Here is a 72,089-nt window from a genome sequence, read left to right as displayed (position 1 = left end):
CCAGATTTAAGCTTTGCATACACACAGGCAATTTCCATTCAGTCTTAATAACGGCAGGCTTTGGGCAAAAATCACAGTTCTGTTCGTTTAATACGCTATCATCCAAGAGGGTGATACATCAGAGCACAACGTCTCATCAGCCCATAGTCAGTATAAAGGGTTTGTGGTTTTCTTTACCACAGTACTTTTCTATAAAACTACATGCCTCCCAATGTTGATAAGGTGTTATCAGGGTAATGCTTAGCACCTGTAGCTTATAGGTTGATATGAATTGTGACCTTTGGTTGTCCAAGAACCTCCTATGTGTACTGACGTCTAGTCAGTTATGTTTCTGGTGTGATACAATCTTTGAAACCTTCACATAGAATTATGTTGCCATTAAATGACACCTTTTAGAATGAACCTACCACTTGCTACAGATGGATGTCATTTTTAAGTTCATATATGGCTCTTGAGAAGAGTTGCAAGAGTTCCTCCATAAAACTACAGTTTTTTTATGCTCTCTGTGTCTCATGCATGCACCTTCATTTAGCCCCAGACAAACTACAACCTCTCTGTAGTAAAATATGTCCCCAAAATTGAAATAGTGAAATAGTGGTTTAGGAAAACACTGAGTCCGGGTACGGTGTAAACGTGCAGGTTTATTTAACAATACATGAGCGCTTAAAACAAAAGGCATACCAAAACTCCAAAACAAAACCTAGCTCCTCTCAAGTCTAAACACACAACGAATAATAAACACAAACACACTAGTAACAACAAAAAGTCCATGATCCACACCTGTAGTTGAGTTCATACACAAAGTTCATTATCCAAAAGCAATTCTTCTTCTGTCTGTTATTTCACCACACACTCCCAGCCTCTCCTCCGTGCCTCTCCACAGCATTGGATTGCTTTCATGTTTTATCAGTGGGGGAGCCACGCACGGAGGGAACAGTGGGTCAGGTGTTTCCCCTGTAATCCCACCCCACCCCCCGGAGAGGTAGTCGAAGTCCGGTCTGTGTCCATTTCCAAAAGGTGGTTGTCAGCCAGAATGAGATCATATGCCATGTAGTCAGAGAGTGCCAGGCAAGTGTCACCATTCTGCGGGAGTCTAACAGTGCCATCACCGATGTATTGCCAAGGGTTGCTGGTCACTCCATGGGTCATTCAGCATCTTCTTTTCTAAACATTGTGAAGAGATGGCAGTCTTGGCGGCAGGTACTTTCACTGGATGCCTTGGTGGGCATGCGTTTATCCATTTGCAGACACTGCCAGAATATGTGTACCACTTCCCTACAACACTGGGACCTACGGGTGTCTCTGGGTGACCAGTGCGGTCGACGTGGGGTTTCTTCCACAGGTCATTGCTGACTTGGCTTTAGTTCTCGGTTTCTCCCACCGTCCTCCTCTTAGAAACTCTGCGGTGGCTTGGTGTCGCTCTATCAGGTCTCGCAGTCTGCTTCATGTCGTAGGGCAGGACTCGAAGAAACCTGTCTACCACCAGCCACTCCTATCCTAAGATATCTGGTTGCAAACATTGTTTAGCAATGCCAAGGAGGTCGAACATTTGTTGTCAAGGTAGAGCACTAGGGGAGAAAGTCAGATATGGAATCGCTGAGCCTAAACATGGTGACCCCATGTGGCTGAGGATTTCCTCTTTCAGGGCACAGTATTTTAAAGCCTGATTCTCATCTAAGTGGTGGAAGACTTGATGTGCCATGCTGGAGAGGTATAGGGTTCTCCTGTTGACCTATGCATTCAAAGTTGGTCAGGTAAGCTTCCATGTCATCTTGGGGAGTTGTGTACCAGTTGGGGCTCCTGGAACAGTTTTGAACAGTACTGGTTTGCGGCTGAAGCTTTGAAGTGCTGTGGTACGCCTCCATCTGAGAGGATTTAGTGCTGTTGTAGTTGATGTCCAGTCTGGGTCCATTTCCAGCCAGAAAGAAGTTGTATGACATGTGGTCAGTCTGAGGTTTCCTCTTTGTTCCTCTCATTTAGCTTTTGCTCATCTATACACCCTCCTCGCATTTCCCCTCAGGTACTTTGCCTCAATGTTGTCAGCTTTTATGTCAGTATAATGCTGCACAGGTGTGTGTGTTCGTCAGTGCCCGGGATGTGTGTGACGCTGAGGTCTCACTGTCATGTTGTGAGAAAAAGGGAAGGTGCGGGATCTAAATTCCTGAAGTATCCATCTTCATATACCTTTCCATTAGAGAAATTAAGTATACATGGTGTATTATCTTAAATGTTACCATAAAACTACATGACATCCAGTTTTGTAAACAATTTGTTTTAGCTGCATATGAAACATTGTCCAACCCTTTTCCTCTCCATTTATGTAATCAGTACTGCCAAGTTACATCTGGTGCTATAAACAGCCAACAAGATAGGAAGCCTTTGACCAATTTGTGAACGTCTGCCGCCAGAGCTGGGCTTTTCTGTCCAAAGAAGAAAAGAAGAGAGAACTGTTGTGTTCTCTCAGCAGGGTCATATCTTAGTCTGATTCATTCTGTAAAGTGTACACTCACTGGCAGTAGATCAAACACCAGAATGTACAGTTAGGTCCATAAATATTTGGACAGTGACACAATTGTTATAATTTTGGCTCTGCACGCCACCACAATGGATCTGAAAGGAAACAATCAAGATGTGCTTTAATTGTAGACTTTCATCTTTAATTTGAGGGTAGTTACATCCAAATTGGGTGAATAGTGTAGGAATTACACCCATTTTTATATGCGGTCCCCCCAATTTTACAGGCTCAAAAGTATTTGGACAAACAAACAATCATGAATTAAATTGTGAGTTTCAATACTTGGTTGCAAGTCGTTTGCAGTCAATGACTGCCTGAAATCTGGAACCCATAGACATCACCAGATGCTGGGTTTCTTCCCTGGTGATGCTCTGCCAGGCCTGCACTGCAGCCGTCTTTAGTTCCTGCTTGTTCTTGGGGTGTTTTGCCCCAAGAACAAGCAGGTATTGAAACTCACAATTTTATTAATGCAATCCATTGTGGCCAAAATGATGACAATTGTGTCACTGTCCAAATATTTATGGACCTAACAGTAATTTTCCCCTGGCACCTTCCACCAACCTATTCAATATCCATAATTTTAACTGCATTTTAAGGCAATGTCTACAACTATATCCTTTCTGTATCTGGAAGTCACTTTTGAAGAAAAGACAACTCATTGGTCAACTTCCCCCATCTCTTAAATAATACTGCACTATGCAACAACCAGCTCCCTGTCTGTTCCATTACAGTCTTATCAACATTACAGTAAAGGTCAGAGTAACTAAAGCCTGTTTCATTTGACTTGATTGAGAAATATCACCAATACATATATGGTTTGTTGTGTGTTCTGCAGAGATCTCCCCCATTGTAATCCACTTTGACAATACATAATGAAAAGGTTTTTTACAGCTCTAGCAGAAACATTCTGTTTTAACTTTCATAATATAACTCTTCAAGATAATACAGACGGAGTTTAGGTGTTATTGTCACAGGTGGTCAATACGCCACCCCAAGTCATGTCCCTGCAACAAATGCACAACAGTGTTCAAATAGACAGAAATTGTGAATCAAGAAAAAGTGCAGTAGTGCTAATCAGTCTCTCTTCTCCTCAGGTCAATCCAGAGCAAGATCAAAGTTCCTTTAAGGATGGCAGGAAACTACCTTCAGCTTAGGTGGGCTTCCAGGCTCCTCTGGGCAGCACTCCCACAGGATCTCCTCTCTTCTCCAGGACCCAGGACAGCTCCACCAGGTGGCAATACTGTGACACTCAGAGGGAGAGAACAGATGGTCACTAGAGACGGTATGGTAAGGCACCACAGTTCACCAAAGCACCACATTCACACTAGCAGTTACCACTGGACACCTCCCTTCCTTATCACACCACTCTGCTTTTCTCTCCCCACAGGTATCTTCACTGGAGCCGGACCTGTAGCACAGAGCACCACCGTCCCCAGAGGAGTCTGCCACTCTGAGGCTGCGGGTAAGTAAGTAACAATTAATGTTTAATCCTTTTTAATTTGCACTCAGACTTGTCTTTGTTATTCCCACACGTACCAGCATACAGGAACAACAAGCTCTTCAGGAGGCAGAGACAAGTTTTTCTTCTTAGGAGCCTAGAAATGCAATGAAGTATTTTACAAAAGAAACTTGTCTCCAAACTCTGCTACTCTCTTTCATAGATACACCGCAGAGCTAAACTCAGCTTTCTCTGCTGGGACGTCCTGTGTGTCCTTGCTCCTGTATCAAGTCCCAATCCAATCTTCCCCTCTGAATCCCTGTCAGTGCTGTGTGTGTCGCTCAGAGATTCTCAGCACAGTCTTATAATGGCAAGTCCTCATCAGGGAAGGAAAGGGACAGGGTAATGGAGACGCTGCAGAGTGGGAGCATGGCTGGCCTGGTTTAGCGCAGGTGGGTCTCATTGATGTGAGAGCGGAAAAAAAAGAAACTCATGCAGGTAATTGAAATGCACATGTGAAAATCAATCAAATTAAATAATTAAATAACCACAACTTATAAAGGACAATACTCAAATAAATCAAACAAACTAATAAATAGAAAACCAAAAAACAAGAAATAATGTTTTGGAACTTCAAGTGTCATTATCGTAACCGTGCATCAACCATCTCTTCCACAATATACCTTAAGCCGAAATTCAGTTATTCCAAAAAAAGCAGTATCTAAGTTACCATGAGACTGCTGCTTTGAAGCTACCTCGCTTGATAGCATATCTGTTAGATAAAAATCTAAAGGTCATGTTGTCTTGGGGTTTCTCAGAAGTAAAAGCAGTTGAACTGGTCATTTTCTGCTTTGGAGAGCATTTTATTTTATGTCAGCCACTATACCACTAAAAAAGGAGACCCTCTCAAAATTGACTTTAATTATACAGTAAGGTAGAAAAGTATACAATCAGATATTTTTTTAATGGAAATCAGGTACAGTTAACTGTATAACCTGTAACACCCACAGGTAATTATTGAAAACTCGATTTTAAAGTAAATGGTATCACTTTATTCCCATAAAGAGTGAAAAGAACAATTATGGATTGCTGTGGGTCTGCGTTTTTGATCGTGTTTCCCTCATCAAACAATTTAGCTCTAAACCTTTATCCAAGAACCCTTTTAATGATACTTTCAATGACTGTATTCATTATTTAACTCCCTGACTTGCACCTTATGGCATATGCTTTTAATTATCTTCTGTCTGCTTCATTAAGACTTGGCAAAAGGGCAGGCCAGAGGGCGAACGGCACTAATGAGTGAAGTACAGCAGTTTAGTCCATATCGAGGAATAGGGAGTCCAGGAATACTGACACCTGGTGGAAAAAACACAACAACAGATTTGATAGATACAGAAACCTTTTTTTAAGTTTTAATTTATATCACAAAAGACCTGCAATCATTTTCCTGACTAATGAAGCACGTCCTGGCCCAAGATGTGTGAACTAATCTAATTGTAAACCCCTCACACACGTAGTAATGTCTTTGAAAGCCAATTATAGATACCCTGTAGTTCCACACTGACTCTCCTTGGCCTCTCACCCATCAATAGTAGTGAATGCTTGTCCACACTTTGCCATTTATAGAGTGACTAGTTTGAACATGCACTGTGCCTTTTATCTCTTGTAAGCTTATTATGGGTTTCAAAAGTGGCAGGTACATGACTGTACTTGCTGAAATGAAAACCAAAAAGGCACAATATGTCTGTCATATTAAAAATGAACGACCCATCAAACTGTCTTTCCTTTCCTTTTTGGAGAATTTGATTCTGTATTTTTCTGCCTACATATTCTGATAAAAATATATCTGAAAGCATTGATGACTGGTCTCAAAAGTAGGAAGCAAAAGTATGCCACAGCAGTTCAGATTTCTGTATTTCTGACCCAAGGTTTGATTGAAGGTAAAAACTACCTTTTTGTGAACATGACATAATATTCACTTAGCTTGCAAAACCAGAAGGAGAGAAATTGGATAAGAACTGAAAACCGTACTCTCAATTTGAAAACTCCAGGAACAGTTCCTACCTCTAGATATCTGCAGATATAACTTAACTGGCTTTTTCAATACTCTAAACACTGAATCAACGACCATTTGTTACAAGCTAAAGGTCTGAGGTTAGAAGTGCGGGCTCTTGGTCTACAGTCATGAATCAGTGAAATCATAAATCATTGTTTCTTCACTACAGGAACAAATCCATCATAGAGAAAGCCGCATTTCATACTGCATGAATCAAAAGTATTCTGGCAGAACTATTAAATGGGTAGAAACTAGATAAGAGTTGTTATTGGTTTTAGTTTTTAACATCTGCCTAGAAGAGCAGAGACACATATTCACGAGTTACACACAACACATAAAAAGAGGCTACTGCCCTTCTTTATTTTGTCATGATTTATTTACCCTGAGCAAGGTTGTTTTATAAAGAATGCTGCCTCATTGCAATTGCAAAAAAATCCATATCAAAATATCAGTCCAAATCATCATTATGGAAATACACTTGAAAGGAAAATGGGCATGGCTGCTTTGAACTTGTATTGGGAAAGGATGGTGGGTCAACACCATGTTATTCTTTCCCATAGGTGATCTTGAGTCTGAGCTGGATTCTTAGGCACCGGCTTGCCTCTGAGCAAGATAAAACCTGCCACCTGAGACACCTACACCGATCAGGCATAACATTATGACCACCTGCCTAAAATTGTGTAGGTCCCCCTTTTGCCGCCAAAACAGCCCTGACCCATCAAGGCATAGACTCCACTAGACCTCTGAAGGTGTGCTGTGGTATCTGGCACCAAGACGTTAGCAGCAGATCCTTTAAGTCCTGTAAGTTGCAAAGTGGGACCTCCATGGATCGGACTTGTTTGTCCAGCACATCCCACAGATGCTCGATTGGATTGAGATCTGGGGAATTTGGAGGCCAAGTCAACGCCTTGAACTCGTGATTCATCAGACCAGGCCACCTTCTTCCATTGCTCCGTGGTCCAGTTCTGATGCTCACATGCCCATTGTGGGCTCTTTCGGCAGTGGACAGGGGTCAGCAAGGACACCCTGACTGGTCTGCGGCTACGCAGCCCCATACGCAACAAACTGCGATGCACTGTGTGTTCTGACACCTTTCTATCAGAACCAGCATGAACTTTTTCAGCAATTTGAGCTACAGTAGCTCGTCTGTTGGATCGGACCACACGGGCCAGCCTTCGCTCCCCACGTGCATCAATGAGCCTTGGCCGCCCATGACCCTGTCGCCGATTCACCGCTTTTCCTTCCTTGGAGCACTTTTGATAGATACTGACCACTGCAGACTGGGAACACCCCACAAGAGCTGCAGTTTTGGAGATGCTCTGACCCAGTCGTGTAGCCATCACAATTTGGCCCTTGTCAAAGTCGCTCAGATCCTTACGCTTGCCCATTTTTCCTGCTTCTAACACATCAACTTTGAGGACAAAATGTTCACTTGCTGCCTAATATATCCCACCCACTGACAGGTGCCATGATAACGAGATTATCAGTGTTATTCACTTCACCTGTCAGTGGTCATAATGTTATGGCTGATCGGTGTATGACTCCTTTGTCTGCTGACCCTTAAATCACAGAGGTTAAGTAGTTAATTTTGCAAAAAACATTTCTCTCTTTTCTCTTCTTTACTCCCCAGTTTTCCCATATTTATTCTGGGAAGACTTTTTTATTATTCCCAACCGCTCCTGGACAGGGCTAAAGAAAATTAGGACTCGCCACAACATTGGTTTCAGAACTTCCCTTATTTGGGCATATTGTTTTCAAGAAAAAATGTCTGAAAACGAGAGCTTTGGACAGATGAGAGCTAGTGTTGAGTCCAACCCTTGGTTGGTTATTTTTGTCCTGCAGACATCACCTCCTATCCCATAGTGTTCCTTTAATTAAAACATCTTTAGAACCACCCAATTCTCCTTTTAGGTTATTCCCATGGTCACACTTTTGGGAGGTGCATTCTACCAGCCTCTGAGATGTTTGTGAATAGCTATTGGATAAACTTGTGCATTACTGTGCTTTGTTATGAAACTGTAATATCAAAATATAAAACAGAATAAAGCTTATACTGGTTTTAATATAAAAATTGCATGTGGTTCTTAATGTGCCAGGGATTTAATTCTCCTCCATACATTTAAATTTATATATTTCTCTTAACATTCAGCAAGAGCTATTCTGGAAAGGGTCTCTATTACACTTTTTTTAATGTGCATATAGAATAGTTTGTAGTATGCAGCTGCATGCTCCCAGCTATAATTATATGTGATCAGAGCCTGCTTGTGGGACACACGTAATTCCCAGAGGATGTCCCTCAGTAATAAGGCCTTCTAAATGGTTCTGCCTGAAAAGCATTCATTTTATGTGATTCACAATGTTTCTTGTTTTACCTTGATTCATACCATTACATCCTTTTGTATAAGCTTATAATGCTTTGCTGTCCCCAACACTACTATTGGCTAAATTAATGAGCTTTCACTCCTTGTTGCCCACATTAAGTCAACCAACTACAAAGTAAAATATTCTATATGTTTTTGTATCTGTAGGATGTGGAGCTTGCCTTTTGTATAATAATGCATACAAAATACACTATCAGCAGCTTTACCTCAATAATCCAGTTATGGTGCAAATTATTATTACTATTATTAGTAGTTGTAGAAGTATAGAAAATAATAAAATGTGCCTGAGATTTGTGATTTTGTCTTCCATAGCTGGTAGTTGAGTTTGGTGGTGTGGCTTAAGATAAGATTTCGGTTCACAGTGGTTATTTGATGCTGGGATTTTACCTTGTCAGATCCGGAATTACCCTCAATACATCAGCAGCAATAGCATTCTGTACTGTAACACCAACCTTATTCTGAGCACAAAAGTGACTCAACTCTTCCAAATCTGTCTCTAGTTTATTCGATATAAACCCCAGTGATGGTCCCTGTCTGAAGCTGAAGTGGTGAGTCAGACTATAAATCAAAGACCTTAAAGATTTTAACAGCCTCAATCATGTCGGAATCACATCTCTCTAGGAGCTTATTACGAACTACAGTGGGTCAGGTCTCCAAAACCTAGTTTACACATATCTTTCAGAACAGGGAAATCAACAATTCTTTAAAAGACATTTTAAAACTTTTTTTTAATCATCCTGAGTATTTGATGTCTTTTTCTATATAGCCAATCTTTTGTTTATTTTTGCCTCAGTAGACAAACAACCAGCGCAGCAGAGATGTATAAAACGCACTGCATAAACTATAGAAAGATCACAATACACTTTAATTTAAACACATATACAGGAATAGACAGAAACTCAATTCATGACATTTGAAATGTGGAATGAAAGCATGTTTTCAATGTTAAATAATTATACATTAAAAAACATATAACTGGAAACTTTAAAGTCTGGAGAGAGAATTGTATGTTTAGTTTATTTTGTTTAACAAGACCTATCTATACGTTATTAGCGGCCCTGTTTACCATAAAGGGTAATATAGCACTAAGCTTCAATTGAGCCTAGAGAAAACCTCCCAGGGTAGATGACGTCACGCATCCATACACCCTCCTTTAACTATTTGGAAAACAGGCAGCGAGTTGTGTTGAAGATCAGACAGAGGGAAGAGGAGAAGTGGCGTGGTACACTGCACTGGTAAGGAGATATTTATTTTAACACACTCACTTGTGCATACTGTTTACCTCCTTTCTTTTGCTTTCCTTTTTCTCCTGTATTCGTGATGGGAAGACATGCTTGCCATTCAACAGTGTTTATCTGTATATAAACTTTGACTTGGGCAGTAAATACTAACATGGATTGGATGTAAACATGTTGCATGCTTGTGTTTGGTAAATATATGCATCTTGATTAGCATAAGGTGAACCCAAAAAGTATGCTTTGCACCTAACTTTCGATTCTGTTTATTTTTTAATTTGTTTGTTATCGTTTTCTTCAGATGTGCAAACCCCAAGTAAAACACTGTTGACCAACACAAACCAGCATGACGCTACTCAAAGACTGATGAAAAACAAAATGAAATTGACTCTTTTTCCCCTTTAGCCTTTATTTTTGATGGAAAACTGTGGTGTCCCAACTGCAACAACGTTTTAAAAAAATGAAAAATATATCAATTACAGACTGGAACAATACCTGTGCACATCCTATGGACTTAGACTATAGCACCAACCGGACAGATTTAAACTGCACTGTACCTGGACCGGTCTTTTACCCCGATTTCTATGTGGTCCTGCCGGTGATTTACTCTGTGATCTGCGCGGTGGGGCTCACAGGTAACACCGCAGTCATCTATGTCATCCTCAAAGCCCCCAAAATGAAGACGGTGACGAACATGTTCATTCTCAACCTGGCGATCGCCGACGATCTCTTCACCCTTGTCCTGCCCATCAACATCGCCGAGCACCTTCTGCATTACTGGCCTTTCGGGGAGGTCCTGTGCAAAATCATCCTGTCCATTGACCACTACAATATCTTTTCCAGCATCTACTTCCTCACGGTGATGAGCATCGACCGCTACCTGGTAGTCCTGGCCACGGTGAGGTCCAAGAGGATGCCCCACCGCACCTACAGGGCGGCCAAAATAGTCAGCCTGTGCGTCTGGGTGCTGGTCATCCTCATTGTCATGCCTTTCACCTTGTTTGCGGGAGTTTACACTGATGACATGGAGAGGAAAAGTTGTGCCTTGAGCTTCCCCAGCCCAGAGAGCCTTTGGTTCAAAGCCAGCCGGATTTACACCCTCCTCCTGGGCTTTGCCATCCCAGTATCGACCATTTGTATCCTCTACACCATGATGCTGTACAAACTGAGAAACATGCGCCTGAACTCCAACGCGAAAGCCCTGGACAAAGCCAAGAAGAAAGTGACTATCATGGTCTTCATCGTCTTGGCCGTGTGCTTGTTCTGCTGGACGCCTTTCCACCTGAGCACCATCGTCGCCCTCACCACCGACCTGAGGACCACTCCTCTGGTGATTGGCATCTCGTATTTCATCACCAGCCTGAGCTACGCCAACTCTTGTCTCAATCCGTTCCTGTACGCGTTTCTGGATGACAGTTTCCGAAAAGCTTTCAAGAAGATGCTGGAGTGCCGACCTGCGGGAATGTAAGATGTGTGGTTGCTAGAGAAATCGTTGAGAAATGCATTGTCTATTTTTTTTGGCTTGATAATGCTTTATCTTTTGTAAAAGAAATAAAATAAAATAAGTTAAACTGTGTGTGGCTGTAACTTCAACTGCTTTCGTAAATGCTGGATTGTGTCCCCCCCTTGTGACCTACTGCGGCATGAATGCTTTGGAAAAGCAATCTGTCAATGACAAGGAGGGATTTATATGTACAAAACTATTTTAATTCAACGCTGAATTAAGCTATTTTTGAAAAAATGTAGAAATGTACATGATGCAATTGTATTACTGTGTTTAAGCTACAGTATTAACACGAGCTTATTGTTGCAAACCTTAGATGTAAGTAACCGCTGGTACTTCTTCATAATAGTGGAAAAAAGTTCCCATTAAGTTATTTTATTCAATATGTATAATAATTTATACAGAGTATACGTATGTTTAAATAAACTCTACATGTACTGCTTCGAATATGTAATAGCTTTCCGTTTAACGAAGTTATTATTACTGATGATGAAGATGTCAACAAGGTCAATCAAGAATTAATTTCAAATGAATGGAGCAATTTATTGAAATTCTTGTATGGTAATTTTGTATTTATTTAAATGAATTTAAATAAATTCCAGAGCAGCGTGCTTATGCAAATGTCATGGTATAACTAAACTGATCTCACTGAAGGATGTGAATAATTTAACAAGAAAGAAATAAAATAGACTATCGTTACTTGCCAAATGGTGTATGTAATGTTTGAACTTTTTTATATTTGCTCAAAAAAGTTAAATAAACAAGTGTTCATCTTCTGTTTAATTGTGTATATATTCATTCAAAGGGTATCAATCAATGGAGAACCTCATTGTAATGCTGTGGCTGGCCTGTGACAATCTGTAAGTGTATGCACTTAATCCTTAAATGGGAAATGCCTAAAACATTCACAGAAAAGCAATGACTATCAACGATACAAAGAAAATGACAAATCACATATTTAAAGACACTACTTTACCATTGACTATTTTGTGAAGTCAGTTCAGTCTTTTGTAATGCCTAAGAGTCAGGTGGCTTTTAATACATTAGTCATATTCCTTTCTAAATATATATTTTTATGATTTTCTTAGATGAAAGTAACACACAGATTCCTTTACTGTGCAGTTTTGTTGTTGTTTTTCATGGTATTCTTATGAATTTACATATTATACATCTACCCCAAAAAATTAAAGTACCACACACACACACACACACACAGAAACCTGGGTTCTTAATAACCAGAGGCATCCCATAAGAAATATTGCTCATGAAAAACGATTTGTATTATGCGTCATTATCTTGCTCTCTTATATTTATTTATTTATTTATATCTGTGTACACACGTCAGTTCCATCTATGGTTTGTTAATTATGAGAAAGCATTTGATTCAATATATACGAACTCAATCATCAGGGCTCTAAGAAATAAAACCACTGAGGAAACATATATCATTATTAAACATATCTGCAATCATATTTTTTCAACAATCTGACTCAACCAAGACACTGACAAGATCAAGATTTTCAAACGAGTGCGTCAAGGTGACAAAATCTCTCCAAAACTCTTTACAACAACTCTTGAAGAAGTGCTCAAGACTTGGGACTGGGAAGACAAAAGAATCAAGCTAAACTGAGCTTATTTGAAGAACTTACGATTTGCAGATGACATTATCATATTTGAAAAACACATGAAGACCTGCAGCTTTAAATTCAGGAACTCTCAGATGCAAGCAAGACAATGTGACTTAATGAACTGCAGTAAAACAGCTTTGTTAAATGTACGCAGTACAATTAGAACAATAGATACTTGAACATGTCAAAGGTTATGGCTATCTTGGATAATAAATCAACACAGATATTATGGAAGAACTGGGAAAATGGGATGGAATACATTTGGAAGAAAATTGCCACTGTTGAAAGGAAATCTATGCGTTTGCCTGAAGAGAAAAGTATTTGATCTGCATACTACCAGTGCTCACTTATGGCTGTAAAACCTGGTCACTAAACACAACAATGTTACAGAAACTGTAACAAGAGAGAAAAAGAAATTAATGGATCTGAGAACAAACAATATGTGACTCTGAAAAAGTGAAAATGTTAAAATGACTATGGGCCAGACACATCACAAGAAGAACAGCTCACAGACGGACAAAGGAAGTTATCAAATGGAACCCAAGAGTTGAAACAAGATCTAGAACATGACCACATACAAATTGGGGAAATTAAATAATACATTTTGCAGGTGTGACATGGAAAAGGGAGTCTGTAGATTTAATGATGCATTAACAAGAGCTGATGCTTCAAAATACCCTTGGAAGTCATTGTTTAAAAGTACACCTGCAGTCTTTGGTCATGGCTCTCTGGATCGCTTCTACTGATGCAAAATTAGAATATTTCAATGGAGACAAGAAGTGAGAGTGAGAGGAACATTTTCTTCTATTTAAGTAATTGATGGGCATCTCGACCACATTTTATCTGTCACATCCACTCTCCTTTCTGCAAACCTCTTGACCCACTCAAACACGCATGATCTTGACATTGCACCATCCCTATACCCCCGCTTCAACTTTTCAAAAATGACCCTGGCACTTTCGTTGATTTTAACACAAACTTGATAACAATTCTGTTACACAATTTTTTTTACACATAACCTTTGCAAAACTCCAATATACAGTTTGCATACCCTGGCAGAAATTGTGAAATTTTGGCATTGGTTTTATTTAAGGATAGTGATCATATGAAGCCATTTATTATCACATAGTTGTTTGGCTTCTTTTTAAATCTTAATGATAACAGAAATCACACAAATGGCCCTGATAAAAAGTTTACATTCCCTTGAATGTTTGGCCTTGTTACAGACACACAAGGTGACACACACAGGTTAAAATGGCAATTAAAGGTTAATTTCCCACACCTATGGCTTTTTAAATTGCAATTAGTGTCTGTGTATAAATAGTCAATGAGTATGTTAGCTCTCATGTGGATGCACTGAGCAGGCTAGATACTGAGCCATGGGGAGCAGTCAAAAGACCTGCGTAACAAGGTAATGGAACGTTATAAAGATGGAAAAGGATATAAAAAGATATCCAAAGCCTTAAAAATGCCAGTCAGTACTGTTCAATCACTTAAGAAGTGGAAAATTCTGGGATCTCTTGATACCAAGCCAAGGTCAGGTAGACCAAGAAAGATTTGCCAGAAGAATTGTTCTTCATACAAAGAAAAACCCACAGGTAACCTCCGGAGAAATACAGGCTGCTCTGGAAAAAGACAGTGTGGTTGTTTCAAGGAGCACAATACGACGATACTTGGACAAAAATGAGCTGCGTGGTCGATTTGCCAGAAAGAAGCCTTTACTGCGGCAATGCCTCAAAAAAGCCCGGTTACAATATGCCCGACAACACCTTGACACGCCTCACAGCTTCTGGCACACTGTAATTTGGAGTGACGAGATCAAAATAGAGCTTTATGGTCACAACCATAAGCGCTATGTTTGGAGAGGGGTCAACAAGGCCTATAGTGAAAAGAACACCATCCCCACTGTGAAGCATGGTGGTGGCTCCAGGGGTGTCGAAGTGGGGGGGAAAAGTGGGACTGACTACGCAGGGCCCCAATGGGGGGAGGGCCCTCGAAAAGCTTGGAATGAAAATTTTGTTTTTGTTTGCAATGTTTTATTTCTAAGTAATTTGTGTCATAACTAAATGTAAATTGGCTGAATAAATCAGTTGAGTGACTGAACTTTGTATCCCAAAAAAATAGTGGAGGCTCTCTGAGGCCACTCTCACCCCTTACAAAAGGCACAAATTGGTTTCGTCGACCCCTGCACTAGGATTCGTCTCTAAATGCAGCTAATCGAGCTGAGTGACTGCTTCTGTGATAGTCATGTCTTTCCCCAAGAAAGGGAAATCAGGGTACCAAAAAAGAAAAGAAGACAACTACTAATTAATTTATTTGAAAAAAAAGGTGAGCACAACAGCACAACTGACACAGTTTGAGAATGGTTTAAGCTAATATATCAGCAGTTGTTTAGATTGCAGGCAGTCAACCAGGAATCTAGCTTGCGGCGTATTTGCATTGTATAACATGAATTAATCAGTATGATAAATTAATCAGCATCATAGGTACAATGTCATATGCAGGGCTGGAAATTAAGCTCACCCCACCTCCCCCCTCCGAGTAGTTTACATTTCGGGCGAGTCGAATTTTAGAGCCACTCGTCCGTCCACTTTTCAGCGCTGATTTAGTTTTAATATGGTAGAAAAGGCAGGTGCCAGAACTGCTGTCTGTGTGTATGAATATAACAACACCCAAACTGCAGAGAATATGATGGATTAGACACGATTAATACACGGTTGATTTATAAATAAATATCATAGCCTACGTCTTATTTTGTGATATCTGAGTAGGCACTTCCCATATGTGAAGTCAGCTCCAATAATGTTTTGTTCACTGTAGTTATGTGTTTGTTTTTGTATGCACAAAATATAAATAATATAAAAAAATCATTTTTGCATTATACATTGCCTATTTACACTTGTTTGGATATTCTTGGGTTATGTTCAGTTCAGAAAATATTTGTCTCATTCTAGTGGATATATAATATTGTGCACAGATTAACTTAACATGAATACTGGGAACATACATTGAAAACGCTTGTTTCTAAACTACTCATTAAATACTTACTACTCATAAATACTTTTCTCATCCCTGTTATTGTCCCCCTTCATCTATTAGTTTTCTTATTTCTTAAATACTCATTAAACTTACTCTGTAAATACAGTTACAAGCAGGGCTAGTAACATTTTAGCCGTGCTAGTGGAAATGTTGGTATACTAGCCTGGCTCGCTAGTGCCAAAACTCCTTAAAATCCACCTCTGGTCATTTGACATAATATATAGGGCCTATCAAAATTACCTATTAACATCCTGAAACACATGGCCCTTAGTTTCTGAAACAGCCACAGAGAGTGGAGCAGTGGCAGGTCCCTCATCATCTCCTGATGGTGTTACTGAGGACGTGAGACAAGGTGAGCTCATATAGTGGCAACTAAAAGTTATTCCAAGCAATCATTTGTAGCAGTTTCAACTGAATGAAGCTTAGCAATACTAACATCAAGTAGCCTGTTGTATTGTATGTTAGGCTGTAAGCAGGTTAAGAGGCTAATATCAATCTAGGATTGACAATACTTTATGCTTCATGCTTGTAGAGGGATCTGTCCTTGTAGCAGATAGTGAGCAAGAAGATGTGATAGATAAATACTTAAATAAACATGAAGAAAATAATGTTCTCTTAAGCATGGTACTCCAAGCAAACCCCATTTAACCATAGTAAAGTAATTGCTACAGTATGTTGAGGAGGGTTGAAATGTGAGATTTCAAACTGTGCAGACTTAAGCACATATCACAGGTTATTATTACTTGTTTAAATGTGGTGTGAACAGTTCATTATTGACTACCCGGGCTGTGACTTTCCAGGGGAGCGTGGGGCCCAAATTGCAATCTCTTCATGGGGCCCAAAATTCTTAGCGGTGCCCCCGCGGTGGCTAACTGATGTTTTGTGGGTGTGTGAGCTCTAAAGGCACAAGGAATCTTGTGAAAATTTATGGCAAGATGAATGCAGCATGTTATCAGAAAATACTGGCAGACAATTTGCATTCTTCTGCACGAAAGCTGCGCATGTGACGCTCTTGGACTTTCCAGCACAACAATGACCCTAAGCACAAGGCCAATTGACCCTCCAGTGGTTACAGCAGAAAAGGTGAAGGTTCTGCAGTGGCCATCACAGTCTCCTGACCTTAATATCATCGAGCCACTCAGGGGAGATCTCAAATGTGCGGTTCATGCAAGACGACCAAAGACTTTGCATGACCTGGAGGCATTTTGCCAAGACGAATGGGCAGCTATACCACCTGCAAGAATTTGGGGCTTTATAGACAACTATTACAAAAAGCTGCATGCTGTCATTTATGCTAAAGGGGGCAATACACAGTTTTAAGAACTAAGGTTATGCAGACTTTTGAACAGGGGTCATTTCATTTTTTTCTTAGTTGCCATGTTTTGTTTTATGATTGTGTCATTCTGTTATAACCTACAGTTGAATATGAATCCCATAAGAAATAAAAGAATTGTGTTTTACCTGCTCACTCATGTTTTCTTTAAAAATGGTACATACATTACCAATTCTCCAGGGGTATGCAAACCTTTGAACACAACTGTAACTACAAAACACAAACCGACCGACACAACGACTAACACAAAACTGAAAGGATGGTTACAAAACATGCCCAATTGGGAAACCCAAGCCAGTGCGCAACCTATTATAGTTTATACAACAAAAAGCAGTACAGGAATTAGTGTGTTGCTTTCATTTGAGTATATAATGAAAATGTCACTATTGACTGTATTGGCCTAATTTCAAAGATATTAGCAGCACATCAAAAAGTGCAAATGGCTCTACTTGTAAGCAGACACAGCTGGTGAAGGCTGCTCTCTCGCTCGTTTGTGTCATCTTTTGCCGAGGCTCATGTTAGTCATGAGATTCACAGTGTGACCTTTCAGAAATGCCCCTAGAGGCACCCGTGTGGGACTTGGCAGGAGAAGGGCGGCAGTAAAAGTACTGTCCAAAAGATACAAAAGCGATAACAAAAATTCAGTTAACAAAGGACCTAATTCTACTGCGGTCGAACCATTTAACCTTTTAAACCAAGTCCTCCCAGCAGCTAGTCCCAAATTAGGTGCAGAGAAGAATGACTTCAATGAAGTGAAAGTTGGTGGGGAGGGGATGCAGACTTTTTCCAACAATAGTGCTCACTTCTTCATTACTGTAAGCTTATAGACCCTGCATCTCCTATTTCATACTTCAACTGCCAATGTGGTTAAGGCAATTCTGCACAAAGATACACATCACTTAGAGTGTACGGATTAGAGAGGCAGTGCTGTAAAAATAATTGCTGCACTTGTTTCTTTTAATGTATATTTTGAACAGATTACACGATCAATGATTTCTTTCTTTACAAAAAAAAACACCTAGATTTGAATGGATTAGATTGTTTTGAGCTTAATATAATGACACAGGGAGTGTGTTTCTTCTATCTTCATACACCATAAGTAACCATAAGTAATGGGATCAATTTCCCCCTCTTTGTTGCGATCATCTTCCATTTTAAGTTGTATAAAGGTTGTAGAGGACCATGACTAACAGTATATGGATATCACACTAAAAGCCCTGATTGTATTTTATGATGAGAATTTTATGATGTCCCAAGAACTATAGCAGTATAACACAGTGATCCAAGGAGAAATACACACATATCAAAGTGTATTCATTTTTATTTGAGGTGAATGTAAACAGACTAACAATTGCATAAAGATATGCATTCAATGAAAACTGACAGTGAAAATATGTTGAAAAGGGTGCCTTAAGATTTTAAATCTCTGTAACATAAGAAAGACCCATCACTGTATCAGGAAATACACTATTTTTCTTGTTGTGAAGTGTTGCATGTACATGTAGCAAAACTGGAACGGACAGTTAATTGAAGATTAATGGCAGGTCGATTAAGCAGTGCCAAATGCTAAGTGATTACAGAACCCTAACAAATACCACCAATTAAGGTTAGTACTCAGTGTTGTAGAAAGGTCTGACTGATGCTTTCATCATGTGCTTTGAAGTAGCCTATTTCATTTGATCTTATTTTCTTTCTTTTCATTTTAAAGCTGGATTATGACCTGTGCGTTGCTAGTAGGAGATATTGCAGCATGTTGTCATACTGGTTTTAAGTGTGTACTGTAAATATGCGGTAAAAACATGATCAGATTTTTATATAGTTTTGCAGATTCAAAAAAAGTAGTGAGATGAATAATTATGTTGTTTTCTAAATCATTGCTGTGATGTGTGTGTGTATATATACAGACGGTTGACAAATTTAAGGAAAAACCAACATAAAGTGTCTCAGTGAGGTGTTGGGCAGCACGAGCCACCAGAACAGCTTCAATGCTCTTGGCACAGATTGTACGAGTCTCTGGACTCTACTGGAGGGATGAACACCATTCTTCCAAAAGATATTCCCTCATTTGGGGTTTTGACGATGGTGGGGGAGAGCGCTGTCTAACAGGTCGCTCCAAACTCTCCCACAGGTGTTCAATTGGGTTGAGATCTGGTGACTGCGAAGGCTATAGCATATGATTCACATCATTTTCATACTCATCACACCATTCAGTGAGCTCTCGTGCCCTGTGGATGGGGGCATTGTCATCCTGGAAGAGCCCACTCCCATCAGGATAGAAATGTGTCACCATAGGATAAAGGTGATCAATCAGAATAACTTTGTCATGATTTGCAGTGACCCATCCCTCTAAGTGGACAAGTGGACCCAAACCATGCCAGGAAAATGCCCCCCACAGCATAATAGAGCCTCCGGACCCCCTCACTGTAGGGGTCCAGCAGTCAAGCCGGTCCCATTCTCTTGGTGTCCCACACATGCACTCGCCCACTTCTCCAGAATATGGTGAAGGATGACTCATCTCTGTAGACCAGTGCCTATGGTTTTTGCACCGCTGAACTCTCAGATGTGCATTTGTCTTGAGGGGTTTATGCACTGCAGCCCTACTATCATATCCCTCTCTGTGTCGTTCTCGGTGGACTGTTCCTGCTGAGAGAGTCTGATCACGTCCTGCATTGACATTCTCAGTCATCTGGGAAAGAGTTGCTCTTTGGTTTTTCCTTACATATGTCAGTAATGCACGAGCATCACAGTCATCGAATGTGCGCCTTTGACCACAATGTCCAACCCTATTTACTGATGTCTTTCCCATAGATCTAAATGCAGATTATTATTATTACTTATTTCTTTGCAGACGCCCTTATGCAAGGCGACTTACAAAACATAAGCACAATACAGTGAATGTAACTTTAGTCACTGTTCCTATTGAAACACTAGCTAATTTGTGACTGAAGCTCCTGCCATTTGTGCCCCAATAATGACCCCTCTTTCAAAGTCACCTAGATCCTTTCCTCTTGCCATCTTGATCCAAAATCAAGGGCAACTGGGCCTGCTCAGCATTTTTATACATGTCACAGAGCATGATAGGATGTTAATTGCTTAATTGTATCATGCAGTACACCTGTTTGGAGGCATCTGCATTTGTTATGTTCCTCCACTCATTTATTCAGGTTTTTCCTTTAATTTGTCACCCGTCTGAATGTATATAGTCCATTTATTGATGATGTTTTTTTTAATATTAATCCTTTTTGTCAAACCATTACCAGAACATATCTCTGAAAAGAACCCTTAATCTGAAGTTCAACACACACATCAAAAAGCTTTTCTCAGATTCTTAACCAGTGACCAACAAATGAAGTAAATCACAATCAAGTAGTAATCTTCATGTTTCGGTAAATATTTTCCAAGTACATTTATTATGTGAGCATATTTTTCACTCTAATCAGATAATCCTTACAATGTGGTTTATTATCTAAGTGAGTGCATGCTGATTAATTAATTCCTGGGGCTGAGCAGGATTTTCAACTTTAAGTCTAGAAAACTCCCAGTGGGTTTGACTCACTGCAGAATGAGAAGTAATTCACTCTGTAAAAGATCCGTTTCCATCTCATGTCTTTGCCAATGTACCAGTATGTCGAATCAAGACAAACCATCGGATCAGCTGAAAAGGGTTGTATTGATGTATTTTCTCTTACATTTCAATTATATGATAATATTTATTAACTTCTGCAGTGTGTTTTGTTTATTTATTTTGTGGAGGTAGACTAATAGCAAGACTGTAAGAAGGTGAAGGAACAAGTGTGCCCCCATATGGCAAGAAGCTTTAATGCACCTGGCATTTATAGAAGCTCAAAATGGAAGGGCTGTAGATTATTATTATTATTATTATTATTATTATTATTATTATTATTATTATTATTATTATCATTGTTATTATTTATTTATTAGCATATGCCCTTGTCTAGGGTGACTTAACAGATGTGAAAACAGATGATTTCTCTCCCCAGGTACACCCATACTAACAGTTTCCAGAGTTTACTGCTTTCAACTGTGCATATCAAATGTGTTTAATGCATCCAATATGTAAATGTAAACTTGCTTAAACTTAATTCTACATATTTAAGTGTAGTATTGTTACTGAAATACATTTAATATAGTCTCACATCTATACATTAAATCTGCCTTTGTGTCTTCAAACTGGCTTTTAATTCAGAACTAATGAAAAGCATGTTTGACAAAAAGATATGGGACATTTACTCCAACTATTTATTACAAAAGAAAGAATGAAAAAGTTTGAAAGATAGCAGAGGCACAGCTGACCTGCGTAGTATTTCAGTCACTTGATAGTTCCACTAGATGTCACTGCTGTCTCATTTTCAAGACCACAAGTCTCACTTGCTAAAGACTATTCTACAAATCAATGGTATGTTAACAATGCAACTACATATAATTTCGTACTGGTTATTTAAAGCTGTGTCCGTAATGAAAAAATGCATATCCAGGTAGCATACATGGCACAAATTAAATTTAAATGGATGCATTAGAAGGAAATTCCTATTACTTTTATGAACAAAATAAGGACTTAGAGGATCACAGTCAGCTGTTATACACACCCATCACATTTGTCTTAGGTTACATTACAATCAAAAGAGTGTCATGAAGTGATTTAAATGTATTTAGCTTTTTTTTCAGCTCACAATTTTACTTGCACTCTCTCATTGCCCTAATCTAGTGCTCCGTGACTGCAATATAGACCAGTTATTGTATTTGATTGTATATCATTTGATAAATAATAATCAGAAACAAAACAGGGTATTTTAATCTTGTTTTAAGATTAACATGACAGCACTAAAACCTGAAAATAATAAAACAATTTTCTCCAAAGGTACCAAACAATCTAGAATCTATCTGCCACATTCATTTTGAATGATTATGTGTTTATACATCTCTCTCATCACCATCAGCTCATATCGATCCACTGCTTGATTTAGGTCTCCCCAACATGTTTCCATTTTCTTCAATCTAAAGCTTCCCTTTTCCATGTCACGCCTACAAAATGTATAATTTTCCCATCTCTTATGTGGTCAACCTCTAGGTCTTTTTTCATCTCTTGGGATCCATTCAATAGCTTCCTTGGTCCATCTTTGATATGTCCTTCTTGCAATGTGTCCTTCCCATTGCCATTTTAACATTTTTTACTCTTTCAGCGATGTCACATTTTAATATGTTCTCGGATCTATTTGTTTATTTTTCCATTTGTTTATGTTATTCCAAGCATACAGCTTTTTCTTGAATACGCTTTATGAGAGTGCTGTGAAGAGTTTTGGAGAGACTGTATCTCCTTGTCATATATGTATTACAAAAACTGAAAACTATGGGACCACAGAAACTAATTTCTGATATTGCATTCTCCCACCAGATGGCAGCATAGCCCTGCTGTACTAGACAGCACACAAATAAAAGGAGCCTCCTTGACGCCTTAACTAGGTCTTTTCAGCTGGGATTTATATTATATAAACTGAAAAAATGTACCAAACTCTGATTCTGCATCATCACGTTTACATTACCTTGTTATACACTGCTTTAAAGAAGTATGTTATGCTTTCAATGGCTTAACTAATCAACTCAATGCCAATTATGCACAAACAATACCCTGCATTTGTCATTTAAACATATCTATGAAGACACCTACTCCTGCACCAATTGTGTATATTTTTCTCATTTTGATCTTGAACATTGCTTTTTACACTTCCAACATGGATTTTGTATTTAAATGTTAATATCTGACCATGGCTTGTAATCTAGATACAGAATTCCTCAGAACTGTTTATTATTATTAATTTTTTGGCAGACACCATTATCCAGGGCCACTTACAGGATACCCTAACCCTAACAATATAAGCAATGCAATGGCTGCAGTGGATTTATATTTTCCGTGCATTTCAGGCCCATTTCTGCGGTATTGTTGAAATGTGTCACTAGGTGGCACTCTGATCATTCCCAGTGTTTGTTTTCCTATTGGCAAGGAATTTATTTTTATTTTATCTTAAGAATCACCTCATATCAAACATTACCACACTCACATCCATGAAATATACTGAAAATACTATATATACTATAACAAATGTACTTGAATGCGTTGAACAAGCCCTGCTCCAAGTCCCGAAAGAGAGTGCAAGCTGTTGCCCGCAATCAGTCTCTCTACTGAGACTCCTGTCAAGTAACATTTGAATCTGATTTCATCATATGTTCTGCACTCTCCCAAAGCTGTTAACCACTGGGAAAAGAAAACTATTGTATTTCTCACACTATACCCAATGCATTTGTTTATACATATTCTTCAGTGCTAAAGATCTGTCAAATTTGAGATGGAAATCAATTAGTACGCCTTCAGCCAAACGAAATGTATCCTCAGTTAGTGAGCCCGAGGATGAGACCCCTTACGGACCGTGCTGAAACCACAGAATGGGTTAAGCAGTCAAGTGCTGATGCTTAAAGCGGTGTAGCAAAACAGACCTCCTACCCATGTGAGAAACAAGCCTGTGCTTCTACCCTCCACATCTGGGCAGAGCCTGACATGTCCCAGTCCTGCTAGATACTGTACAAGTCTCAAAACAAGATCAACTGCCAAGGCCAGAACTGGGAGCTGGGAGACTTCACCAATCTGACTGCCGTTAATCACGCCCAGAGCTGCATTTTCCACTCTTTAACAACTCCCCCACACGAAAAAAACATCCCAATAAAGGTCTCAGCTGCTCCCATCCAGTAATCATCAGCCACTCCAACTACAGGCAAGCAAAATCCTGCAGGCTTTATAAGGATCTGGAAACAAAAAATCAGAGAGAATCCATTTCAGCCGAATGTGAGATGGATTAGTGAGAAGGCGTCTCCTTCCTGCACTGCAATGCAGCATCAGCGTTCAGACTGATGATTCTCAATATTAGTTTTATTATTTATTATTGTATTTTATTTTCTTATCCCTGTATGGGCTCAACAGATCTGTGTTTAAGGGAGATAACTATCCTATTGATGTACTACAGTTAGGCACATTATACCTTAAAATATGTTGTGCCACATCAATTTTTAATTCATTCAGTCACAAACTTGTTTTATTAAAATAAACACAGAGTTGATTCTAATGTATTTATGCATTTATTTATTTTTTATGCGTGACTTTCCACCGATTGGGAAACACTCAATTAAGGAAGACAGAACATGAAGTCTCCTGAGCATCCATCACCAGCTAAACACCTAAGAAAGACAGTAAATGATTTGGTCCTTGAGGTGCAATGCTTCTGGGTTTTGTTCTTTGAGGTATGAACTAATTACTTTCTTAACTGGTCACAATTACCACCTATCCCAGGTCCTTAGCTTTAACAAGTGTTGGATTTAAGGGTCTATAAAACCTGCTGGGTCCAGGCAGACGCTGGCCATCAGCTCCCTGAGTGTGGAGATTATACCTCTGGTGTTTGAAATCCCAGAGATTTTATCGCCCTGACAGCTATATCCATACTGGCAGATATTACACCATGAGGCTCACACAGTCTATTCCAATATTTTCTGGTGTAAGTCCAGTTGCTCATACAGTCCACAAACTAAAAAAGAAACATTTTTAAACATATGAAGCAGGAAGGGAGCTTGCTCTTGGCCAACCACGAGCTAAGTGTTAAAAGCTTTGCACTGCTAGTCTTGCCTGCAGTTTGTGGGAGGTGGCACAGATAGAGACCATCTGTTATACAATTCCTGCAGTTAGAAGAGGGTGAAGTATATGTACCTATCACAAGATCTACAGTTTGATCCTCTCCCCCCCTGCTTAAATGAATTACCTTGTTCATAATGTATCATATCTCCTTGAGGTTATTTCCCTAGAATAATTAAACTTTAATCATTTCCTGGATGGAAAAAAAACTGATAAAAATTAGCCCTCCGCATGGAAACAGTTCTAACATCAAGCATCAGCACAGTCCTATCTTCTGATTCTCAAGGACTGAGGAAAATAAATCAAATTCCTGCATATCAACTCAAACCACATGCTGCATCCCAGCATAAGAATGAGCACTATCAATTAAAAAAAGAAACCAACTTCACTTAATTTGTTGTAATTGCAGTACAATACCAATGAAATATGAGGAATGCATCCCTTTTGTTGCAAGGAACATGAGGTGCTTATAGTTATACAAGCCTAATCTGTAAAATACTGCACATTCAGTCAATTCAGTACAGATCTGAGACCTTTAGGTTGAAGCACTAGAAGACAAACACAATCAGATACCGCAATCCAATCACTAGTCTTTGCATGCAAGAGACAGCATTTGAGCCACAAGAACACAAAGAGTGATGCGTGTTTTTTTTTCTATTTCAATATGTAAAACGGGTTTCTTAAACTGGTTTGCTGGAGTGTCTTTTACATTGAACTAAATACATAATTACAAGCTTACCAAAAAGGCTGGGGAAAAAAGGCCAGAAGATACTGCTTAAGGGAATTTATTCAGAGACCCCTTGAGCTAATCCTTATCCTTTCTGTTGTTCTTCTTAGTTCAGTGCACTTGCTAACAGCCTCTCACACACTATTTACGTATTAATGAACATTGTGCAGACCTCCAAACTCAAGTTCCTCATTTACATCATAAAACTCAATACGACTATCTGTAATGTAATCCTAGTATTATTGCAATATTTCAATGTGTTCAGTGTATCTATGAATCTTGTCTAAATCCAGACCCAACCCTGCATATATAAAATACATTATGACACTGGTGGATGATAACATAAAAAAAAATAAGGCCATATTCAGGAGTAGAAATGATACATGGGGATAGACAGATTTATTGATTTATTTTGGTTCATCAGTCCATTACATATCTCTTGTTGTTGTTTGTTTGTTTGTTTGAGGAGAGATTTTATAGTGTGAAACAGCACGCAACCACAAAGAAAGCCGAAACTGACTGAACAATCTTGAAGCAGCATACAAATATCACAGCAGTGACCAATAATGATGTCTCAATTTATCTTTTCAAATGAGAAAAAAATCTCCTCCTTGCCACTCCACTGCCAGCCAAAGATAGAAGCAACTCTGCAGTGCGCTAATGCATAAAACTGCAGAGCCTGATAAAAACATGTCTAATGTTTTTGTTATGCACTTCTGGAGGGGGAGCTGATGAAAAGGCTATCATTTAACATTACAATACAATGGCTCCGACAGGAAGCAGAGAGAAAGGAATGCACAGCTTCTGAAATCACATTTAATGGAAAGGCAAAGCTCACATTGTGATTTTTTTCCTTCTCTCTTGAATATAAGGGTACAAAGAAAAACTCCCACTTGATATAACTAAAGTACGTGCATTGAAATACATTACTTCATTTACTTGAATATATGTTGGGATCCCTCAAGGGTATCACTGTGTTTTTCACATGTTCATTTATTTTAGGTTAAAATGTCTTGTATTAAACATCCACCTGAATGGCCTTCCTACATTTGTTTCATTCTTTTTTTACATGCAGGACGAGGGAATTCAAAAGTCTTCATCACTTTGTTGCAACACAGCCTATTAATAACTGCTCTGTACAATTGGCTTGACCTGCTGTCCTGGCCATGGCTCTGAAACCCTGAAAATAATTATTTCATCATTCTTTGTCCATATTCGTCTTCAGCTCTTTGTATGACTGACCTGTGTATTAAGGCGTGCACTGCACTTATGCAAAAGTACTGTATGGACCAAAATGGAACCACAATCAAATAATGTTTTATTTATCAACCAGAAACCTGAACACATTAGTCTGATACGCATGCACATTTGGGTGACTGTTTGTTTGGTATCCCTCAATGCATAGTCTGTCTGTGACTTAAAATGTTATCCTTTCATGCACATCCATAAAAAGATGCTTTTTTATCGCCAGGGCAGCACCAATTTACACTTCGCACCACCGAAGGTCATTACATGCTCGTTATTCAAGAGCATTTTAATCTCCCATATCATGTATATAGCCAGAGGTGCTGTTTTTTTAATTAGCAAAACAAAATCCAACATTATTGGGTCTTGGGTTTTGTTAAATCACCTGACAAGATCACTTTTGCAATACGATATTTTGTACAACTGGATGTAAATAGTTTTTGGATGCGAGTAGCTTTGGAAATTGTGATTTTCAAGACCTCAGCTACAGTTCTGCGCAGTTTTGGGAGATTTGAGATTACTGGGAATATTACTTCAACTTCAGAAACAATATAGCGTTCATAATAATAATAATAATAATAATAATAATAATAAAACAACAACAACGACATTCGTATGTACATATAATTCATGTTTATAAAAACCTGTCTACCGACTCCAAGAATCGAATCAAATGTCACTACCCATGATGCACCTTTGTGATTAATTTACAAACACTACAGGTGATGTACAGGTAACATACACATTGTGCTGCATATTGCCATCACCGGCTGCATTGTTATGGGGCCACCCATAGTCTTCAGTAATAATGGGTGGGCGATTTGCGGGATTTCTTCTCTTAATGTCACAAAATGAAATGGACTTACACATAGACTGATTGATTGGTTGATTGATTGATTGATTGATTGATTGATTGATTTAGTACCAGGCATACCGTATGATTTAATTGCCACTGTAACATTTGTATCAGTGTTCTGTTCTTGCTACAGTGAAGCACTAGGCAATCTAAGGATATCCGAACAGCAGCAACGTTTCATTACATATATAAATAATGCAATTAAAACAGCTAAAGAAATACTCTCAACTCTCAACGTCAAATTTTACTTTAAATACATTTAATAAAGACCTGGGTCAGCTAGGCAGTAAACAGAAAACAAAGATTTGAAAGACTGTTTTTACCACTTTAAACAGATATCCTGGTGCTTTTATTTGATGGATAAAAATGTCTCCAGAAACAGCTTTTGTTAAAAAATCCAAAAACAGCTCGTGTGCATTTACAAAACAGCTTTACACAGAAGGGCTGAGCTACCTTTACTAGTACCTTTACTTATTCTACTTTTATTTTCAGTGTCACTGCTTTGTGTACAATACATATAGTAAGGACATCTGCGAAATAATTCATAATAATGTCTGATATAAGCATTCTAATTGCACAAATACAATAGCAGGGTCGGCTCACAAATTCCCATTTCTTCTGCGGACAATGAGGCCGATTTGCATGCACCAAGGACACTGCTGTAGATTCTTCATTTGTTGATCTCGCCACTCTTACATTAATCAATACCGCTGATTGAGTGGGAACACATACTACAGGAGCCACATACTAAGAAGCATGTTTTATGTTCACATGCATGATGCGCCATACGAAGCAAAATATATATTCCCCTTGCTAATCGTCTTTCTTTTTTATTGCAGCTGACACTTCAGCATTTCCTAAGTTATAGGTAAGTTATGAACATTGGGACAAACACGTACACTTTTAAAACACACCTAGGAATATTCAGATTGTATTGATCCAGAGAGCATTCATCCCTCACTTACAGAATGTCTCTTTCAGTGGTTTTCAGGACTGAGTATTGTGACGCTCTACAGAAGAGACCTTTGACCATAATTACTAACCAAATGCCATTATTGTAAAGCTGCATTTGCTTTGGCATATTTATGCTATTGGATTCAAAGAGCATAAGAAAGCCAGACTAATGCATCAATTTAAAATTAGCTTCAGTTGTTCTTGTCTTCCTTGTCCTTAATGGTCTTATAAAGGTTTTAATTAAAACCAGCATTTATGAAGCACCTTTGTGTCGCCCCCCTCTCCCCCCCTTTAATGTCAAGTGTCAGATGTTTTTGTGTGGTAAAGATCAAGAATAATCCATGTAGTCTACCTTAGGTGCACTTTAACCAGTGCACTTTGAATTCCAATGGCATATTTCTTTCCTTGCAGTACAAACTACCCTCCAATGGTGACAAAGCATGATAATTACCTGAACAATTTGCTTTTCGCTCTATATATGGCCCTATTACTTCTGCAAATGATCTCTGTAAATCCAAACGATCCAAAGTTCAAACATTCTCTGCATTGCAGTGAGTTAATTTGAGCAGGGCAGAATGGGAGATTCATTTTTATTGCTCTGATTTTCTACATTGCACTTGCAACATATATTGCAGTATACATATACATCTTTAAAGCCCTTAAAACTGTTTTGTTTTCTGGAGGAGTCGTTACATTGTCAACGTACTGAAGTGTCCTATTTGTAACCATTTGATGAACTCACGGAGATCTTAATTGTGTCTGTCCATTTTCGAAGTCAGTAGCAGGTACCCTGAGTTTCTATCCATATTTCCAACCATGGCCTCTCCAACCATTCCTTTGTGTTCCCTCCTACAGTTTATATCTGACATTTTTTCACAAATTGAACGACTTATCAGCACTCACACCCCCTCAAATTCAACCTTTCCACATTTTATTTCTACTCCAGGTGCATTGTTCTTTTTCCTCTCCTGCAGATCTCTCTCGCTGTATCTCCCTTGATTCTATCAACCTGTCTGCCTCCTGATCGCCAAGGACTATTGTGTTACCCTCAGTTTTCTCTCTCTTATTCTCAGTACATCTCCATTATTGTCTACGACAGTCTACAATTACAAAAAGGCCAGTTTCACTTTAACCACATGTAATTACAAGTTCTTTGATATATGTTTTTGGGGTGATGAGAAAATATATTACATAAAAGATAAGTCTCTAAAGACCAATACAATATGTGTCTTTGGGTAGCTCAGGGATGTGTTTCTAATCCTTCGCCCAGACAAAAACAAGGACAGGAAAGTAGAAACAGAGGAAAGGCAATTACGGTATATTAGGTAAGCAATGTGAGATTTGCAGAATAATGTCATGATGTTTTCTTTTATGGATGGAAAATTGTAACTAAGGCAACAATAGACCTTAAACAAAACAGCATTGTGGAGTCTAAAGTTATGCTGCCAAGAGAGATTTCAAACGATGCTAAATGCAGTTCTGTCACATCTTACCAAGCTGGTGTGCAGCATAGATCAAACAGCAATTTAAATGTTTGCATATTTTTACATAAAACTGTGATGCTGCATTTCAATCTGTCATTTATAATTTCCATCAAATTCACAATTAACAATGATATATTCTTGGGCAATTTTAATTGAACAACAGGACCTTGGTTTAAATATTTCTGAGAAAAGGATTAAATAAAGTAAGATACAAATAAATCATGGGGTAAGCTCAGGAACACATTCAAATCAGTGCTGTAGCTATCTTTATTATTTCTGACGAATTTTGGTATACACACTTTAGATTTAAGTGAATGTACAGGAAACCAAGACAAAATTAAAATGCCCACTGCAAACCACAGCATGTTTTTAACACTTATGATGTTTGATGAGAGGTCAAATTAAAATTCAAAACACTCACACAATGTCTAACGTTCATAATAAATTTAGTTAGTCTTTTTCAGATTTCTAAAAGGACATAAGTGTCTTCAGGTTACAGATATATTGTAAATCATTGCAAAGATTGTAAATTCTATGTATTCCCACTCTCAATTACACACACACACACACACACACACACACACACACACACACACACACACACACACACACACACACACACACACACACACACACACACTCACTCACTCACTGTAGATCTACATGAGCTGTCATCAAATCTGCTAACTGACAAGAACATCAAGATGCCTACACGGGAGCATTTGTCTCATTATGAAGGGATAAAATGTTGTATTACAGGGCAATTTTCTCCTATTCATTCCTTTTAAACTCCTGCGGATACCTCAGCACTTCCCCCACCAGTGGACTGGCAATCTCAGAAATAGAGTTTGCAGCTTGTCTCACACTAGACTGCACATCAGTGTACACAAATGCACAGGTGTTGGCTGCCCTTATAGAATGATGTATACCTGAGTGCTTCCTTCCTGTGAATTGTAAGTTAGATAGGCCAGTCAAATCCAATTACATTAATGGAAAATGTGACTTTATTTTTGAGTGTGCTGATATCTGGATCTTCATAGAACAGCAGATGTGATTAGCAAAATATGAGTTCAGGAAATGTCAAAGGCACAGTTTCCCAATTAAGTATCTCCTACATCCAAACTATGAATAATAGCTGTTCACGTGAGATCAAAGTAGTCTGCAAAGTCTACAGGTGTTACCATATCTGCTCATTCTTTAGAACTGTACTCTTTCTAAATGTATGTTTTTATTAATTTTGGCATGTGTGCAGAGAGGAGATATTCTTGATTAATCTCAAGATGGAATTTGTCAAATTGATCATACATATGTACATTTCTGTCTGGTAATGATTGCAGGTCCAATCAGAAATATTACAATTAGCAGTAATTAATTAATCTGTCGTTCGCTTGGTGCATGGAAAACATGTGAATGCATCACATGATCACATGCCCAGCCATTTTCCAAAAAGACACCCCATTCCTCTTGCCAATGTACACTACTGGTCAAAGGTTTTAGAACACGTCTATTTTTCCAGTTTGTATTGAAATGTATGCAGTTTAATGTCTCAATGTACTCAGAAATTAAAGCATAGAACAAATAAACAAATGGAGATAAAAAATAAATCATGGAATCTTTTTGTTTAACAAAATTGAACCCCTTAAGCTGACAAACCCCTCCGGTACCCTGGTACCAAATTCGTGTGCTTCTCTTTAATTCATGTGCACTCTTCACTGTTGTGTTGTTTGCCAAGTGTTTGGTATCCCATGAAAGCTGAGACTCTCAGCTTTCATAACAATGTGAAGCACTCTCTGATGTGAAAAATCAGTTTTTTATACCCCCCCCACATTTACGCCCCCCTGCATTCTGAAATTGGGGGGGGGGAGTGGGGGTATACTTGGTCTGAGTACGAATACAAAATCTCAGAAAATATTGACAATTATGACATATTCTGGAACCACAAAACAAGACCATCCACATTTTGGTAGAAGCAACACACCCATAGAGAGCTAAAAATGTGAAGATGGAAAACTGTTTACAGTGTACTAATACACAATGATTTCACATAATTGGATCTGAACTTCTCTGTGTTTGATAGAACATCAAATAATATATACTGGATTAATCGTTAAGTTGTTCTGAACAAAACAAGCCTATTTGTAAAGAAATCCAAAACTGAGTGATCTGTGATCCTCCCCCCCAAGCAGACTGTGTGTTTACCCCTGGGCTCTGAATGACAGCGGGTGACATGGAAACTGTGTTTGAGAATGAAACGCGCTGGTAGCCAAGAAAATAAACTTTCAAACGATGTGCACATTGTAGGAATACAGTGTAACTTCTATACACAGGAGCTGCATGTAACACTGCTTAAGAGGGTGTAGTAACACAGTATATAACTCTGGAATGTACATTATTTTTCATTTTTTAGTAACCTAAACTTTTTTTTTACCTCTGGCAGTTTACTGATTTCCTTTGTACCATTTCAGGTTATTCACTTGTCTTGAACTGCTTAAATTTCAATAAAAAGTGGAAAAATGGGGGTGTTCTAAAACTTTTGACCGGTAGCGTACATGAGAGTTTTCAGCTAAAGTGTTTGAAGCTTTTACTTTAATTTGCAAACACAGCTAATTGCAAAGCCCCTTTTCGATTGTGCTCAGGATGAAAAGGTGTTTTAAATAACATTAAAGGAATGATGGACTGATTTGCATTAAATTTGAGCTTTCGTTTCAACATTCAAGCAAGACATAGTTCATGCTTGGCGACTGAATAAATCTACATAGCTGTTTTATGCAGCACTGAACTGAGAAAAGTGTATGGTTCCACAGTGCCAGTAATGCTTCAAATCATCTAGCTAATGAGGTCGATAGGTTACAAATTAGCAAGAACACATGCAGAAATGTGACCTAAAAAAGGCAAAAAAGTGCAGTATGTTTCCATTGTGAACTATTTCTCTTACTGCATTGCATTCAAGAATGTATGGCTCTTTCTTGAAGGAGTTTCTCTTGAACATATGTCCAGGACAGAATTCAAGGATGCCAAGAATGTCAGCCTGCATTGAAAATCAAGACAGGTCAGCAGTCTAACAGGAAAGAACGACAGGAGCGATATGATAGACACAAATGCATATTCAGTGAAAAATGATCATGGTAAAAATAAATGTTTTTGGACACTAATAAAGGGGCAACATTGTAATCCTCTCCTAAGCTTCTGTCCATTTCAAAACCCAGTGAGACCCAAAGTCATTGACTCAAAAAATAAAGATAAAAGACGAAAAAACCGAGCCAAGAAGATTTACATTTCCAGTTCAGATTTCAAGGCTGTAATTTATTATTCATGGGTGGTGCAAGTACATGGCCCTTTTCCATAAGATTTAGAGCGTCTGAGGGAGCACTACGGTGTTATTGATTTGCTGCGCCGCTCATGTTTTATATATGAGCTTCCCTGTTGTTTTCGTCTCTTCGGGAAGGCCAAATCATGACAACTCAACCTGTGTTTGACACCTGATAACTGCGTTTGCTGCAGGTGAAAGAAAATCACTAAACCGTGGACTGATATCCTCAGCTTTGATGGCATCATAAAGTGCAATGCAATTCATACATGTACGCTTTATCCTACTTTACAAAGGTATGGGAGCAATCTGACTAGCTTCTCATGTACTCAGTGGGAACACTTCAAAATGTTATTTATGACACGCTTTCTTCTCAGGAGTAAACACATCCTATGAATAATGTAGATGGCACGGCTGCATGGTGGAGTTATGAAATCTGTCCACAGATGCTCATTATTATTATTATTATTATTTATTTATTTCTCAGCAGATGCCCTTACCCCGGGCGGCTTACAGTGTTCACTAGAAACATTTTCAAAACACTACAAATCATTAAATAAATTGTGAGTCGCAATAATTTTCTTTTCTTTTGCTTGTCGACCTCCAGATGAATTCTAATAATATAAGGCTGTAATACAAACAAGAGAAGACCATAAGATTAATTTTGCTCTCAACCAGTGGCTTACAGCTCTAACCTCCTTACCCACAAATCTTTTTCAAGGTATCCCAGTGAATCAGTTTGTAAAAAGGTTAGGTCGATATTTTCCAAACAGTATGAACTCTTTGTGTAAAGAAGTGCCTCTGGTTTTCCCTCCTAAAAGTGCTTCCACTTCAGTTGCATTTGTGCTGCCATGCTGTGTCTTATGTAGCTGCTTTGGTACTTTTCTCCATTCCTTTCCCAACTTTGAAATACCTGAATCCAAACTTCACAAAGCCTTTAACTTGCAAGAGATTGTTGTGTTTTTATTTTTGGTCTTTTATTCTCAGTTCTTTTACATTACATGTATTTTATGTAGGTTTGTCTGTCTGAGCATCCATTTCAAGCTGGGAATTATTCAGGTTGCTCTGTTTTGAATGATTTCCAGTGCAGCCGTGTCTGTGTAGTGCATCATGAATGCATCCTTCCTTCTCCCTTATATATTTATATATAAACTCTGACATGACTAAATGGCTATATTTGTATAACTAGAGTACAGAAGAAGAAAAGATTGTGAGGCAGCTGTCAAAACAAAATTGACTGAAAACTAAAAGATTTTATTTAGATTAGTTTATGAGCTGTACAGTTCATGAGATGTCTAAGTTATTTATTTTTTTCTGCCACTTTCAGGGAAAAAATGTGATATACATAAAAACAAAAAACAAATGCAATTAAGTTTTTTCCGGAGTATTGAATTCTTGCATGCTGTTTCAGTGGAGAAAGATGAGCTATCTATCTGACCAAGTCTGTAGGGAAGTTCCCTTTATCATTATTGTGTCAGCAGTGTTTAGACTAGAAGCCTGGACATGTTTGACAATCAATTTTGTATTCTCCTTGGTAAACAGCAGTGCAAGATTTGTTTTTATTGTCTTACAGTTTTGTTAAGGAACATTTCTGCTGACACAGCTGTTACATTTCCCTCAAGGGCTACTTGAAATGCACTGTGTATTATTAGAAGAATGACGCACAAGAACTCATACTAAATGCTTAGTTTTTTTTCTTCTTTGCAGTTCACACTAGGAAAGAAAAAAATACAATTCAATTGTCATGAACTGTTTCACATTGCACAGAGAACACTTGTGATCAGAGCTCATCCATCTATCCTGTATCTAATTGTATTGTAACAGGATAGAAAGCTGAGACTATAGACTTAAATTACTTTACAGGAGGAAAAAGAGAGAGAGAGAGAGAGAGAGAGAGAGAGAGAGAGAGAGAGAGAATGAGATTTACAGCAATATCTTGAATTACATGATTAAGGGATGAGAATATGACACCAGCTCAGCATGGTGTCCCACCAGGCGGACAGTCATAATTTCACAGGTAGGTGAAGAGCGCTAAAATGGATGAAAGAGCAACATATAATAGCTTTATTATATAGAAAACAGCTTAGCAAGGGGTCTATGTTTTATGTTTCCTGCACCTTGCTACATCAAGTCTGCCAGTGGGGTTACAAAAATACATCAAGAGACTTGCGTCATATATTTCCAACAACATGCAGAGAAGCAGCAAAGCTTCATAATGACCTTCCACAACTTCTGGTCTAGCATTTGGGAGCAGTCTGCACTGAGCACTACATTGAGACGTTTGGGATCTTTACCTTGCGGTAACCCTTGGTCCTGCTGGGGTCTCCTCGACTCTCTTGGCTACAGCTGTCAGAATAATACACATGTCAAAGTGACCCTCGTCCCAGATTCAGCCAGTTTAGCACCCTGGGAAAATAGATGGAGGTTAATAATAGGGAGAACAGTGAGACAAGAATCGAAGCACTATTTCTTTCAATCGTCACTTGAGCATGCTGCTGGAAAGGCTGTTATAATCGTGTTATAACACATCATGTTTGGGTTGTGATACTTTAAATGACATATATAGACCACACCCCAACCAATGTCTTGGTAGTGTGGTTAAACAATGGTTTAGTTTAATGCAACCTTCATAAGTTTGAAAAGCATGGTATTCACTTCAAAGAATGGAAACATTGTTGTACCCTGTATTCAAATATATAGACTTCTACATTTCTGTACTTCCTGCAGAGTAAAGCAAAAGCACCGTCACACTGTTTGTGAGCATTACATTGTCAATTTGTATTAATTTATCTGTCTACATATGATTAGTATAATAAACACAGACATACACTCGGTTCATCCAGTTTTCACCCTTTTCAGAATCATGTGTAAATGGTCATTTTCTTTTGCAAAACAAAGCTGAGTTGATGCCGTTATGGATTCCAGACAAAGGACTGGCAAAAGTGCTACCAAGTAAATAACTAGCTCAGTGACTGCTTTAGTTTCAGTTTGGCTTCAGTCAGCGCATAAATATAAAACAGAAATATATCAATTATTTAAACAAAGCATTTGGATTGGGCTGTGATATTTGTGAAACTAAGATCTATTTCAGTTCAATTCATTAATTTGTCTTTTTCTTCAGTGTTGTTTTCATAAATATATAAAAGGCATTGCTTTGAAGCATTCAGCTATTCACCAATTCACATTTATAAAGATCTTTGTGTGGAGGTCTGTGCCATGTGTTAGTAGCTGTGTCATGATTGCAGCTCCTACAGTGACAAATGCTTTGACTAGCAATTACAAAAAGGTAGCATCTAGGGAAAATAACAGCTGTAGACATCTTATGGTCCCACAAAAGATGATTTGACAGGAGCAATTTCAATTTAATTGTTCATTAAGTCAAACAGTGCAGAGAGACTACCCATCTTCTGGTTCTGTGCTTTCTTTGGGAAATACATGCACCTGTGGTTTTATCTTTATTTTCCAAACCCTCCACAATCCTTTCACTTTTACTGAGAAGATGAGGGTGGGAAACTTTGGTATATATATATATATATATATATATATTATACTTGTTATAAATATACTGCTTCATTATCTAAAACATGCTAATATCTTTTTAATCCACAGACTGGGACAAAATAGGGATTGGTCTGTAAAAGACTATCATCAGAGAATAGACAATCATCAAAGACTGAACCAGAAGAGAAAGTTATAACTGCATTTAGCCGAACACATTAAACGTTGAATAACGTGTTTCATTGCACATTATCCCTTTTTGTCTTTATATTAAGTGACATTCATTTGTTACATTTCCTTCCACATGGATTTGTGTGCTCTGTGTGACTCCACAGGAGAATGTGACTTGTTTTCTCACTTGGTTGTTTGCTCATTATGTTCATCTGGGGAGAGCAATCAAGTCTTCTACCTACTTTGGAGTCCTTGTGCTCATAAATAACTAATGTCAGTCAACCTGTAATTGATCTGCATCAAGGTTACATGCCGCAAATTAAATGATGGGTGATTTAAACGTTATTTATACTAATTCACAGTTGGACCTCAGTCACTTAAGCCTCAGTTCTACATAGATTTTCCACACAGTAGGGATTTCCTTTGGATATCTTCTAAATTACATGCACTATTTTTTCAATCAATATAAAATCTTGTTCTTTGTCAGTTAAGATGCTGTTTCAGACTTTGTAGGGTTTATTGTGGTAGTTGTACATTAATATGATAGATACCAGTATTTCATTTTCAATGCAGTTCACGTAACCTACAAAGGAAAATATATTCCCATTCCATAGACCCAAAGTAGCATTATATGCCTTTAATAGCAGTTTGAGCTTTTCAAGGCTGGAATATAGCACTATGGAATGAAGAATTTTCTCACTTAAATGTCAGTGTCTGTTCTGGGTGCTGTTATAAGGCAGTAAAAGAAAGCCAAGTCTTCTGGCAGGCCTGAGATAGTGGAGATATTTACATATTAATAATTAAAATTAGAACTCCAAACTGTATAACAAACAAGCACTATGCCACCTTAATACTAGAAAGGAAATAGAATACTCTGGTGATGATATTTGTCATTGCCTGAAATACTGTCCAATTCACCTTTAAGGTTACCTTTGGATGAGTGTAAACTGTAAATGCAAAATGATCACGTGTGCTTTTGTATTTTAATGTTCTATTTAGGTCTTTAAATCAGGCATAATTGTGAACTGAAAGCTGAAACAGCCTAGAGCACCTGTAAAATATAAAGAGCTTTGCCATGGGCTGCTTCAGCTAGTATGGCAACTTGATTTTCTAGTTCTGTGTGATATATACACTACTGATTCAACGGAGGTAAGAGAACATTTCACCCCCATGTTTTTCCTTCAATAACGAGATGGTGAGTCTCTCACCAAAAACTCTTTGATGGCTTATTCTTCATATCTTTTTAAGATGAAGAATTAAATATGGTCCAACCTAGACTGGAAAACCATGTACATTTTGGTCTTCCTTATTTCTCACAGCCACAATGTCCTCTTAACAATGCACTCCATTTGGTTAATAGTATATAATGGAATAATTATAGACACAATAGACAGAAATAGACAGAATAATTGGGCGTAATTGAAATACAAATTAGCTGATGGAAAAATCTAATCTAAAATCTAATCTGTCATATGCACTCTGCGAGAAGAGGGGGAGGGGGGTGAAAAGTCACAACCAAGACCTAACAGTTATTAATTGAGGAGGATTCCCTGGAATGTGGAACCAGAATGTTCGGGACATACAGGACATACATGCGTCTGTTGGTGCATTCCAACACGCTAAGAGAATAATGCATGTCAACGGATTACATGTTGTCTCTGTAATTTGTACTGAAAGGAACAAAATAAATATGTGTAATGATCCATTAAGGTAGCATACAAAGATTTTGCAGACCCACTGTGAGAACATATGTGTATTCTGCACAAATTCCATTCCTTTATTTGCTGCAGGGTTCAAAGGCATTCTATGAGGTACTATTGTCATTCTTTTATCATCCTCTAATATAATCTGTAAGGCTTTATTTATAAACTGTTTGGATAGAGATCAAGGCTGTCTTTTCATCCTCTGTGGAGGGGGCAGGATAAACTGTGCCTGTGAACGGACTGGGAGAAGAGATGAGGTTTAGACCATATGAAAACCCAGAGCCCGGGAAGAGAAATATAGATATACATATCCAGCCAGTGACACCATACAGGCCTGGATCAGTGTGGGTTCTTATGCCGAACACAGTCATATTTGATGAGGTTATCACTGAAACATATTGTAGCCCATTAAATACTGCTGCCAATGTCCTTTAACACCACTGGTAACATTAGGGACACAATGGTCGAGCTGTTTTACAGGAATTACATTCTGCTCTGCTAGACTGCAGTCATAGAAGTGGAATGCAGCATCTTCCAGGTACAGGTTTAGTTTTCTTTTTCTTTTTACTTTTAACCGTTCACAGCATATCTTCGTAGCTCACAGCATGTTTTCATCCCCCCGTGTTCTGGCGCCTCCTGTGAAAAGTCGCCAGAACTCACAATAAACAATATACCCAAGCACACACAAACCACATGATTAAAGGCATTTCAAACGAAGAAGAAATGAGACTACAAATACAACATTCGTTTTTTTTTCATAACAGTTTCAATTTAATTAATGTGCAGAAAAATATATATGGTTAGAATTAATGCAAAGCTTCTTATAAGCCTGATATGTAGTTAGTCTACCACTCAACCTGTAATTCACTCAGTTATCCAATCATACAAAAATAAATAAATAAATAAATAAATAAATAAATACAGTCTCACATACATCAACAACCATTACTTAATGCGTAATAACATAAATTTTTGCAACTTTTGGCTTAGATAATGGGAGTCTATCCACATTCAGTTTTACAAAAATGTAAACTGTCATGCAATATTCTCTGCTAACATTTAAAAAAACAAATCAGCAATATGAAGAGGCACATTTTAGATATAATATAGCGAGATAAAGAGAGATTGTTTTAATGTAATGACCATAATTATATATATATATATTATATATACCTATATAACCAAACAGTAGCTTCACCTTCTTATTTTTTACTTACCTTTTCAAACAATGGTACCAAACACAATTTATTAAAACCTTTTGATTTTTACAGGACAGAGAAAAGAAAACAACAATCAAAGCATTTAAAAAAAGAAACAAGGAGAAACCAGCTACGCTTATCGTTTTGCAAAGCCATAAAATTAGTGTCATGTTCCTTCTCACAACGTTATACTTGTTTTAGGCAGTAGAAACAAAGAAAAAGCACCAACTTGACATTAAACACCCTGTTCAGGCATGTCGTCACAGACAACGAGAATAATTAAGGCTGTAAAATACATCTTGTAAGGTTTGTCTTTAGGCGTATGCTGCTTCTAGGAGAGACCTCCATCCAAAAAGAAAACAACAAAAAAGCCCCTTTATCCCAAAGCTGTTCATGCTCAGTAGAGTGTTGCCCACAGGACTGCTAAAGGGCCGTGATTTGGGTGAGCTCGGCTTGCGAATTGCCAGGCTTTGGTTGGGTGGTGTTGATCAGCGGCAGCTCCACGCCTAGTCATGCGGGGTTGCTAGTCCCGTCGGCGTTCTTGCAGTTGTAGGCCACCTCCTTGGCGATGCTCCTCATGCGGCTCGACTGCTGCAGCTCCATGCGGAAGGCGGAGGGGTAGCAGAACTCCCGGAAGCAGCGCTTGAAGTTCTCGTCCAGGAAGGCGTAGAGGACGGGGTTCAGGCTGCTGTTGACGTAGCCCAGGGCGATGCAGAAGTGCATGAGGGCCACCGTCAGCTCGTTGTCCAGGTTGACCCCCAGAGAGCGCACCAGCACCATGAGCTGGATGGGCGTCCAGCAGACCACAAACACGGCCACCACGATCAGGACCATGCGCGTGATGCGCCGCAGGTTCCGGTCCTTCTCCTTGGAGCCCGAGAGCACGCGCACGTTCTTCAGCCTCTTGACCATCAGGCTGTAGCACACAGTGATGATGGCCACAGGGATGACAAAGGAGAAGAGAAAGACACACATGCCGAACACTGGGTCCGAGTAGCTGCGGGGATGAGGCAGAACTATAATGCACTCAATGCCTGTAAAGAATATATATATGTATAGTATAATTATTCTAATAAATATATATTAAATATACATATGAGTTAACAATAACAGAATAATGAGAAGAGGAAAAAACTTTATCAGATGCCTCTATCCAAGACTAATTAAATGGCTTCACAATCACAAACACACAACATTCTGCAAATACACACCTTTACAAGGGCAAGGACAACTGAGAGAAGACATGGCTCCGTAGAAGAGGAGCAGAGAGAGCAAGAAGGGACATATATCATAATGAACAGAGAAAATCCAATCAGTGACAACAGGGAAAGTAAAAAGGCTTTGATTTCAAATGAAATCTTCATGAAAATGGTTGCATAGAAACAAAATACAATCCAAACGCACACATACATACAAGCTAAAGTAATATGCTCGTCAGACTCAATCATTTTCAACAGTACAATCATTACCAGTACGAAATATTCATAGACTCAGTTGTAGCAGAAGTAGTAACATCAAGCTATTAAGACATTTCAGCATTGTGGGTAAGGCACTCTTGTTGTAGCCCTGTAACTTTTGCATTAGAAATACTCAACAAAACTGCATTAGGGTTCAGTGTGTTCAAAAAACATTTTCAAAAATAAATCTGAAGAATTCCGCAATAGTTAAATTACAAATATTTATCTGAAATGTATGCATGAATTTAATTGATCTCAATGTATATATTTTTGTCACGATATATAGACCCAAGGCTTTGGTGCAATTTAATGGAACACCTTGACATCATGAAAGTAATGTCTTTGATGTGTCAATGAAAGCCTGAGAAAATAGCAGTTCACAGAATTCTTGAGGGACCATATCACAGGCGCCAACTTCTGACACAGCTTTAACCCCACCTTTCCTTCATGTTTCTTCTGCCTGACTGCGGTAAGTAGAGCTTGCTAGAGTAAGCAGTAGGTCTTTAAAATCAGTCCATTGCAGTGAGATGGCTACAGGAGATTTATTTGCTCTGACGGTAAGTCGAATGCATCTCCTATAGCAGATGGTGGCAACTCCCCTGTTGGCTCCGACCACCATTTCTGTCTGATTCAAAGTGAGGCAGACTCTTATGCACTTGGGCATATATGTTGCAAAGACTTGCATTCACGTCAGAGTTGGCTGGCAGTATGTGTCATGTGTCATCAATATGTATGACACCAATAAAGTAATTATAATAAAAGGATTGCAGTACGGTCTACATTAATTTCCATGCACGACTTGACTCTGAGTGTTGACTCATAAAATAAAAAAAATAAAAAATCTGAAAAGCAAGAGTGGCTTACAGACCATTCTTTAATGGCATGCAGTCTCCTTGCTGGAGACTATCGTTTACTGCAGGTAACATCAATTTCAGTTTCAATCAAATCAGTCATGCAAAAATAATACATAAATAAATACAGTCTCAGACACATCCACAACTATTACTATAATTTTTGCCACACATCTATATGCATCCGTTATTACAAAAAATGTAATTATATATATTTAATAGGCTCTGTTAACATTTCATAAAACAAACCAGCAATATGAAGAGGCACATTGGAGATTCAGCCTGAGAAAGAGAGCTAACATGTAATGCAATGTAATGTGTAATTTACATACAGCTCTGGAAAAAATTAAGAGATTTCTGAACTTGGAGTGGTCTCTTAATTTTTACCAGAGCTGTATATATTTACACCTATAGAACCACACGGTAGCTTCACTGCTTTTTTCTTACTTACCTTTTCAAACAATGGTACCAAACACATTTTATTAAAACCTCTTGCTTTTCCCAGGATGGAGAAAAGAAAACAACATAAAAATCAATGCACATCTGCAGGGAAAACAAAAACGCAAGTGTACATTTTACGTGATGTTGTTTTTTTGATGTTGTCCAATTTCCTGCTCTACATATTTCAGGCTTACCTCAAAGGCTGTTTACATGGAAATATGAACAAAGTTATGAATAAATGAGAATGTTAATGCCTTGCAGTTAAATAATGAATACATTATCTGATGGGCAAAAGCTCTGACAAGCTTTACTTCATATATTAATGAAAAAACCTGAGGTACGAGCCAGCGTACATGAAGACAAATTATGTAATAAGAAATGTAGAATTCCCTGAAAATATACAACGGAAAATATTATATTTAGATGTGTATATTTAATGTTAGAGGTGGGAGTAATTAACAACTAATGGATGTGGCAATTAAAATAGAAAATTATATAGTTTTGACAGCAAAACCTCTGCTATATTATACATTTAGAGGGCATCTTAAATGTGCATTATTATTTTTAATATAATGGTTTAATAAACACATACAGGAATGGAAAATGGCTTCAACTGATCTATTGTGCAGAGCCATCTCTCATCTTTTAATTCTTTATCAATATCTTGCATTGCCATATCAATCAACATGCTGGCAAAATTAATTTAAAAGACTTCAATATATTTTCACGTGTACAGATAACAACCTAGTAGCAAAACAAAAGCAAATTGCAGCATTTATGTCTGAAAAGAAATTCTCAACAAAAATGTTGATGGTAATTTAAAAGATATTTGAAGGCATTATAATGGACGTTGTTCCTGCCTATTGGGGGTGATTACCAATGGCAATTTGCTCGAAAAAGTGGTTTAATTAATTTAAGGGAAGACTGGTTTCATCAAGAAATGCATTAGGGGCCCCACTTTGTGTATTTGATTATTGTTTAAAATTGTGTTCCTTGGATATTACAGTATTCATGCTCATGGCAATTGTCAGATATTAGCCAAAGCCCCATAACAGGGTATTAGTGTCTGAATTGAGCTCATTAAAACAATTATCTGTGTTGTTGTTGTTTTGTTTTTTTAATAAAACTTTTTCTATAAATCCTGTATGCTGGTCCATTGATTTACCTGACAGTTGCAGGTTGCAGACGCAGCTAAGTTCTCCCAGAGCCTCAGTGTTGAATTTAATCATTTGAAATTCACTGGTTACTGTATACACACAGACAGGATTTATGCTGCAGTGAAATCGCAATGCAGGGTAAATTGATGATAGATTTACTTCCAGAATTTGGTGCAAGCTGCCACAATCACATGTCACTAATCTGATTAATTACCTAGAGGATTCAATGATATATTGATTAAATGATCTGCAGGAAAAAAAAATCATACATTGTCTGTTTCTGGTTTGTTTTTCCAGGGTTTTTTAAACATTTTTTGGCCATGGACTACTCCGCTGATGCAAACTTGTCTGAGGACCACCAAGCCCTCCCCCACTGATAACAAAATGCATTGATTTATCTCTGAATACCAGTAATACAACATTATTCAAATTACTGGAACATTAAACACATTTGTTTTTGTAGGGGGGCATTTACATATTACTATTACATATAATGTAAATGTATATTACATATAATCCTAAAAACACAACTGCACTTACCTCCTTGTCCCCATTTGCCCTCCTAATGGGATGAGTGGTGCTGCATTGTGAATAGGCTGTGTCTAACAGTGCAGCAGCTAAGTGGAAATGACTAACTCCAGGAGGAAATAAATTAAATATCGTTAATGATCATTTTCAACCAGCATGTGCATCAGCCCATGTGGAGGACCACCGTGGACCACTGGTGGACTGGGGACCACACTTAAAAAAGCACTGTTTGAGGCAGTAAAGGCACTTCAGAAAGGTATTTGGGATGTTTTAGGTTTTTTCAACCTCCGTTCGATAAGATTTTTTGGATTCAGTAAGAACAAACATACCAATCAGCTCGTCCTCTGCGGCTCCCATCACCATGGCAGGGATACCGATGGCAGATGCCAGGGCCCAGATGCAGATGTTGATGACCTTGGCTTTGTGGGGGGTCCTCATGTCGAGGGCTTTGACGGGGTGACAGACAGCGATGTAGCGGTCGACGCTCATCATGGTGAGGGTAAAGGTGCTGGTGAACATGTTGTAGTAATCGATGGAGATCGCTATCTTGCACAGCAGGTTACCAAATGGCCAGAAGCCCAGGAAAACATCAGTGCCTTGGAACGGTAGCGTGATGAGAACCAGGGAATCAGCGAGCGCCAGGTTGAAGATGTAGATGTTGGTGGCAGTCTTCATCTTTGTGTACCTGCAAACAACAACAGGAGCAACCATGAAGCGCGTCACAATGAAATCCGTTTCCATACAAACCAAGTCACTGAAATGCCCAGATATCCTCACTGCAACATGAGCCAAATTTACCTTCAGCCTTTTGTTCCCTCTTTTCACTTTGAATGAATTGCTATACATACACCAGGATTTGGGGGGAAATAAGCTCTAACAGTGAAATGTAGCTCCTCTTCTTCTTCTCTCTGGAGCCGAAAGGTCACAGCTGATTATATCTACTGCGCCCAATGTTGACTTTCCAAATCCCCAGTCATCACTTTGAATGGCTGGAGATTAAGACTGTCAACAATGTGACTCAGAGGTGGTGAACTGGATCCAAGTCACCTCGAATAGATATCTTTACCATCTGGATCCAAAGCAAACCTATATTTTATTTTTTTATTTGATGTGGTGCAATCTAAACATGAACTATTTTTAAATTCAAAACAGTAGTACAATTCTGTTCCTTACTGATGAACCTAGACATATTTGTCTCAGACTACTGGTATTGAACCACCTGCTGAAGACTTTCTGTTTCTTATACTTGATAACACTGATGTTTGCAGTGCCCTCAAGTCAATGTCTTTATCTTATCTTTAGCCATTTGCTTCCAGTCTGTCAGTGGGAATAAATATGTTGATGCCATCCCTCATTTGACTGCTGGTTATTTTAAGTGAATAGAAAGACAGAGGTGGAGATACATACATGTGATGTATATAAATATAATGTAGATCTTTCCATAATTATATATGTATGTATTTATGTGTTTAATGGCATATATGTATTAGTATAATTATTCTATTTTTCAAAGTTTTCACAAGCAAATCCTCTACTGTATTGAGAAAACCTAATGATACATTTCAAGAGATTACATAATTATTTCTGTTATGTGTTTGTTCAGATAGAAGTTAGCCAAATGAAGCCTTCATCTTAATAGTCTCTGGATCAAGATCAAGGCTGATGTTTTACGTGAAGGAATCCTATTTTAAGCCATGTTGCTAGCTAGGTTACTAAGCAATTCACCAAATTCTCACAATAATACACCAGGGAACAACATTCTGTTGTAGGAAGGCAGAATATTGAATTCCAGAATCTTAGGGGTGGGACTATAGGTGGCTAATTACAATGTCAGGATATCTGATGTAGTTTGATAGAGGACTAAAGATTTGCAGAAAGGAAATTTCTTAAAAGTATCTGAGCTCTCTCAAATATGAACTCGATGTTCTACATTTCTATACGGATATGTGTTATGTTCCCTAGATAAAAACCTCAGGTTTTTTTTATACAGATGTGCACTGAAATAAACAAAATCTAAATTCAACTGACAGATGAAAACATGCAGAGACACGACCAAAATAAAATTGTCTGCATAAAATACTTTGTGAACTGAATTCGAGGCTGGTGTATTTTTCAGATACAGAAAGTAAAAATTGTAAGCTTTATGCAGCTTCGAAAACTGATAACTGCTAACCTCTAATGGGAGTTAGCTGAAGTTATCTTTTATGAAAGTATAATTATAATGTAATTATGTATTAAAAGTCAACTTTTGCCGCCAGTTATTACATAATGAATAAATTGAGCTTGGCATGGAAGGCTAATTAGCTGACTTGCAAGTGCTGACTGATTTGATTGCTACTATGAGCCAAATAAGCCTTGTACAAAGTTTAATAATCAAAAGCCCATGAAATAAATATGATATGTGCTTTCAGTCGCTGTGGAAGTCACAGTCACACAGAATGGATGCGGAATGCTCTTGTACTGGGATTGTGGTAATTAAAGTGCAGGTTGAGAGCCAGGATAAAACAATGTTGTGTCCACTTGCCCTTTGACCTGTACTGTACATATATTGATTCTGAGGATGCTGTGAAAATGACCCACTTTCACCTGTACTGAAAAATGTCAATTTCCTAAAAATGTCAGACACTCTCCTGGGGGATTGTGATGAGAGGACCATATTATTTTAATTGGTCTAGTTAATTGATAAAATGGATAAACTGGGGAGAGGTCTCTCCAGTCCCCACTATGTGTGTTATCGGGGGAATAGCTTGAATTAATGACAAATCCAAAAGACATCCACTGTGAAAGGCCAAGGAATGTATTAATTTGAAAACTGAGAACTAGACACAGTTGCCATAAATTAGGTTGAGACTCCTGACTTAGGTCATTAAAAAATGTGGGGCAATTAAAGTTTTAGAAGATAAGAAATGTTCCAAAATGAGGAGATTTCAGTTATTAGAGATCTGCTGTACCTCACCATGTTTCTTTTAGACATCTTCTTGAGTTGTATGAATTAGAAATGTACAACACATTCTTTCTTCTTTATTTAAACACTACAAACTGTGTAAAGTTTAAAGGGATACTTTGGTATTTTGGCATTTTAGCCTGATTGCTCACTCTCCCAGAGTCATACGAATCCATTGAAAGCTATTTAATTCTGTGCGTCCAGTTTGAAAGAATTAGAATTTATCGTTTCGTCAGCTTAGCACAATTTCTGGAAGCAAATTGTAGCAAATCGCTGACTCTCAAAAGCTGGCTAATAAATCTTTTAAATACTCAAAGCTGGGTAGATAGCACATTTGTACATGAAGTATCCTCTACAAGTCTATATAAAATCTAAAGTATTTTGATGAATATGTTTAAAAGTATTTTTCTGTTGGAACTATCTCACCAAACTACACATTTCATCAGCTGTGATGCGGTCGGCGGAGGAAACCCTAGCTGTGCGCAAATGAAAACACAGAGAGCTCAGGCAGAACCGAAAGTAGTCCGTAAATCAGGAAGTATGTGGAAACTAATTTCTTACGATAACCAGTAAATTAATGAATGTATTGAACTATTTATTTACTATTTATAGTAAGACTACAAATGAAAAATGGCCAATCTTTTTTGTATTTAAAAGATCTATTAGCCACTTTTGAGAGTCAGCGATAAGCGACCATTTGCTTCCAGCAATTGTGCTATGCTTAACAAACGATAAACTCTAATTCCTTCAAAGTGGATGCACAGAATTAAAAAGGTATCCATGTATTCACATGACTCAGAAGAAATCAGGCTGAACTGCCAAAATACCAAAGTATCCCTTTAATCCAGTCATTGGTGAAAAATGTCCTTAGTGCAAAGCTAATATTCACCATCAGATAATATTGCCTCCAAGCGCTATCATAAAGGTGACTGATTTCCATTTCTTCAGAAATAGACTAAAAAACTTTCAGTACATTTTCTTTTCCTTTCCATCCCCAAGATAATGTGGTTTTGATTGGTCAAAAACAGAGCAGTGCACAAGGCATTCTTGTGTTTCGATGAGCAGTTCTAGGGAGACATAACCCCTTACATTCTGGGGTCAAGTGTTGCAATTTACATTATTTCTCAACACAGATGGTCACCATTTTTTCAGATGAACAGATGAGCACAGCGTTTCCTGTGGAAATTAGTGTGCAACATGCCCTAGTTACGTTAGACAGCTTTCACCAGCCTTTCTATCCCTGCCAAAATGCAGATTTAAGTGCACTGTTGCATGAAAATGCGTATCACAATGTCCTTATCAGAACTTAAAAAATCCTCTTCAGAACAACCTGGCAACAAGCTGGAACTTCACTGGCTGGTGGCTTTCTGATATTTCATTCACATCATAAACCTGATCCTGAATCAACAATATACCACAGGATACATTAGCTCTAAGAGGTTGTGAACCCCATTCCAGAGGTATTTTCTTGGCTCTAGAATCAATGAGCCAGAATAAGACACGAAGGTCCAAAAGAAAGTGGAATAAGATAACACAACCGCTGTGTAGATCACTAGATGCACTAAGCATTCAGATTAATCTCTTACAAAGTAATTCCATCTAACAGAATGCTAAGATCCAGTCTTTGCTCCTGTATCCACAGGAAGGACATATATTTCACAAATACAGACTTTTCCTTCTTGTTGTTGAGTTTTTCATAAAGCAGTTTACAAATGGGTTTAAACTTAAAAAAAAAATCTAAACAGCATGCATATTTGATAGCATGCTACCACAAATCCAGATGAAAACTCTTCAGTTGAAGTGTATATGCATTACCCATTTGTCTGCATTATTCACAGTGCATTAGATGACATAAGCCACTTTTGAATTGATGGTTTTATCCTCTATCCTTTAAAAAGAAAGTCTCTTACAGCTTTCTATATGAAAGGAGATCTGAGACCAGCTCCTTAGTGGAGGTGGGTCGATTCGAGGTGCAGTATACATAGGAGTATTGCCAAAGAAACAGAACTATTACTATTAAGCAAATATGCACTACAGCCACAGTTGAGGGAAGTGGAACATAGAAACATGGAACTGGTCTCAATTCGATATTAACAGTATGAAATAAATGGCAAATCCGTTTCTCTTTCTTTTTTGCTTGCTCATTTGGCTGATAGTGGCTAATCGATTCCTGAATCTCAGCCAGTGTTTCCCTGAGGTGCCCAAGCATGCCAGCTTCATTAGCATGACTGTGTAGTTTGTTCCAGGTCTCCACAAGTCATTGGGTTAAGATGTGCTGTTAATTTCCACTTGCGATCCCAGTCCTTTGTGATGAGGCTGAAGCAGTCCTTTAGGATGAGATTTTGTCCATCACTTTGAGAATTTTCCTGAATTAGATTTCAATCAAATCTCCTTGTAATCGCTGCTGTGGCCAACTTAAGATGCAGTTCATTTAACCTGTGTGCATGGAAGTATGTTGGATATTACTTTGAAACCCTAGGATAATTCTGATTGCCCTTCTCTGAAGTGCAAAACTGTATTTTTTAATATCAGAAAAAAAGTAAAGGAAGAGACATTGCACTCAAGCGATGAAATAATTTTGGTTTAATCAACCAGATATGAAAAGGAGCAATTAATGCTCAGGGTTCTGACGAAACACTGACGAAAATTAACTTTTTCATCCATGAAAGTGCCCTATGTTTTAAAGAGACAAGATTGTTGTTGCCATGACAGTATGTGGTCTAGTGATTAAGGGAACATAGCTCGTCCCCAGCATGTCCCCTGTTCCAGCACGGACTCACAGTGAGTTACCCAGAGCAATCTGCTTAACCTCCCTGTGCTCCGTCCTCTAGATGAGACATAAACCCAAGTCCTTTTTATGAAATGTAACATCAAGGTCCTGTTGTAAATTACTCTGCAGTTGTGGCAGTTGAAGTACAGCTCAGATTCTAGTCTCTGCAAATTACTTTGGCAGAAAAGAATCAGAATAGTATGATGATTGTTATGATTTCAGAGAAAAGCATGCGTGTACGATGCTTTTACTCACGTATTCAAGAACAACAAAATAAGCAGTTCTACTCAATGAATCTTCACAATGCTCTCCATGTGGGTCTTATTTTTCATTTTTTCTGCTGTGGTGCAGTACTGCAGTGCAGACTCTCCCAGCATCACTGCAGAGCTCGCAGTTTACCATGGCCAACACGGTACTATTTAACCTCACAGAAGCACGCCGAGCTCTTCTGCCGGGCTCCAGCACATCGGTTCAACCTGTAGCCTGTGTTCGGTGCTTCTCGGTGTGAATAACACCAGGCAGGGCTGATTCAGTGTCCACACTACATCTTGAGAAGAATGGAAAGAACACCATCGAGGTGAGATCAGTGTTTCTGTAGAAGCGATGCCCGGCTGCAGAGCGCCATGTGTCTGGGGGAGGGTGGCAATGCAACATTTCAACTGTGAAATGTTATTTAAAAAGATTCCATACATAAATATGGGCCAGCTGTTCACACTGTCTGGTTATAAGTGCATCTCTGTTTACTACCTCTCACATTTTATGTTATGTTGTACTTTTTAAATGTATTTAACTAGGAGGTCTCATCGAGATTCAAAATCACTTTTTCAAGAGAGACCGAACCAAAAAAGCAGCAATACACAAATAATCACACAGCAAAACACGTAGACACACAGCACAATGCACAGATGATCACACACGCAACACTACATAGACACAGTTCAACATAACACATTCGAAAAATAGAAGACTATATAGAATGAATCTGTAATACATGTTATAACCTTACAAATGTACACTCACCTAAAGGATTATTAGGAACACCTGTTCAATTTCTCATTAATGCAATTATCTAAACAACCAATCACATGGCAGTTGCTTCAATGCATTTAGGGGTGTGGTCCTGGTCAAGACAATCTCCTGAACTCCAAACTGAATGTCTGAATGGGAAAGAAAGGTGATTTAAGCAATTTTGAGCGTGGCATGGTTGTTGGTGCCAGACGGGCTGGTCTGAGTATTTCACAATCTGCTCAGTTACTGGGATTTTCACGCACAACCATTTCTAGGGTTTACAAAGAATGGTGTGAAAAGGGAAAAACATCCAGTATGCGGCAGTCCTGTGGGCGAAAATGCCTTGTTGATGCTAGAGGTCAGAGGAGAATGGGCCGACTGATTCAAGCTGATAGAAGAGCAACTTTGACCGAAATAACCACTCGTTACAACCGAGGTATGCAGCAAAGCATTTGTGAAGCCACAACACGTACAACCTTGAGGCGGATGGGCTACAACAGCAGAAGACCCCACGGGTACCACTCATCTCCACTACAAATAGGAAAAAGAGGCTACAATTTGCACAAGCTCACCAAAATTGGACAGTTGAAGACTGGAAAAATGTTGCCTGGTCTGATGAGTCTCGATTTCTGTTGAGACATTCAGATGGTAGAGTCAGAATTTGGCGTAAACAGAATGAGAACATGGATCCATCATGCCTTGTTACCACTGTGCAGGCTGGTGGTGGTGGTGTAATGGTGTGGGGGATGTTTTCTTGGCACACTTTAGGCCCCTTAGTGCCAATTGGGCATAGTTTAAATGCCACGGCCTACCTGAGCATTGTTTCTGACCATGTCTATCCCTTTATGACCACCATGTACCCATCCTCTGATGGCTACTTCCAGCAGGATAATGCACCATGTCACAAAGGTCGAATCATTTCAAATTGGTTTCTTGAACATGACAATGAGTTCACTGTACTAAACTGGCCCCCACAGTCACCAGATCTCAACCCAATAGAGCATCTTTGGGATGTGGTGGAACCGGAGCTTCGTGCCCTGGATGTGCATCCCACAAATCTCCATCAACTGCAAGATGCTATCCTATCAATATGGGCCAACATTTCTAAAGAATGCTTTCAGCACCTTGTTGAATCAATGCCACGTAGAATTAAGGCAGTTCTGAAGGCGAAAGGGGGTCAAACACAGTATTAGTATGGTGTTCCTAATAATCCTTTAGGTGAGTGTATGTAAATCTAAGTGTTCCTTGATAGAGAGTCAAGCTTCCTCAGACTAGATTCAGCTGCAAATTCTACATAGTCTGCTTCAAAAAAGACAAACTGGCAAACATAGCCAGTAGAAGGAATGGCTACAATCCGTTGAATGAAGATTCTCCTCTGCTCTCTCCCTCACAAACACAGGAGCCCTGGGCAATGAAACTGACTTTCTGATGCACCAGAAATATCTGCCCTTCACGACAGAGCTTCATTATCTTCATTATACAGAAAGGGTTCAGGATTGTGAAGCTTTGATCACTCCCCACTGAACCATTTGCTAGGAGCTTTCCAGAGTCCTGAACTCCACCAGTCAGCACCTTGCATATATGGTCATAAATCAACAGGAAGGGCTTTCGTTAGTAGGAAATTGTTTATTTCTCTCATGAATGTTGATCTAACGGTACAGAACAACACCCTCTCCCATTTTACATTCTGTTAATTGCTTCTGGTAGATACATTTGTAAAACAAGTACGTCTCTCCTTTAGAGTTAAAATGGTGAAATGGCTGTACAAGCAACCATAACCTCTTTCATGTCTTTAGTAAATAATCTAATTAGATTTCACATTGCGTAGTTCCTTCCTTTTAAAGGCCTTACACAAATGCACTCAATGACCTCCAAGCCGTGTCTCTTGTTTACATCTGAAATTAGTTAACGGAGAGTGACATTTTAAAATGTAAAAGACTTTAACCTTGTTATTTTAGGGCTTCCCTCTGCATCTGAGGTTCATTCAGTAATATATTCCACTAAAGTTAATTAAATGTGTTTGTGTGAAGCTTTCAAAGGAAAAGAAAAAAAAGTTTACCAGTAACCTGTAATAAGACCAATTATTGTTACCCTTTTTGATAAGAGAATTATTGTGCACAGCATTCGAAATGCTAAATTATGACATATCTTTTTGGGAGTGAATGTATGTGACTAAGTATTGTCGGAGACTTTGGTTTCACATATTATTTTGAACCGAGTTTTCCTTGTTCCACTAATTAGGTTTGAGGCATTTAGAAGTGTATTTCTTATGTGTGGCATTATAATGCCCAATTATGGTGAAACTGGTGAAAGAAACTCTCATTGTTAGTCTGCATGCTAACAAGCACAATGGAGCGTTGTCCAATTATGATTGCGTGTGCCCGTAGTCATTAGCAAGCCTCGGCTAGATGGCTTGTGCAAACTGTGAAAAATTAAACAAACATTTATAGATCTAGGAGCGTGGACAAAATTAAAAGAAAACACAACATGAGAAGTAGAAGAAAATAAAGATTTCATTCAACCATATCATTGCAGTAATTCCCCAGGAATGTTAAGGATTAGGAGTCATTTTATATTTCTGAAGGCTGCATGAATTTAGAAGTTCACGTCACTAATTTTACATTCTTTTGTTCAGAAAAAAAATGTGGAATTCCGAATCTGAGGAGAATTGCTTGGCGTTTTATATCCTTGCTACATGAATGACACAATAAGATCCATAAATAGTGAGAGAGAGTAGGGGAGTTCTTAACAATGTCATTTTATACATCCCCAATAACTGACCGTGTGTGACAGCATTTCTCCAACATGCTCAATATTAATCAATTTCATTAAGCAGGTCTCTTTCCATGTACACATAATTCATTCTTTAAATTGTTCCTTTGCTATCTTTGTGCATTATTTAAATACTCGTAATCCTTTCCTTACATCCTTAAATTGGTAGAAATGTCACATCTTTACCCAAGCACCTTTTGGTTAATTAGACCTGTGGTACTATTTATAATTATAATGATCAGTTATCCAAAGCCTCCTCCATTATATATATATTTTAAAACGTGCATATTCAACATGCTGGTGTTTCTGTATACATCTAATTACTGACAATATCAGAGGGAAAAAAATCAAAGACTAAACATTAATATAATTATGGGTTCTCCAAGGCGGACTGTATTATAATGGAATCTCTTGCTCTTGGAGTACTTGGTATATGGAGTCAATGTTTTCTGCTCTCACTAATTCACTCAGACTCTGAATGCATGAAGAAACTTTCATCTGAGAAGCCACGGATGGATGATGTAGAAATCTAAATCTAAACCAAAATGTCTTATGTAAATATTGAACCAGTGCCTGATTTTCACAGCTATAGGCTGATATCCAATTAAGCACCAATCGTATTATGTGGAGCTTTCTTCAATCATGACATTTCCAGAGGTTCCTTCAGAACCTCTTGCAGAGGTTGCAGGGGACTTTTGCACTTTTCATCTCACATTAACAATGCTGCTGTTCTAAAAGGGGATTATCTGGGGGCAAAAATACATTTAAAAAGCCTAGCCCTGCAATATACTTATCACTGTTTGAACTAGTGTAGTCTTGAGCAATTTATTGTGTGTGACTCTCTGTAAACAATCAAAGCTTGCTGAACTTTGAGCATGTGGCCTACAGGGGCATGGTCAATAGACTTCTAAACTAGACCTCTCTTCTGGCATTCTTAATATAACTACTGTGCATACATTAGAGAATGTACCATTCAAACACAAAACACATTTACATTATAATCAGTCTAACGCATATAACATTATTGATTTAAAAACCCCAATATGTGCAGCTCAATGTTTTACATTCTGAACTCTTTTTTTTTTGCTGCTAACTTGCCGCAAGCAAGTGAAGTCTAATACAGTTTCCATGTGAAGTCATTTTACAGTACCAATTATTTTATTTTTGCTCTTTAATGAATACGCTAACAATAAGCGATTTCTAATTTCAAATCTTATATGTATATATTCTTCTTCAGCATCTCTAGCACATTTGCATTGATGACTAATTGATGAAAATGTGTGCAGCATTGAAATCTAGAAAGATGGGCAAGGAACCCAAACTATTTAAATAATAGACTCTGATGTAAAAGCATGTCCTCGGATAACATCAAAACCAACTCCACTGGCATGGTCCACACTTGTCGGTCTAAGAGAGATCGACACAAATCAAAGCTCCGGTATTATATTGGACTGGAAGGAATGCCAAAGCAATTTAAGCTGGCAGTGAACTTAACACAATTCTTTTCTTGATATCAAGTATCCTCTTAACCCCAGCCACAATTTAGAAATGTAGAACAGAGTAAGAAATATTCCTGCAAATCAAAGACATTTCCAAACAACAGACAATTGAAAGAAACCTATCTGCAGTATACAGTAAAGAACCCTGAAATTCAAGTAACCCCCTTGGCTTATTAAAATGCTACTTGAAATAATTTTGAAGTTTGTTTCCTTCATGTAACAATCATCCCCCTTCAACTACATAGCAAGGTGTTTTTATATGTCATCGTCTTGAGAGTGGAATGACAGAACCTTTTGTAGTTCCTGGATTTTAGTTTTATTGCAAGGTCTTTCACCAGCTCAGAAGGGAGCAGCTGGAAGAATATTCAAAATGGATCTGCGTGTGGCTGCCAATATCACAGAGAAAGATGACAGAAATAGTTTCTGCACTCTCTGGGTTAATATGATTAATCTTAAACCTACAATTATACACATAATTGTTCTAATTAAAAATCTATTATGCTAAATCAAGAAATGCTATTGACCACAGTCTTTTAGTTAGATTACATTCATAGGATGTGAAGGGATGAATTATTGAAACCTTTTTGGCATGTCATTAATTGTGTCCAATCTCAACCACACCATTTAAAACTGAAAATTAAAGGTCATATGATAAAGCTGTATAGGCATAACTATGTGAGTGCTTTAAAAGTGGCAAGTTAATTTCAGGAAATCTTTGAACTTTGGATTGGGTTTCAAAAAGCATCGATCGCTTTGAAGTTGGCATTTATCTTACATTAAAAAAGAGCCACACTTAAATTAATCCAACTAATTTTGTGCTGCAATGAGGACTGTCATACGCAGTTTAGTGTCCACAAAGAGGTAGTGCTTTATATGAGAACAATGCTTTACATTTAAATATTATAATGAGACATTCCATATAATATCAAATTACTTATTCACTGTTCTTTTTCTCATTATACAAAACAAGTTAGACTTTAAATGGTTCAATAGCAGGACACTGATCATCTGTCCTCAGAAGTGAATTATTCCATTACAATTTCAGGGCAGGATTACCCACGAGCATAACAACATCATCACAAAGGAAACGTCAGGGTTCATTAAAACTGTGGACATGTGTATGATTCACCAGGGGAAGGGTTTGGCACAGGTACAGACTTGTCTAGGAACATTTTAAAACCATGGCGAATGACTTGGCATACAAGGATGGCACCAGAACGGTATGCCATCGCTGTGTCTGACATGGCCACTACAGAAATCTTAAATAAAGACAGTTCGAATCGAGCACAGAAAATCTACATTTTGAGTAGAATTTCCTCCTTTCGCTTTCATTTTCTGCATCTGATGCCTGAATGCTCCACTTTATATGTTTATGGTTAAGAGCAATTGTTTAGTCGATGGGGAGACACCAGCTTTGTGCAATGAGCCAGTGCAATACATAGCACAACAGGTACACTGGTATTACAAGCAAGTTTTGTGGGTTGCACACCAATTATCAGGCTTATATAGACATAGTGTCCCTATAACACTTTGATTTGCTCGACAAAGCCAGTGGATACCTGTGTCACGGCCCTATGTGTCCAATTAAAATGGCCAATTACTTTAATCACCTTTAAAGGGAGCTGAACAGAAATGGCAATATCCCGGAAAATAAATCAGATGTGTAAACCTAGCATCAAACATGCAGGACGTGTCTGATGTTTTACTAATTTAAAAAGCCTTTTCTTTGTTTTGATGAAATAATTTAAAAAGAATATAATGTTGACATGTATTGTGCTGTAATCACTTTCTCTTCATCAATAGATGCTTCGATATAACATTGACTAAATTATCAATTTTCTGACAGTTCGGTACCTGTGCTGATTTGAACATACATTTAGACTTCTCTTTGCTAATCTAAATCCATAAAAAGAAAAGAAATTGATATTAAAAAATATGAATTACCCCTGAGACAGCTAACAAGAAACATTGCTTTTTTGTGTTTTTGTCTGTCTTAATTGTCTGTTATTTTCTTTATTAAGGTTTGGCGGAGTGATCAATTTGTTTAAAAAAAAATATTGCATCATAAAACAATTAATATTCTTTCATATACCATCCACTGAGGCGATTTGTTTTCAAGAAAATACATTCTTGATTTTATTACATATATAAATAAATAAATACATACAGATGAAACACATGCCTGCATGCTGATTGTTTTCTGTACTTTATAGACGCCACAACGTTTTTGCTGATATCTACGATATGCAAATGAGGAAAGTGTTTTCTGTGAGATGGAGGTAACAGCCTCTTAAACAGAAGCAATTTATTAACACCGACAGATGCAGTTCATTGTGGGTGTCTTAAAACCCAACAACAGCAGCATATCTGGGATAATGTTCTTGAAAGACGAGTTCCTTGGCAGAAGCCACCGTTGATGGGAACACCATGTGACAGCCTGCCATTACAGCACACCCCAACACTTGACATGCAACAAATACAAGCCGAGAAACCTGTACCACATCACATTCCAGATGATGAAGACCAGTGAAGGGACGGGAACCCTTGGTACTTTGACTGAAACAGTTAAGGAATCGGTGCAGAAGAGCTTGAAATAAATCACATGGACCTCACCAAGCCGATATTAGGATTGTTAAGAGAAATTCAAGAGGTAGGGCAGAAAGAATGATGCAGCATGTTTCAGGGGAGATGCCAAAATTGATTCAGCTTAGATACAGACACGAATGAGGTTTCTGTTTTTCTTTCTTTTATTGTGCATCTTGGTCAGAGTCCTGAGCTGGTGCTGAGGTCCTTAAAAAGGTATCAGACAGCTGTAGATGAGAAGTCAAGGAAGTATCTCAGGGCAGGGAGCCAAACTAGGAAAGGGCTCAATTTGTTCCAGCTACCTGGCAATTCCCGACGTCACAGCTGAATCAATATTCGAATAATCAACACTGTAGACCATACAGTGGGCTCTACATGAAGTGATGATGGGTTGTCTGTTACATTTCTAATCAACACTCAAATAAATTCCTAAAAATGGTCCTTTGAAACAGACCGAAACACTGTACCTTCACAAAACATTTTGGAATAGAAACAACCATCTCCTCCAGCCTTCTGGTTGTGTATATCAGGAGACAGCACCATCACGGCTGCGGGGGTGAGGATACAATGTGAAATTATGCTGTGATTCTGCCCTCAGGCACCTTCCTAAGTTATTATCCTTAACATTTCTCTTTAAGGAAGTGCTGTTTTAGATATTTACATTTTTCACGATCTGTTCTGAGAAATCGAAGGTGACTAGATAATGCAATTTTACAGCAGTCCTCCCCACGGGCCCTTTACCGGCACATTCTTCAGTTTGAGATGACAATGGCACACTCACTCACATACTGCTGATATCATCTACTGACCTCAGAATGGAACAAAAGAGATGGGATGAAAATATATCAACAATGAGTATAAATACTGCCGTTTCTGTCGGCTTTAAGGGAAAACATTGGTAAACCATTGGAATATCTGTATAAAGTAAGAATACTACAGTAGAAAACAATAACAATAACACATTGCAACACAAAAGGCCATTACAATCACATCACATTGAGTTCATTGCTTGCTTTGGATTTCCTCGCTATCTCTATTGAATACATGCAAAAGCAATGTAATTAGATTTATGTAATATTATCCTTATATTTTGAAAGAAGACGTGATGCTCTTAGTAACCCTGAAGAGACCAAGCCCGGGAGCAGTAGGACCCCTCTGATAGCTAGTAATTATATTCTGCAAGAAATGTTGACGGCCATTTTTCATACAAGCAGACCTGCAGGGATCTGCTCGCTTTTCAGCCCATCTGCAGAGTGGGTGTGGAGTTGCTGTTTCCAAGGGTTATGCAGCTGACGTGCTTTTTTTTGCTGGAAGAAGGTGGCAAAATCTAAAGACAGAAAAACAGTTTGGATGCCAGCAGCAGAAACACGAGGTCTGCCGATTTACACATCACTCATCCTTAATTTCTATAATTGATAATTGAATAAAACCAGTTCATAGAATAGAAAATCTTTTTTTAATGTTCTCTTCCAACTTCTTCAGTTGCTCGCGATCCTCATTAAGATTTTATAAGCACCAATGAGCCAAAAACAAATATTCGCCTGTTTTTTCCCCCCCTCACAGCCAATGTCCCCTGCAAAGCAATTGGACATGAGAACTGCAAAAAATGACAGGAACCATTGCAACATAATTAGAAAGAGCAGATTCACACAAGCCAGGATACGTGTGCCAGAATCCACATATTTTGTTTTTGCCAGTATGATCCCACAACTTACTGCTACAGACTTGGTAATGTCCCAGTGGCACACGATCTGAGGCTTTTCTTTTTAATGAAAATATACAGCAGGTGTTTTTCATCCCTCATAAATTGACATCAAAGTCAAAGAAGAGTCACCTTTCCAGGCCTTGTGAGTCATCTGCTTTATAATCCTATAGTCACCAGTATAGCTCTACGTGGCATGGCCCAATATGAAAGATCACATCACAAGCCCCAATATGTGATTCTTAGGTCTGTATTTGTTCTGCACTTGCTTTGTTACTGCATTCACTTTTCTATATAACTGTGCATAAATGATAGTTTTGTGTTGAATTCTACTGTTTTTGTTATACATTTTATATCCTGAGTGTAATTCACCTTGGGCGTGGGTGTTAGTCAAATAAAACCAACTATCTAACTAACCATCTAAATAACAAAAGACATGAATTACAGAGACATTAAGGAAAGTTTGTTTAATAGTTTAACTCCCATATGAAGACGTTTCCCAGTCACAACACACTCAAATGTAGTCCTCAAGAGATAGGCCTTTGTATATGTATGCATATTCAGAATATTCAGTCTACAGCATGGTGTTTTAAGCAAGTTACAATGCATATAAAACACACACACACACAAATGGAAACTGACATGCAATTATAAATGTGTTGGCTAATACTTTATTTGACACACTATGCAGCCTTCATAACTCCTTCACAACCTAACCACATTCAGAATCTGTTCTGACCCAGTTTCCTAATGACCTAAACGGCTCAACCTGTACTCGTAAATACTTCAGATCACTAGAGGTACAGCGAAGCCTTTCTTTCAGTAGGAACATATTGCTTTTCCAAGAACAGGCAGAGCAACCTATACAGATGTTGACCACACAATGGTGGGTTCCTGTGGGTTAATCCCATCCCATTAGCCATCAGACCACACTGTGAGGGTGAGCAACAGTTCAGCATTTTGTCACTGAGAATCACTGTTGCTCTACTAGAATCAGCTGATATTATTCGGAAACAAGAGCAATAAATCATTGTAGAGTGTTGCTCCAAAGTGTTGGTTCTAAGCCAGCAGTGAATTACAGAACAGTAAACCCCAGCAGACAACTGGTACTTGCCTTCAGGTTAGGCTTAATCGGGCCTATGTTTTACGCCTAAGGGCAATCCATATACCAGATTACACTGATCACGACTACAGGGTGTTCATTTCACATGTCTATGCTCAAGAAATAAATTAATAACAGAAAATGATCTGCCTCTTCAGTACACAATACATTACACTACCAACACAACAGCTGTCATAACTGTGTGGTTTGTGTTTTTGTTTCTTCTTACTCTCGATAGAGGCAGGTTCGTTATGCACACAATATCGCTATCAAGTACGTGCTGTCATTTGGGATAATGCTGCACATCCTGATTTCAATAAATGCCGCGATGAAGACAACACTGCAACTCCCTCGGAGACAGCTGCTTGTGGATGATAACTGAAAATCCATTGCCCTGGTTTACGTTCCGTCTAACCGTCAATTTGGCAACATTAGACAGATAAAAAGGGAAGGTGAGAAGATTTTGAACAAGCTTCTCAAGTGACTGAGAAAATGAAATAATTATTTACTTTTTTATTGCTGAAAAGTCTGCTTCCAGTACACACTCCTTTCTACATTGGTCTCATGTACATATTAATCAAACAGATTTGCTCACATTCATTAACAATAAGATTCCACTCTTGTGTTCTTTTTACTGCATCAGAAAGTGCGTAGTCTTTGTTTCCCTTGCACCTAGGCCTGCCAGTTATAGCTGGACTATAGAAGGATCAGTGAGATCGAAACTGTATGGTGGTAGAAAGTTTGAACAGTTTGAAAATCATCTGATGAGTTTAAATTCAGATAAACACACACACACACATCTACACCATAGGAGTATATTTTGTTTACAATACAAACTGAGGTAGATGGCTTAATGAAGTACACCTGACTACAGCCAAAGTCTTCTGCCTTGATGTGTTAGAAAGCTTCAAGAAATGATCTACAATCTACAAGCTACAGTATCTGTGTACAACGGAGAGCCATGTAGACAACAGGAGCAGGTCAACTTTCTTGCTTTTTGGATGTGTTTACAGTGGGAACAGCTTTACAGTTTTGTTTCTTATACCTAGACAGGATGTATACAATTCATATTAGTTACTTATATTTTGTCAACAATAATCCCCCCCCCCAAACAAAACTGCTAATACAACTAATTCCTTTAGTTAAAGAGCAGTTTTCTTATTATAATAATAATAATAATAATAATAATAATAATAATAATAATAATAATAATAATAATAATAATGTATTATTGTACTCCAAGGCCCCTATTGTTTTGAAAACCTTATGTTACATGTCACCACACAATTGCACATGGTCCAGCGTTGCATCATAACTGATACCTGCAGACCATGACACACTTGCCTTTTTTGGTTCAGGGAGGATACAGACTATATTGAATTAAAAATAAGTTATAAGTAGCAGTAGTTTACCTTACACACATGCTCTTAAAATGTGCTCTGCTGCGGTATTTTTCCCCCAACTTCAAATGATATACAGTAGCGCAACAATTCATTCCGCCCCTATTCCAAAAGAGGGAGCAAAAGAGCCAACAAACAAGTAATATACATATATAACATTAAAAATGCATCTGTCCAGGGTAGCATTTGCGAACGTGTTACATACAGAACAAACCCCAAAACCAACGCATTGAGTTTTGAAATGAACTTGCATGTTAAAGGAAGCTTACCTGATAATGACGTACATGACCAGGCAGTTTCCCACGAGTCCCACTACACACACGATCATGTAAACCACCACGATGGTGATCTTTACGCCTATTGGCAGGACCCCCTCAAACGTGTAGTTGTACCGACTGTAGTTCATATGAAAAGCAGAGTCGTTGAGAAGGTGCATCAGGCTTGGGTCCCTAAAACCACCTGGTGCATTTTGGAAATCCATGTTGAGTCCTTAACCTGGGTTTTAAGAAAACCAAAAAAAACAAAAAAAAAAATTAAAAAAAAAAATGCAACACCGCAGTTCCCAATATGCCCCTGTTGTCAGCCTCACACAATGTCTTGTATCAAAACTCTTGTAACCGCAATTAGACCAATATTAAGCTTGATACTGTGCTCGACTCATGCAGGTTGACTTTTGATTCGCGCTAAGACAAGAAAGTCTCTTACATAAGATTTTGACGTCAGGATACTTTATTCGCTAGTAGCACTATAGCATGCATTCATTGATTAGCAAGACATTTCGTTGACAACATGTATATTTAAAACAACAGCTTAACAATTTGCATTTAAACGAAAGAGTACCCACACGTACAATCAAACAAAATGCTTCCTGCCCCATGCAAACATGGGTTGTTTCAAGTACATACCAGTAAAGATCCTGTTCTCCACCTCTCTCTCCTTTTTTCCTTTTTTTGTATATATTGTTTTCAAATTATATCTCAAATGCTGCGGTTCAGTAGTCTTTTTTTCTCCTTTAATGTCCTCTCTGTGATCTGTTTGCCATACTCGCAGCCTGTTCAGGTTACTGTAGACCGCTAAGATGAACGAAACATTTTTTTTTCTGAGGAGGGGGGTGGGGGCTGGAGGTGTGGTTGGATGCTTGCTGGTTGATAGTTCTCAATTTTACAGCGGCTGCTTTCTCATCGAGCAACACTGTGATCCCCCCTCCACTACACCCCCTGCTCTGTAGTCCAAATCTGATTACGCACAAACCGTACTGCTGGAGCTTTACTGTAGATTAAGGGAGAATGCATCGCCTCCTCCCTCTCTATGTCACTTCTCTCAATAAAATGGATAAAATGGGTGCAAGGGAATTGAGCTCACTGTCCCCACTTGCTGTGCCTGTAACTGCCTCTTCTGTTTTGTCTTTCTTTCTCCTTGTCTTTGTGTGTGGAGAAATCAAAAACTTCAGAGGTCGAATGCAGATTGCCTTCAATCACGTACGCATAGGCAGATCCAGACATGAGCTAGCACTACTACTGCAGGGAATCGCTTGGATGTTTATGCTTTTTTATCATTGAAGAGCTATTCGAAATGCATTTATTTAGCCAAATCATTGCCAAAGATTAAAGTATGTGAATGGTGCGTTGAGAGGGAATGTGAGACATGGATAAGAACAATGGAGAGGGTAGACAAATGTGTTATGAGGTTTCATTTTGAAGGACAAAACTTGTTTTTCAGAACTGCAATACCACCACCACGAGCTCCACGAGCTAGAAATGTGATCTAAAATGCAGTAATTCAAATCATAATCTCTGGAAGGAAATGTGTGTGTGTGTGTGTGTGTGTGTGTGTGTGTATATATATATATATATATATATATATATATATATATATATATATATATATATAGTTTGAATTCTTACTTGGGCATATAGCTTTGAACAGGTTTTGTCTGGTAAAGTGTTACTCTAAAACTATAATGTATTGCTGTAAACCAAACAAGCTTCTTAATGTTGTGTGAAAACATTGTTTAAAATATTGTTTTATTCTCCGTATATATGCATATAGATAGACAGATAGATAGATACATTAAAGTCCCATAGTTATAGCTGCATTGCATTACAAGGGGTATTACATCTGATGGTATGTATGTATGTATGTATGTATGTAATTGATTTAAACATTTGTATATATATATATATATATATATATATATATATATATATATATATATATATATATATATATATATATATTATTTTCATACAGAATGAGGACAACAAAATATATGCATGATATTGCATGTCGGTACCGGGTACCTGTGAAAACCCTTACATATACACCTCTCCTCCAGAGTGCCGATTCTCGGTTGTTAATGATCTGTCTGCAGGTGGTGCTATCGTTCAAAACTATACGAATTTCTTTTAAGTAATGACATTGAAGAGACCGCTCTGGGTAATATTTACTAAAGCGAGTTTTTGTATCCGGTCCAATACTGTATGACACATTTCTTTAATGATTCGATTAGGTGAAATTACTGAGAGAAAATTGGGGATTTCGTGATACCGTTGTGTAGGTTGTACTAATATGCATAAATCTATATGAGAAACCTGCGCGAATAATGTGAAGAATTCTTGTTAAGGACACAAGTTTACCTCAGACAGAGCCGAGATCAAAACCAAAACTTAGCATAGAAAGCAGGTATTATACTGGGTTCCGCTAAAGCTGATGCCAGCTGTCCTTGGTGCTGAAATTGAGTTTCAGGGTTTGGAAAGACACCATTGATCGACTAAGACAGATAGAGATTCAAGAATACTTAAACACTGCAGTTGGGGACAAATTTCCCTTCATTTCAAAAACGACAAGCTGAAATAATTTGCAATCTAATAAGCTAAACACATCGCAAAAGCTCTCCTGCTGCTGTCTGCAAATATGGTGTAAAAATGTTAATTGGGTTCCTGCGTCTGTCAATGGAGTTACTGTAGAGAGCCTGGTACACAATTCTACATGCCAGCAACAATCACAATACAAGTAAATGACTATGGAGATGTATTTTCAAAATGTTGTGCTGAATAATAATTTCAAAAACAACAATGATCTTTCCATTAACCTCTGCATTCGAATAAAACAAAAATAGACATTTATTTATTTGATGCTCTAGCACTAATTAGGTCCAGCTCTAGAAATGAATTTGTTTTCAATGACAGCTCAAACTCTGTTTAGACCCAAAGCATCTTCATAAAGGAGAGACAGGGATGCAAAGCTGAGCCAGATTCACTCATGTTGCGCATCAATGGTTTTTATGGCATTATCATTCATATTATTGAGACAGCAACAAGAAATCTTTGGTCCTGCACTCGTGAGTGGCTCACACGCCTTCTCTCTCACATTTTCCTGTTTGCCTACACATTCGAGAGCAGAGAAGAAAGAAATGCAAGCAATGTACTTTTTGCTTTGTATTCCACATTGCAAGCATCATGACCCTCTCATTTGCCCTTCTGTCCTGAATATTCTTTCTCAGACAACTGCTGTCAACTGCGCGTCGGTCTCATGAAATCCACAGCTGTTCTGTTCTTGTTAGAGTGTCCACTAGATCCAATATAGGGTCACAGTGAGCCAAAGTCTAACCCGGCGGGCACAGGGATGACAGGCCATCGCAGGGCAGCAGGAACATACACACACCAAATACCACACAAGTTCAGGGCAGTTTAGAGTAGCCAATGAACCTATGCAACCTGCCTTTGGGATGTGAGAGGAAACCTGAGCACCCAGAGAAAACCCACACAGACGAGGGAGCACATACAAACTCCACAACCAAGACAACCAAGGCCAGAATTGGACCAGGGTCTCAGGGACCATGAGGCCACAGCACTGTGTCAGGTTCATTTTTCTGTGCTTTTCCGTCAGCTATCAGGTGCACTCCCAGTATGACAGCTGGCAGACAATTCTAATTCTAATTGAGGCAACAACATAATTGAGATTGAGATTTATCTCTATTGTTAGAGCTTGTCAAACACATTGCCATCACATATTGTTTGTAGCGCAATGAAGTTTGGACCATATGGATTTGATTAGTTAAATAAAACGTTTTTGAAACTTTAATACTTCTCAAAAGTTTCACAGAAGGTATTATTGTATTAAAATGTACACCTGATTTCTACTGAGCAATACTGTGTATTTTTAAAGAATAACTGATGTCAATGCAGTGTTAGTCATAAAGAATAAGGTTACACATACAAAGGCCTTAATGTAATTATATAATAGAGATTAAGATAAAGATGCTCAGAATAGGACACAATTTCTTGTTGTATTACTGTTTGTTTTATGGCTACCATATCTTCCTATGCTGTGTCTTTATTAACCTTCAAAATAAGTTCCCAGTTATATGAGCTTTGTGAGCAAATAAACCAAAAACATACAAAGATCAAGCACCACAAAGCTTTGCCCAATCACGACAGGATCCAAAGTTTATGAGCAAAGAAATTAATTCAGAGAAGTGGAATGTTAACCTTCGGTTTACGGTATATTCAGATCAAGTGCCAATGTTTCTCATGTCCTGGAGCTTTCATGACATTTTTGAACACTCATTTACTACCTAATTGCATTTAAAGACTTTTCTTATTCATATTCAATGTAACAGGGCTGGTTTCTGGCCCTTAATCACTGCTGTCAGAAATCTAATCATATTCAAGTCAACTTCATTCCATTGTATTCAAACCATTGCGGAGCCTAAGTCAATTGTGAACAGCACACCAAAACAAAAATGTATCTATGAATGTATTTATTTAAATTAATTTGTGTCTTTTTAAACATTTTCTGGTCGAACGCAAAATGATAAAGTCTGAAGGTAACTGAAGTCAGGAAACCTTCTAGACAGTGGTGTAGAGTTTAAGGTCAGAAAGCAGTATCACAGTTCAGGAAAAAGATTATGAATATTAACCAGTTCATTAATTAATTCATAGCCAGAGCTGGATTCACAGAAGATTTGGATGCTTATGAAAATATTAATCAAATTTTGGAAAATGTAATCAAGATATTTTTGTATGTAAATGAAGTGTACAAATTAGGGTTAGGGTAAGAGTTCCCATTTGGGTTGATGAATTCAGTTGGGTGTAGATTTTTGTGGGAGTATTATGGCATTTTGGGGTTGGCTAGGGTTGGGGTTCATACTGCTGTTAGGACCTAAAATGTAACAGGTAACTTGTTGATGTAATGCAATTGTTTATAGTGTCAGGTCTCTCCTTTTGATAAATGGAAAGTTAATCAATCACCACACAATTGTAGCTTAAAGGTCATTTTATAATCAGAGAAAATATCCCATGTACTTTGCAACACTCAATAGATTTGAAAGAAAAATAAATAATGCAATTTGCCTGCAAGCCTCACTGTAGATAAATGGCTTTGGTACAAAAGTGATTAATCAATAAATCCTTCAATTTGGCTGGCATTTAAGGAAACTTTTTCTCAGTCATGAAATCATCCAGTCAGAATTATGTTCATTTGGCTTGAAAGCTATAATTCTGAGTCGGCCTCCATTGAGTGAGTTGTAGAAATGTTAAATTAGCTTTGATTATACTGAAGCCATGATTTTTCTATGTCAACATTTAACAGCAGTTTTAACAGGCTAGAGACCAAGAAAACAAAACACTATTATAATGTCTACACTACTTTAAAATCCACTACATCATTAATTAGAATGAAGTCATTCTACCTTCTGCATTAACACTTTGAAGTGAATCATTGGAATATGACTTTATAGCTGGAGTTGTTTTCAATAAATGATGTGTAGCTTTGAATCTCTCTGTATATTAGTAAAATAAACAGATTAGTCTAATTTGATAGTCAAACATTATACATCTATGAGAGATTATTAATATAATTGCACATGTACCTTTATTATATTCAGATCTGCAGGAGAATAACCTATATTGAAGTAACACAAACTATGCTTAGTTCAATTAACTGCAGTGTATCACCTTTGGCAGCAATCACATTTCAGGCTGACAGAAAGCTATGCTAAACCAACACAGTGTATTAAAAATAAAACACAATGCATCAATCACAGTGGCTCTGGATCTATCAACATCCCTATCTTCCACACAAAACATTCTGCATAAACAAAATTGAAAATCAAGTATGGCTTCTGTCAAAGCTTTCATTTTTATTTATTTTCATTTATTAGCTTCATTTCCTGTCTGCTATCATTTGGGAAAGCTTATTGTCTCCCTAGTCTATAATCACTTCAGTGAATTGGTGCTGAGTCTGATTCAATATCTGTAGCCACTAGTAGAGGTCAAGTCTGAAAACCCACGATTGCCCTTCTGTACATGTAAGGCAGAAAAAATTGCAACGCAACAAGTGTGGATGTTGTTAGTAAAGACCTGTAATTTGCTGTCTCAGGGACACCTCATGCACAACTGATCATTAGGATTGTTTTTGTTGTGTTTAATCACATATGTGAGTCATTGTCTACGTAAATATGAATCAGCTCACCCTGACATTTGAATTATGTTATTCAAAATCCATCTGCATTGGTGTAGGAAAGTACCACTTATGCAGAACTCGTCAATAATTAGTGCCATATGATCCAATACATTTTTTTTCTTTCAAGTGCCTACAATCACACCAGTCTGTCACCCTTCTGGCAGTTTATTTTGGGCAAAAGCAGGTTTTAAAATATGTCATGATTGTTGACCCTTGAAAGAGTCCCTTTCTCAGAGCTCAGTGACTCAAATCCCCCATGCTTGTGTGCATAAGCTTTGCATATAACAAACAGGCTGGTCTTTGGGCTACAGTTTAAAAATATCATTGCAGGATTTAAGCACCCTTGAGTAACCTATGACTGATTTAATGAATTACTATTCATAAGAGCTTTAGATTTCTAGAGGTTCTGCATTTCTAATATCGACAAATCAATACACATGCAAAAGATGACAGAGAACAAAACAGACCATCACATCCAGCCCAATCTGATTATATTAGCTACAGGGTGTCAATAAACTCATCAGCTAATCAGTGATAGATTATGTTGCAGGTATTCAGTGCACCAAGATTTGAGAGGAAATTTAGTATTCTGCTGAAATCACAGGTTTGCATGAGTAGATGTCATTTAGGCTGGGAATGGTGCACTACTTCAAATATTTATGCAGAATCTCAGGACCAGGACAGATAAAAAGGAGAGAGAGAGAGAGAGAGAGAGAGAGAGAGAGAGAGAGAGAGAGAGAGAACATTAATTACACACGCATAACTATGCAGACTCAGCCAAACTGGAATAGGAAGATTTTACATTAATTATATAGGCTATATTAAAACAAATTATATATATGGATAGATAGATATTACATGTATATATCAAGAAGATCTACAGTGATTACTAATTTATACTATGCACCTGTTATCCAGAGTGTGTCCAACTGATATGTGTGTGTGTGTGTTTACAGGATGTACACAAATATCAGCTTCCCCGCAGAATCTTATGTCTGAAGTGTGATAAAACAAAATCCGTCTAGTTCCTTTGACTTCCCTGAACAAATTTGATAATAATAAATATAGTAATGAAAATAAAAAGCACAAATGTCTTTCTGTGATGTCTTTGCTCTGCTTTGCATCTAAAACAATAGATGCCTTTTCAGACATAACGGAACCATTATTTCTATGAGGAAATAAATCGATAAAAGCTTTCAAAAGCTTTCTATTTTCCCACAGGTAAAAATAAACAACAACAACAACAACAACAACAACAACAAAAAACTGCCCCGGAATTAATAGTTAAAAGATTCACGATTTCTCTTTGCTTTTCAATGTTCCATCTTTCACGTGTTCCTGGCTCCTGGCTTGTTATTTAAGACAGGGAACATTTAATGAATAGATATATCTATTTCTTTTAATTCAAAGCAGAGTATTTTTAATATCTTTTTTATTTCCCTGGAGACGACTTCCCCACCTGCATTAATTAACTGCGGCGGAATTAATCGCAACCTTCACCCAACTTAACCAACGCTCGTCCTTGAGTGAATTAACATCCCACACGTGTATCTAACTTAGTCTCTGGGAGCTTCACCAGTGTGATTTCCTACCCAAGTTGCCCTGAGCTACACTGACTACTGAGAGAATGATGTGTCTTTTATACTAGCAAGGAATCCATTGTGTATAACATTGAATTATCCATATATAAAAGAGAACATCTATTTTTAAACAACATTAGTATTCTTTTGTTTGTATATGGTCAACCATTGTAAGGAACATTTGATGTTATTATTATATAATATTAGTATTCAAGCATTCTCATATATGTGTTGTACTTCTGGTCCAGAGAGCTATCCCTATTTTGGACAGCATAAATTGACAGGGAAAATTGCAACTGACATGTATTAACCTGGTGTCAGACCTCATGAACAAACATATAAGCCTTGCCAGTCACCATCAGGACAGCACATGGGCAGTGTGAGCCTTGCAAACAAGTGCAGCTCTTCAACTTTGGTTTTAATTTGCAGGGCACGGGGCTAAATGCCCTTGAAGGACACAGACGTGCAGGGAGGTGAGACAAGAGTACTGTGGCGGGACTGAAAACAATGAGATTATTGAAATAGAAAAATACAATTATGAATGGGCTAGCTTAAGTCTAGCAAAGCTACAGAGGAGTGTTGGCGACTTGCAGCAAACTTATCCTTCACAAACGCACTGTTGCCATCCATTAGGTTGATCACTTCTCTTTTTATGTATTCTGTCAATGAGTTTCCCGTCTTTCTGTGCCTTCCATGTCTGCAAGGACAACGGTTGCAAAGACTTTGTTTGGGAACCAGAGATTTATTGGATCTTTAACTGCCACACGAAGGCCCATGTGGCTTCTGCAATTTCATCCAAATATGAATGTACAGCTTCACGTATATAACCTCAGGATATTATGCAGATATAAGAAAAACACCCAGGGGATCAGATGTGTAGGTCTTCCACCTCAATATAATCAGCTGCATAAAGAGCTCGTTTTGGTGGTCATGATAATCTGCAGAGACGGCATAGGGGATGGGGTTTTATGTTGGGTTTATAGAAAAATCTAGTGATGGTATTTCATTTATGTATTTATTCATTTATTTGCTGTTCTTCTTTTTTGTCTGTCAAAATGGGTCATACCTTTGTCCAGTCACTGCACATTACAAATCCTGGCACACACAAGATATGTCAGTTATTCAAGACAAACAGGAGGCTGCCGTTGGAAGTTAGCTTAGACTACAATCACTGTGTACCATGCATCCGCCCCCTACTAACAATATGTCAATGTTTTATCTTTAATGTCCATATGCAATTAATACAGAAGTAAAACACTTACACCTGATGTCTGAGCTATATCAGAATATGATGCCTCTGTCCATTGTCTTTAGTTCTCCACAGCTGACAAATTTTACGAGCAATAATATTTTATTAGAAACATGGACAGCTGATTAATAGTGGTGGAACCCATTTTGGTAATTGGATATGGTAATACAATACAACCAATTACATTTTGGCAGCCTTCTACACTGGCAAATGCAAATGCTCTCTATGCTTTTAGAATGAGGAACGTGAATATGATTTTCAATCTGATTGTGAGGAAAAGGAAGGGGGGTTTACAAACAAAACTGCGATTTCCAGGATTTATATCAGGAAGTGAACAGAAAATGTGTGATTTCAGTTCACTCCTACAAAGATTCAATAACTGGCCATCATGTGGAGAGGGTTCCAAGAAATATTTCTAGCATTTCAAGTTAAACAAACAAGGACAAGTTTATATTTCATAATCATATGCCCTGCTTTCTTTTGATGATTCACTGTTTCACAAACACAGGAATTGGAACAAGTCAGTCTCCTGCAGAAAAATATTAGTGACTAACAAGTAAATGGTTTATATATATACTTGTTACTTGTTATATAATCACCACCAATCATTGCTAA

The 72,089-nt window shown here is 38.1% G+C and overlaps 2 protein-coding genes across 3 annotated transcripts; one reads left to right on the top strand and one right to left on the bottom strand.

Moving 5' to 3' along the window:
- Positions 1-9,583: 9,583 nt before the first annotated feature.
- npbwr2b (neuropeptides B/W receptor 2b) lies at positions 9,584-11,905 on the top strand. Of its 2 annotated transcripts, none has more exons than XM_066702336.1 (2): positions 9,584-9,625; positions 10,031-11,905. In XM_066702336.1, exon 2 carries the CDS (start codon positions 10,086-10,088, stop codon positions 11,091-11,093), a length of 1,008 nt encoding a protein of 335 aa, XP_066558433.1. In that variant the 5' UTR covers positions 9,584-9,625; positions 10,031-10,085; the 3' UTR covers positions 11,094-11,905. The 2 variants fall into 2 exon arrangements, with proteins under 2 accessions (XP_066558433.1, XP_066558432.1); XM_066702335.1 differs by having other exon boundaries at positions 9,927-11,905.
- A 27,627-nt stretch (positions 11,906-39,532) lies between these two features.
- oprl1 (opiate receptor-like 1) lies at positions 39,533-63,344 on the bottom strand. The gene is made up of 4 exons (XM_066702334.1): positions 63,086-63,344; positions 62,450-62,675; positions 44,730-45,085; positions 39,533-41,000 (listed from the first exon to the last, which is right to left on the bottom strand). The coding sequence occupies exons 2-4, from the start codon at positions 62,659-62,661 to the stop codon at positions 40,477-40,479; spliced, it is 1,092 nt and encodes a 363-aa protein (XP_066558431.1). The 5' UTR covers positions 62,662-62,675; positions 63,086-63,344; the 3' UTR covers positions 39,533-40,476.
- Between the last annotated feature and the right edge of the window lie 8,745 nt (positions 63,345-72,089).

Source organism: Amia ocellicauda, chromosome 4 (genome assembly GCF_036373705.1).
Source record: "Amia ocellicauda isolate fAmiCal2 chromosome 4, fAmiCal2.hap1, whole genome shotgun sequence".
Classification (NCBI taxonomy): domain Eukaryota; kingdom Metazoa; phylum Chordata; class Actinopteri; order Amiiformes; family Amiidae; genus Amia; species Amia ocellicauda.
This window is presented reverse-complemented; position numbering and strand designations above follow the sequence as displayed.

Excerpts from the sequence above, each read along its gene's own strand:
- npbwr2b (XM_066702336.1), top strand. The coding sequence starts at position 10,086 with ATGAAAAATATATCAATTACAGACTGGAACAATACCTGTGCACATCCT.
- oprl1 (XM_066702334.1), bottom strand. The coding sequence starts at position 62,661 with ATGGATTTCCAAAATGCACCAGGTGGTTTTAGGGACCCAAGCCTGATG. Across the intron at positions 45,086-62,449 it reads GTCATGTACGTCATTATCAG|GTACACAAAGATGAAGACTG; the intron begins GTAAGCTTCCTT and ends TGTTGTTTGCAG. Across the intron at positions 41,001-44,729 it reads CGCAGAGGACGAGCTGATTG|GCATTGAGTGCATTATAGTT; the intron begins GTATGTTTGTTC and ends TATTCTTTACAG.